Source organism: Nicotiana sylvestris, chromosome 9, assembly GCF_000393655.2.
Source record: "Nicotiana sylvestris chromosome 9, ASM39365v2, whole genome shotgun sequence".
Taxonomy (NCBI): Eukaryota; Viridiplantae; Streptophyta; class Magnoliopsida; order Solanales; family Solanaceae; genus Nicotiana; species Nicotiana sylvestris.
The window spans coordinates 136,592,416-136,649,607 of NC_091065.1; the positions used below are offsets into that span (position 1 = coordinate 136,592,416).

General features: G+C 40.7%; 2 protein-coding genes across 3 annotated transcripts; one reads left to right on the plus strand and one right to left on the minus strand.

Moving 5' to 3' along the window:
* The first annotated feature begins 22,330 nt into the window (after window positions 1-22,330).
* Window positions 22,331-30,906, plus strand: LOC104217693 (DEAD-box ATP-dependent RNA helicase 40). 2 transcript variants are annotated; one of them, XM_070156745.1, is made up of 8 exons: window positions 22,331-22,462; window positions 23,335-24,548; window positions 24,894-25,124; window positions 26,909-26,977; window positions 27,527-27,796; window positions 27,876-28,226; window positions 28,892-29,169; window positions 29,343-30,906. In XM_070156745.1, exons 2-8 carry the CDS (start codon window positions 23,346-23,348, stop codon window positions 30,379-30,381), a joined length of 3,441 nt encoding a protein of 1,146 aa, XP_070012846.1. In that variant the 5' UTR covers window positions 22,331-22,462; window positions 23,335-23,345; the 3' UTR covers window positions 30,382-30,906. The 2 variants fall into 2 exon arrangements, with proteins under 2 accessions (XP_070012846.1, XP_070012847.1); XM_070156746.1 differs by having other exon boundaries at window positions 22,333-22,462; window positions 23,339-24,548.
* Window positions 30,907-36,735: 5,829 nt separating this feature from the next.
* Window positions 36,736-37,122, minus strand: LOC138878285 (uncharacterized). The gene has a single exon (XM_070157952.1). The coding sequence runs from the start codon at window positions 37,120-37,122 to the stop codon at window positions 36,736-36,738; it is 387 nt and encodes a 128-aa protein (XP_070014053.1).
* Window positions 37,123-57,192: the final 20,070 nt, after the last annotated feature.

The window sequence follows — 57,192 nt, forward strand, 5'->3', positions numbered from 1 at the left end:
AACAGCGTCATCACCAGTCCCGAGGTGGTACCTCACCTCGAGGGCCTCCATCAAAAAAAAGTTAAGCTCCAAGTAAATAACCACCTAGGCCCCACCCGTATGGGCTTGGCCCTGGGGAACCGTTTGAGATCGAGCAAACCCTCTTTCAGGATCTATCTACAGTGCCTTAAGGCTATCTGCACTAAGTTCAAAGCAAGTTTCTAGGTGGTCCGGATTTGAATGAACCTCTACTCGGGGACTGCCCTCAAAAGTTCAAAGGTAGTCCCTGTCCACGGGCCTCCGAGCAAATTTCTCCTCAAAAGTTACCGCGGAGCCTAAGTGATAAACCACGGTTTCAAGGCTCAAGGCATTACTTTCATTCTAGTCGAAGTGAAGGTCCCGACGACCCGAGTTTATCGGCCCGATCCAGGCTAGATCCAAGGAACGTCGAAGGACTCCATGGGAAGCCACACTAATCAATCAAAAATCAGGAAAAAACACTCACATATGGGCTCGATATTGGCACCGATCAGTAGAGTCATACATTCAGAATCTTCGTAAACGTAAATAAAGGGTATACAGTAAGCGTCAAAGACAAAATTGATGAAACATTTTCATATTCATAAAAGTTCGATTACAGAAGCCCACAAGGGGTCCTTACATATGATTACAAAAGCCCATAAGGGGTCCTTACACGAAAACAGAGAAGCAAGAAGGTGTACATATAGTAAAATCCTAAGAGCTTAGCCTACTCTCAAAAGTACATCCTCGGCAACAACATCTTCGAATATCATCTCCTCAGGCGTACGTCCTCAAAGACAATATCTTCCAAGCACAATCCCCTCGGGAGTCTTATCTCGATCTTCCAGAATGGCATCTTCAAAAGGGGGGACGACGAAGAGGAAAGTGATGGAGAAGAGCAAAGTGACACGGAAGAGGTAGGAAGGAACGAAGAAGTGGCAGGGTGAAAAACTGGCTAGTATGGATTTTGCTAGGCTACTATTGTAAAGCCACTTCTTGGGACATTGCCCCGGTGCGGGATGTAACAGTTAGTAGATAGTACCACCTCACTACATGGAAAGCAAAGGGAGTGAGGCGCCGCACCGGGTAATCGGGGGAGGTGAGCAGCGGTGTATAGTCTGAGCTCCCTTTTGAGCAACGGTGCATAGTCTAAATATTTCCCTAGGTCAGAATAAGTCGGCCCTCTGCTTTGTAATCCCGAGCCAATGACGACAACAACATCAACAACAACAACAACAAAACAACGTAATCTCACTCGACCAGAGAAGGTCCAGGAGATAGGTCGTGGCACAACTGATAGAAGTTCCGTATAACCTTAGGGCCTTGGGCCTCAAACATGATGAACAACAATGAATAAGGATGGTAAGAAGAGAAGAATGGATAGATGCGGGAAGATACTTAGATGAAAAGTTGGTCCCAGGAAGCTCCCATTTATAGAAAGAGAGGCAGCGTAACCGATGACGCTATTATCGCCTTCAAATGACATAACGAAAGGCGCATTTAGCACGTCCTTGGGAGCTGAATCAGCGGCAACATTATGTCTATGAAGAATGAGAAACCGAAATGCTTTGAATGATCCTGGAGAAGCAAAACGACGGGATGTTTCGGTAATCACGGAGGCTTGCATCATCAGTATGATGTCATCACAAGAAGTTCGAAGAGTCGGATGTCAAGATCGTTTCTTATCAATCCTCTCTAAGAAACGCGAGGACTATCTGTGTACGGTGAAATCGGGGGGGTCCAATTTCTCATCATCGAGGCACCTCAATAGACCATCTCGAAGTATCGAGGCTACAAGGTCATGGTCGAGTTTTCCTCTCTCGAGGTTCGTCGACGTCCGACCCTGGGATAGTGTTGATCACGGCTATGGTATGAATAGGGAGTTCTTAAGGCACGTAGCTAGGACTGACAGAGCCTAGCGAGCTACTCTAAACCCGCATCAGGGTGTCATCTAGCTGTCTCATCTCCACTTCTTTGTCATTAATGTATGTTGTACTATGTTGGGATTCCCCTCCTATATAAAGGGGATCCTTGTCATTTTGTAAGCCCCTGTTGCTTTAGTTGCTCCACACGAAATATAAAAAAATATTCTACTTGCTCTCTAACATACTCTCTTGATATTATTGCTTTTATTTATTATTTTCGTAGTTGTTCTTCATTTATTGCTTATTATTGGCCATAAAGAGCCTCCGTTAATTTTATCCCAACTGTTAGTCATATTTTGACCCCCGTCGATAGCTCCCTGCCGAGCTCCGGAGTCGACCTTGAGGCCCCGAATTGACAAGCTCGAGGCTCCGATAATTGACCTATCGGTTTGGTTATCACTTCGCTCCTTGCTCTTATCCCATTTCTAAATTTCACACATAGCATCAACTGCTTAACAAACTAACATAAAAATAGATCACGTATTTTTAGAATCTCATAATCAAATTTAATTGTCATTACCATTTTCACAATAAACAAGTTGATACCGGCTACAAGCATGAGACCGGTGTTGGGTGATTTCCGAAGACAGGGTAACCGATAATAAAGATTGGAAGAGTTGATATTGGATAGTATTCAATGAACAACCGTTATAGAGAATATCTGCATTTTATAGCCAACCGTTATGCAGCCATCAATGGCGGTTTTATTCTCATTCAAGAGGACCTTCATTTGGGGATGTTGTCTCCCAAAATATAGCTATAAATAAGAAAATTAGTATCTATTGTAGGGGACAAAACATTCAGTACACAAAAGCTAAAATCAACTCTCATTCTATAACGCTATTTTTTGACATTATTCCTAGTATTGTTCTTGCTTCTTTTACCAGAGAGGCTAAGTTCATAGTCAGACTTGCATTTTCTTTAAGTTTATTTTGTAATCTTATTTCTGTTTTTATTTATTTCATATTTCTGGATCAAATTAATTCACGTATCTATAAACTACGTTATAAAATTTAACTGTACCGTTTTATAGGTAAACCATAATGATTAAATGGTTCACAGTAATTATGTTTATGGAATCGATGGTGCTTTTAATGAAAAGATGCGACTAGCTTTTTTCAGTGGAAGAAGATGATGATGGCGGAGATCTATGATATTTATGGTGGAGATAGAAAAAATGGAAAATGTTGGTGACTATTGACGAAGGTGAGGTATGACATACTATGGTGCTACCGCAGCTCACATGGTGATTTGTTGTATCATATATTTATATTTTCTTGTGAAGAAGAAGATGTTGTACGTGTGAAGAAGATCGATTTGCTTTTGTATGCTCCGTGTATGTATTGTGTGTGTTTATAGATGTTGGATTGAAAAGAGGTGGAAGAAAACGGTTTCAGTTGGTGGAGTAATAGTGAAGGAAGATGATTTCATAGTGGTGCTATGGTGGAAATAGGTGGTTATGGTCGGTGACTTTACATAGTAGAAAGAGGTAGTGGTGACACACTGGTTTTTCATGAGATCAATACTCGTACTAAGGTCCTTGTGTATCTGTTATGACATCTTCGTGAAAGAGTATTTTGTGTTCTAGGTGAATGAGTGAAAGTTTAAATTAGAATTATCATAAAAAATTAAAAATGGCTAAAATTTCCCCTAACTATATGAAATAGAATACTTTTGCCCTTTCTCATAAGGATTTTTGGATTTTATTTTTATTTTTTTTATAAGATTCTAGTTGTTGAAGTTGAAAGTAAGGCAAATGCGTGCCACTCTTACAATGGAAAGGACACAAATGACCTCAACTATTAATGGAGGATAAAAGTATCCCATAGCGTATAGTACATGACAAATTGTAATCTTTTTCCATAGACTTTATAATGCTTTTTAGGGAAAAGGTCAAAATTTACTTTTGAACTTTGTAAAATTATTTATTGTATACGGCGAAATTGGAGAGGCCAATTTCTCGTTGTTAAGGCATCTCGGAAGATCACCTCGAAGGCTCGAGACCACGGACCGAGTATCCTTCCTCGAGAGTCGTCGACACCCCAACTCAGGATAACGACGACCTCGGCGATGGTAGGAATGGGAAGCTCCCTAGGCGTACGGCTAGGACTGACAAAGCCTAGTGGACTAGTCTAAGACCCGAATCAGGGCGTCATCTAATTGTCACATCTCCATATCTTTATAATTAATGCTTGTTATACTATGATGGGATTCCCTTCCTATATAAAGGGGATCCTTGTCACCTTGTAAGCGGTTGTTGCTTTAGTTGCTCCACACGAAATATACAAGAACATTCTTCTACTTGCTCTCTAACATACTCTCTTGATATTATTGCTTTCATTTATTATCGTCGTAGTTGTTCTTCATTTATTGCTTATCATTGGCCATAAAGAGCCTCCATTAATTTTATCCCAACTGTTAGTCATATTTCGACCCCCCTCGATAGCTCCCTACCGAGCTCCCAAGTCGACCTCAAGGCCTCGAATCGACAAGCTCGAGGCTCCGATAATTGGCCTATCGGTTTGATTATCACTTCGCTCCTTGCTCTTATCCCGTTTCTAAACTTCACACATAGCATCAATTGCTTAACAAACTAGCGTAAAAATAGATCACGTATTTTTAGAATCTCATAAACAAATTTAATTGTTATTATCATTTATACGATAAATAGTTTGGCGCCCACCATGGGGCTAAAAATAATAGTGATTATTTTCTTGTTGGTTTCGTCACACAATGTAAGTTATCTTTCACATTTTTTCTTGTCCAAGATCTTCGATTTCAGGTCAAAATGTCTAACTCAGTGAATGGAGGCGAAAACAACAATCTCGAAGACCACGGAGAGAATGGCGTGGTTGTTCCAGGTGTTGGTGTGCCACCACAAAAACCTGGAATGCGCCAGAACCAATCCCCGTGGATGCGGTCTCACGCGACGCCTAACGCATCGATATAAGCTCGCATACTGGCAGGAGTGTGCGTCAGGGAGATCCACAAGAAGCTCAGAAAACCCCGACTAGGGAAGAGCATGAGATTAATCTTCATGTTATTTTTGAAATGTTTTAGGAGTCACTAGAAAACTCCCACCATGGTCGCACCGGGGATAACTCCCCCAGCCGAACAGGTACCGGAGAGATCGAGCAATAACGGGTCGATGACTGATCCCGCCATCGTAAAAATGCTCGAGGACCTCACCGGAAGGATCGAATCGGGCGAGAAAATGATAGAAGCCAACGACAAGAAGGTCGAGACCTACAACTCTAGGGTCAACCAAATTCTGGGCGCACCCCCGGTCCTGAAAGGTGTGGATTCGAAAAAGTTCATACAAAGGCCGTTCCCAGAGGAAGCGGCCCCGAAACCCATTCCAAAGAAGTTCAGAATGCCAGAACTCCCAAAATACAACGGTACCTTAGACCCCAATGAGCACGTTACTGCTTACAGTTGCGCAGTAAAGGGCAACAACATAAGGGACGACAAGATCGAGTCTGTCCTATTGAAGAAGTTCGGGGAAACACTCTCGAAGGGGGTCATAATGTGGTATCACAACCTAGCTCCTAACTCCATAGAATTATTTGCCATGCTAGCCGACTCCTTCATAAAAGCACATGCCGATGCCATCAAAGTAGCAACGAGGAAATCCAACGTCTTCAAAATCAAGCAAAGGGAGAACGAGATGCTGCGAGAATTCGTATCTCGCTTTCAAACGGAATGAATGGAACTACCATCGGTCTCTAACGACTGGGCGGTGCAGGACTTCACTCAAGATCTGAACGAGTCAAGCTCGGTGGCTTCGAGCCAGCTGAAAGAGAATTTGGTTGAATATCCTGCCATAACCTGGTCGGACGTCCACAACCGATACCAGTCAAAAATCAGGGTCGAAGATAACCAGCTGGGAGCCCCCTTGTGCTCAGTATACCCAAGCAGGCTCTTGGAGAAGGAGCCAAAACCAAACAAAGAAAGATATCAACCATACATAGAAGATAGGGGCAGCGCAACCCACCACACAACGATCAAAGGATAGACCGAGGACAGAATCCTTGGGGACTCATCAATAGAGCCAGATTCGATAGGAACGCAGGGCCAACGGAGGCGCCTCGCTTATCAGAATACAACTTCAATGTTGATGTATCGGACATCGTGTTTGCCATCAGCAAAATCAGAGACGCCAGATGGCCCAGACCTGTACAATCGGATCCTTCACAGAGGAACTATAATTTAGTATGTGAATTTCATAACACGCACGGACAAAGGACCAAAGATTGCTGGCAACTCCGGGAGAAAGTGGCCCGGTTACTCGATAATGGCCATCTTCGGGAATTCCTCAGCGACCGAGCTAATAATCGGTCTCGAGAAAGGGAAACAACCAAAAGGAACAAGGCATACGAGCTGCAACACGTTATCCACACGATCTTTTAAGACAGCAACCAAGAGATGCGCCCTCGACCGTATCCGAATAAAGAACCATACCGCATCCTCCAAACGAATACCAAGGATCAAAAATACCATCGCCACTGAGGTATAATCATCTCCCTTTTTATTTTATATTTAATAATTAACCTTTATGCATGCGCCCCACCAAGGCAGTCAAAGCGCTAACCCAACCCGAAGACCTTAAGGTTTCAAAGCATCCGTTGCACTCTTTTCCTTCGATCGAGTTTTTATCCCGAAAAGGGTTTTGCCGGTAAAGTTTTTAATGAGGCAACCTCCACTTGCTATCTAAGGAAGACTCAACAAGTATTTGAGGCTTATTTTGCAATCAACTTCGAACACTGGGGGCATCACCCCGGAAGGCCATCCGCTTGGAAATGCCAAGAAATGCCAAATGGGGTCCCAATAGGAAAATGATGTGTCGGGCCAAATGGTCGAACGAACCGTGTCCGTATAGCCGGGCCCCCGACGGCGAAAAAATGTACACTTGTACCAAATAATTGAAGAATATCTTTTATCAAAGCATCTCACACTCCAAAAGAAGCTCGGTACCTCCGCAAAAGCGACTTCTCCGCCGAAAACATCCCGAACACTCGGGGACTAGCGTCGACAACTCAACACCTGAACGACCACCGGGTTGGGACTCCAAGCTCATAAGCCCTCAACGAGGCAACATGAAAATCACGAAATGTTTCCAAGGCCGAAAGTGACCCGAATACTCGGGGACTGGCGTCAAAATCTCAAAAAACACATGACCTCAGGGTCGGGATCTCCAAAATTATAAGCCCTCAATGAGGCAAAACAAAGTTTACAAGTAACGGCTTTCGAGCCAAGGTACCCTCAATGACTCGGGGACTGTGGTCGCCATTCATTAAAAACCCGAGGCCATAAGACCCCGAACGGGCAGACTCGGTCTCGTAAGACCTACATAAGAGCAACTATATTTGTAAGACCTCAAGCAAGGCATGAACCACAGTTGTACCAAGCGACAATATTTGTAAGACCTCAAGCAAGGCATGAACAATACTTATACCAAGTATCCAAAACTGTAAGACCTCAAAGGCATGTAACATTTGTAAGACCTTACTAAAGGTGTAAACCCCATCTCAAAGTTTCGGCTATATATCGAACTTGTAAGACCCCTAAAAAGGCATACCCTTGATATAGATGCCGAAACTATCTCACTCGGGACTCAAAGGCTCCGGCCGAACACAAATGACTCCGGTCATAAGGCTGTACCAGCCAAACTAATGCGACTCGGGGATGCCCGACCGTCGCTACAAAATCATAGGCCTTAAATTACTTTGAATTTACTTCGAAAAGAACCGGTTAAATAGGCTACCCTCGATATAGGAAAAAGAGCTTCGACCATGTCAGCTCCTAAACATCGGCTTCGAGATACTCAGCCTCCGAGCCAAAACCTCCCGAGGTGCTCGATCATCGCCAAATAACGACTCACAATTGAGGTTTTTATTAAGCCGTCGAAGAGTCAGGCAAACACTATTCATCCTTGTCGAGGAAAAAATAAAGCCCACATAAAAGGTCGCATCGACCAAACACGTAAGAGCCATTGTTGCCAGCCTAATGAGCCTCAGGGCCACACACATAAAAGGTCAGTTCGACTCAAGGCATAAGATCATCTGTCGTCATCCCACACAAATACAAAACTTGAGGGTCGAATGAGCTCGAGTCGTAACCCAGTTCAGAGTCTAAACCCAAAATAGTTAACTAAATATGCTTAAGAGCAATGAGTAAGAGCCATTGCCGCCAGCCCATATAAAAAGTCGCATTGACCAAGCGCGTAAGAGCCTACGGGCTAGCTTAATAAGCCCCAGGGCCATACCACAACTCTAGAGGATTCCTTCCAACTCAAAGACCAGTTCACCTGGCCAAATTCAAGACAGGAAGGGATACAAAAGAAATTAAGCCGCAAAGTTTCCTTTTATACATATATGCGAAAAAAGATTCTCCATATACAAACATGCTATGAAAATGCTACATACAGATGGCAGAATCTATGCCCCCCCAGGGGGAGCTACGTCTTGTCGGTCTCATCTTTGCTTTCTTCAGCATCGGGCAAAAGTAACCGAGCGTCACGCTCGTCCGCCCTCACTCGCTCCAACTCTTTCGAGAGGGCGAAACCTCTAGCACGGATCTCCTCGAGGGTTTTTCTTCAACATTTGCAGCGAGCGTATTCTTCAACCCTCTCTTCGCGGTCGAGGATCCTTCTCAGCTCAACTTGAGCATCGGCAACATCCTTTGAATAGATCGTCATCTCCTGGTCGGCCTTAGTTCGGCTCATTGTAGCTTCTGCCTGGGCATCAACGATCTCAGCCCTGACCGTCGAAAGCTTGGACTCGAGCTTCGCAACCATTTCTGTCTGAACCTAAGAGTTATCATGAACTAAGCGAAGTTGAACTTTAAAAGCAGGAACTTTGGCCAGAGCATCCTTCCCCTCTAAAGCCTGAGCCTCCGCCCGAGCTTTTAGCTCATCACGCTCACGCCTGGCCCGACCAACTTCATCCCGGAGGCACTCGAGGGCCTCCGTCTTTTTTTGCAACTAAAATAAATGAAGTGTTAGCCTCAGAAACTAGAAGGCGGAATGCACGCTCACCCAGAACAGAAAATTACCTGCTCCTTCAAGTAGCTCTCATAATTCAAGCTCCGACCTACTTCATACCGCAAGTATACCAACTCGACCTCCTTTTTATCACAAAGGAGCCTAAGGGATCTCTCCTCATCCAGAGCTTTCTGCAGCCTGGCTTCATGACGAAGCAGCCCGGACTTAAGCTTGTCGAAGGCGTGCAAAAGAAAATCCAGTAAGGAAGGGAAGGCACGAAGCCCGAAAGGCCTATGAAAAAACTCACCACAAAGTGAAGCTGCCGGGCTTTCTCGAAGGCCGAGCTCACACCTACCAATCCAGTTCCTTCAGCCCTGAAAGGGTCACCTGGTCGAAGTACGGTCGCTCGGTGTATGCGACCCCAGGTTTCTAGTATCTCCCAAAGTACTATCAACGAAAAAAGAAGGCGACAACGACGAAGAAACCCTCTCTCCAGAACCAGGAACCGCGAACGCTGCAAGCTCGGACGATGCTTCCGCTCCGAAGCCCTGGTCCTGTTTTTCCTTGCTTTGAACGCCATCGCCCTGTAAAAGCATCTCTCGCTTATTGTTGTCGTTCTTTAGCTCGGAAGCTGGCAACCCTTTCCCCTCTCCAGAGGAGTGCGGTCTCACCTCGAACAGCTCTTCGATGCCTATGATGGCAAGATTAGTACGCATAAAGGGAAAATGCCTCTCCAAATGAAGGAAGAGAAAGGAAAGAATAGTACACCACTCACCATGATGTTTTGCTTCCCATCTGCCCCGGGACAAAGCTTGCCACTTGCGCTCATCACAGGTCGAGTGGGTTACCAATTTTGAGACCCAATCCGACAAATCAGGAACGTCGCCCTGCGCCCATGAAACCGCTGCAGAAAAAGAAAAGAGGGCACGATTACGAAATAGTTTTCACCATAGGTGAAACTGAGAAGGCAGAACATGCTCCACTTACATGTATAGTTCCACTCCTCAGGGAATGGCATAATCTCCATGGGGATAATGTCAGTAGTCTGCACTCGGACGAAATGACTCATCCACTCTCGGTCTCCATCTTTCTCATCATCGACAACAAAGGGCGTGGTCGATCGACATCGCAAGGTTAGCAGACCTCGATGGTGAAAAGGTCGGTACAGCCTAACCAGATGACTGACCGTAAGTTCAAGCCCTGCTTTCTCCGCGAAAAAATCTCATCATCAACACTGTTCGCCAAAACGATGGGTGGATCAATGCCAAGATAACCCGATACTTTAAACAAAAATCGAGCACAATCCTATTAAGGGGGCCTAATGTGAAAGGATACGTGTACACATTCGAAAATCTATCGGCACGATCCGTGATGCCTTCATCCGAGGAAAATGTCTGTAACACTACTTTCTCCCCCTATCCGCAGTCTTTTCTCACTAACTCAAGGTGCTCCTCTCCTATCGAAGAAGTAATCTTCAAGGTAAACTCTCGTTGATGCTGAGTGTCGGGGGCGGAACTCTCCCCTATTTTTCGGACAGACCCCGATGTAGCAGTCATGGCTATGGTGAGATTAGACAACTAAAGTAGGAATCTGTGTAAGTACGTTAGTACTGAAGTAATGGAAGACTTGACACAGAAAAAGAAGGGTAACTACAAAAATGATGGGATCTTCAAAAGAGAAGAAACAACCCTATTTATACATGGAAGAAACGGCGACGAGCCACCTGTCTCAAAGCCGATTGAAAACACTAACCGATGTCATCATCGCCAGTCCCGAGGTGGTACCCAACCTCGAGGACCTCCATTAGAACAAGGTTAGGCTCCAGTAAGACAATAACGCCTTCGCCAATCTTGAGGTGGTACCAGACCTCGAGGACCTCCATAAAAAAGAAGCTAGGGTCTGAAAGGCCAACAACATCATTGCCAGTCCCAAGGCAGTACTCGACCTCGAAGACCTCCATTAAAGGGAAGGTTAGGCTCCAGGAAGCCAATGACATTATTACAAGACCCGAGGTGGTACCCGACCTTGGGGGCTTTTGTCAAAAAGGAATCAGGCTCCAAGGAAATAAGCATTTAGACTCCACCCGTATGGGCTTGGCCCCGAGGCACTGTCTGAGCCCAGATAAACACTCTTCCCGGATCTATCTACAACGCCCTAAGATTGTCTGCACTAAGTTCAAAGCAGTTTTCGGTGGTCCGAATTTGAACAAACCTCCACTCGGGGACTGCCCTCGAAAGTTCAAAGGTAGTCCCTGTCCACGGGCCTCCGAGCAAATTTCTCCTCAAAAGTTACCGTGGAGCCTAAGTAATAAATCATGGTTTCAAGGCTCGAGGCGTTACTTTCATTCTATTTGAAGTAAAGGTCCCGACGACCCGAGTTCATCGACCCAATCCAGGTTCGATCCAAGGAACGATGGAGGACTCAATGAGAAGCCATACTAATCAATCAAAGATCAGGAATAAACACTCACATCTGGGCTCGATATTGGCACCGACCGGTAGAGTCATGCATTCAGAGTCTCCACAAATGTAAAAGAATATAGCAAGCATCAAAGACAAAAGTTGAGGAAACATTTTTATATTCATAAATATTTGATTACAAAAGCCCTTGAAGGGTCATAACGTTTGATTACAAAAGCCTATGAGGAATCCTTACACAGAAGCAAAAAACTCAAAGAAGGTACATATGCAAGAGAAGCCTAGAGTCTAATCAATTCTCGAGCGTCATCCTCTCGGGTATGCGCCCTAAGCGGCAGTATCTTCTACCACCACCGCCTCGGGGGGCTCATCTCGGTCATCCAAAGCAGTGTCTTCAATGGAGAAGATCAAGAGGAGGAAAGTGGAGAAGCAGGGGGATGAAAAAATGCCATAGCCCGTCAAAAGAAGAGGACCCTCATCGGCCAAGAGAACCTCGGACCGGTAAGAGACTTGGCAAGCGTCGGCCTTACTTGCACGACTACTTTGAGTCCACTTCTTGGGATATTGAGTCGTGCAAGCTACCGGTCGGGGGCGAAGCGCCACACCGAACTGGGGTATGAAGGTGAGCAACGGTGTATAATCCGAGCACCCTCGTGAGCAGCGGTGTATAGTCCAAATACCTTCCCAAGACAGAAGAGATCAGCCTCCTTATCTCATCATCTCGAGCCAACGACGACAGCAGTGACAACCATAACAATAACAACAACAGCAATGAGACAGTATAATCTCGCTTAACGAAGGAAAGCCCAGGCAAAAGGCCATGGACCCAAACATGGTAGGTAGCAATGGAGGAGGATAATGAGAAGAGAGAGATGATAAGATGTTGAAAAGCACTTGGATAAAAAGATAATACCAGAAGGCCCCATTTATAGGGGGTGATAGCATGGCCAACAATGCCATCAATGCCCTTGGCAGATGGATCGACAGGTGTAATCAATGTATTATTAGAAATCGGATCAACGGCGGTACTATCGCTTTGAAAAATGAGAATTGGCAGCGCATTGAATAACGCTGAAAAGACAAGTCCATGGGACATTTCGGTAGTCACGAAGGCTTGTGTCATCAGTATGACATCATCGCGAGAAGTCCGAAGAGTCGGATGTCAAAATCATTTCTTGTCGCTCCTCTCTAATAAACGCGGGGGCTATTTGTATACGGAGAAATCGGAGAGGCCAATTTCTCGTTGTTAAGGCATCTAGGAAGATCACCTCGAAGGCTCGAGACCACGGACTGATTACCCTCCCTCGAGGGTCGTCGACACTCGAACTCAGGATAACGATGACCTCGTCGATGGTAGGAATGGGAAGCTCCCTAGGCGTACGGCAAGGACTGACAAAGCCTAGTGGACTAGTCTAAGACCCGAATCAGGGCGTCATCGAGTTGTCGCATCTCCGTATCTTTGTAATTAATGCTTGTTGTACTATGATGAGATTCCCTTCCTATATAAAGGAGATCCTTGTCACCTTGTAAGTGGTTGTTGCTTCAGTTGCTCTACACAAAATATACAAGAACATTCTACTTGCTCTCTAACATACTCTCTTGATATTATTGCTTTCATTTATTATCTTCGTAGTTGTTCTTCATTTATTGCTTATCATTGGCCATAAAGAGCCTTCGTTAATTTTATCCCAACTGTTAGTTATATTTCGACCCCTCTCGATAGCTTCCTGCCAAGCTCCGGAGTCGACCTCGAGGCCCAGAATCGACAAGCTCGAGGCTCCGATAATTGGCCTATCGGTTTGGTTATCACTTCGCTCCTTGCTCTTATCCCGTTTCTAAACTTTACACATAGCATCAACTGCTTAACAAACTAGCACAAAAATAGATCACGTATTTTTAGAATCCCATAATCAAATTTAATTGTTATTACCATTTTCACGGTAAACATTTATATTTTTTCTTTGTTATTAGTTAAGGTTAATCTTACCACAGTCGTTACAAAAGTGACTCAAAATTTGCCCTTATTTTCAAACAACTCTTCATTAAAGACTAATTAGACTCAAATAAACTATTATGTATCTTAATTTTAACCTAATTCATTTACCTTCTCTTGCAACACCTACCTCAATAATCTAATCTCCTTTTCCCATGTTCAGAATCACCTTCATTCATCAAAAGAGAACCATTACTTACACGATAGAAATACTACCAATTAAGATAGCAAACAAAAATTTAGAAGACAAACTAGCAGAGGTGAAATTTATGGCCACATAGCGCTTACCCCAAGAACTATTCCCAACACCAATAACAGCTTCATGAAAATTTGAACATGAAATGACCGACAAACCTATACATTTACCCACCTCCATTGAGACTCCAAAGAAGTTGTACATCTTTTCTTTCTTTTTCACCATGTTCCCATCTCCATTCTTGATTTTCTTATACTAATTTACAAATCATATTAATAACATCTAGGAAAAAAATATAAAATAAGAAGAAAACAAACTAATTAAGAAATTTTTTTCACTTCTTGTCCCACCGAGCAAAGAAAGGCCAAGAAAGTAGAAGTGACGTAGGCTTAACTATTTTTTTAAAAATTTTATTGATTTGAGAACCAAATACCTCCATATTTGCTATAAATTAAAAAGAAATGCTTCAACCTTTTAGCAAAAACTACGGGTGAGAGATGAATTTTCATTCAATGTTGAAGGTTTAGAGGTCCAATTGATGGTTTTATGAATACTCATTTGTTTATAAAGAAAAATATGATTTTCATTATGGTGAGTGTATATGATGTATTAATAATCTTTTTTGCTTGATGAAGGTGATATTTGGCCATAGAAGGAAGGAGTTGTTAGCAGTGTCGGCTTCATTAGTGGTGGTCCATGAGGTGTAGGTGGAGGTGGAATGGAGAAGAAATATTAAGAATAAGGCAAAAAATGAGAAAGGTGTTATGAAATAAAAGTAATTTAGTAAAATATGAACAAGAAATAGAGATAGAGAGAAATGAAGAGATTTTCTTCTTAAATTGTGTGTATTTTCCTATATATTACAAGACCTTTATATAGGCATGAAAAGTGAAGAAAATATGTCATGGAATATGTCATTGAACATAGAAAATATGTCATTGACCATTTGAGAGAAAGATCAGGGAGGAAGAGTAGACATCCACCATATTTTGATTTTTATCATAACACTCCCCCTTGGATGTCCATAAATAATGTGCCTCGTTAAAACCTTATTAGAAAAAAAACCTATGGGAAAAAAAATCCTAATGAAGGAAAAAGAGTACACATATTTAGAAATACGCCTTTTGGTTGCCTCGTTAAAAACCTTGCAAGGAAAACCCAATGGGACAAAATCTTGTAAGGGAAAAAGAGTACAACGCGTATTAACTCCCCCTGATGAGATCATCAGTTCACATCGTTGAGCCTTCGTATCCCAATCTTATACACTAGTTTCTTGAAGATTGACGGCGGTAGATATTTGGTGAACAAATCAGTCATATTATCACTTGAACGGATCCATTGCACATTAATATCACCACTCTTTTGAAGATCATGATTGAACAATAATTTAGGTGAAATGTGCTTTGTCCTAACTCCTTTATGAATCCTCCCTTTAATTGGGCTATGCATGTTGTATTTTCTTCATACAAAACTTTGGGTAGTTTATCACACTTCAAACCACATTTGTCTCGAATAAGATGTATAGTAGACCTCAACCATATACATTCTCGACTTGCTTCATGAATAGCAATTATCTCAGCATGATTAAAAGAAGTAGCCACGATTGATTACTTAGTCGATCGCCAAGATATGACAGTGCCACACATGTAAACACATAACATATTTGAGATCAAGCCTTGTGTATGTCAGATAAATACCCCACATCGACATAACCAATAAGATCGGTATTGCAATCATTGCCATAAAATAAGCCCACACCGGTAATTCTCCTTAGATAATGCAATATGTGCTTGATTTCATTCCAATTTCTCCTTGAGCGGAGTTATATCTTGCTAAGACATTAACTGAAAAAGTTATGTCATGCCTTGTAGTGTTAGTAAGATATATTAGCGCACCAATTGCATTAAGATATGGTACTTTAGGACCAAGAAACTCTTCATTGTTTTCATGAGGTCAGAGTGGATCTTTATTTATATCGAGTAATCTCACAACCATCGGGGTACTTAATGAATGTGTTTTATCCACATAAAAGCTCTTTAAAATCTTTTTAGTGTATGCTGATTGAAGGACTACAATTCCATCTTTCATATATTCAATTTGTAGACCAAGACAAAATTTTGTCTTTCCAAGATCTTTCATTTCAAATTCTTTAAATAGTCTACTGCTTTAGGAAGCTCTCCGAAAGTTCTAATGATATTTGAATCATCAACATACATGGCGATTATAACAAATTCAAATCCATATCCTTTTATACGGACACAAGGACAAATTGAATTATTCTTATACCCTTCTTTCAACAAGTATTCTCTCGGCGATTATACCACATGTGCCCTGATTGTTTCAATCCGTATAAGGATTTTTGAAGCTTTATTTAATAAATTTCTTGGAAACCTTAATATGCTCCAAGACAATTTAAATCTTTCAATGATATCCACTATACGCATATCAAGTTTTTCATATATTGCCAGATTAAAACCTGAAGTGACTATATCCACTATAAGAGAACATGTCTCCATATAATCAATGTGAGGATATTTACTAATTTTCTTGTGCCACAAGTCGTCTTTATGTCTATCGACTTGAACCTTTCGCACAAGAACACATTTATACCTCAATTGACTTTATACTTTCAGGTGTTGGACTATCCGTCCAACTTCACATTTTTCAAGTGAAGTCAATTTCATTGCGTATTTTTTATTTGGCCAATCTTTTATCCGTCCAAATTTCATGACAGATTTGATCTCAAGATCCTCGTCAATATTAATCATATTGAGCGCTACATTATATTAACAATATCGTCGACAATCATTTTATGTCGGTTCCATTATTACCCAATAAAGACATAACTTATTGAGATCTCTTTATTTCATTATTTTCAGGTACCTGAGCCTCTCCCATGAGGTCTTATGAAGTGTTATGTCGTGGTGCTCTTCTAGGGCACTTGCCTCCTTATTATGACCATTTTGAATATTTGCCCCTCTCCTTCTTCAAGGAGTTTTATCTTTGGAACCGATTGGTCTGTTACACTTCATGCGTGCCATAGACTCTGTCCCTCATGGACTTTATTCTATTTGGAGCATTAGCAGCTGAAATATGACATTTAGCTTTGGGTCAGCAAATGCGTCTGGCAATAATTTGTAAATGAATTATCACTTGAACTTCAAGTTTATATTTTCTTGTACGAGGATCTATATGTATTCATAATAATTCATTTCACGTATCACTTTCTCAGCTGCCCATTTTCTCCCCCTAATGTTGGGATCACCAACACATTTCCCAACCATCTTTGGGAACTCATCTTTGTGCATTTTGGTGGCATAATTAAATCATATAGCACATCCATATTTCTATATAGAAATTATTTGGTTCCTGACCCTGAAGCGATTGTGATAGGGAGAAATTTTTATAACTTGGCTAGATGCGTACAAGTGCTGCTGTATATTTAATAATAAATCTCATACCAAATTTCGTTTTTGAGAGTTTTGTTCTCATAACCAATGATTTAGCTATAATTGGAGGCATACAATTTCTGCTAAACCAACTTGGATTTAAACCAGTATTATTAAGATAAATCATCATAATTTATATTCTGGAATTGTGCTCTAATAATTTGAGCAAGCAATCTTGCAAAAACCAAACTGCAAGTTGATAACAAATGCACATGTGACCATAAAATAGACGCATCTATTAAAATCATATAATAGTAAACAGTCCACATGGCAGGTGACTGGGCCCATATATATATATCACATTTTATTCCTTCCAGAAAACAAAGGATTCAATCCCAACCTTTAACTAGTATATCATGAGAATAAGCAGCACAAGAGAATTCTTGAAGAATCTTCTATTCTTCAATATATGTTCAATGTAATTCTTAATTAATTTTTCGCATCATAATTGAACCGATATGGTCAACCGGTCATGCCAATTAATATTTATTTTAGTAAATCTCTAGTTTACTTGTGGCATATGATTCCAGCATCATGCTTATATTTGTGTAGTACAAATAGAAAGAAGATCGGGTAACCTTTCATATTTACCCGGTATGATTATAGAAATATGAAGATATTCAATCTTCCTTTCATTTATAGTCTCAATATGCCAATCACTTTGACTTATATATTTGAAACTCAAAAAGTTTCTTTTGAGACTTTACAATATCAATGTCATGAATAAGTTTATTCATCCGGGTAGTAACAAATTAGTTTTTCCGGAGTTCTTAACAACTTTTGTACTACAAGATCTTTAATCATACCATTCATATGGTAAATGTCTCCTTCACGGAGAAAATTATATCATAATAAATTGTCATGGTCAAAATCATCATAAGCAAAATCATTTCTGGCTTTAATTTTGCCTTTAATAACTTTTATAAGGCATGACAAAATAATATTTGGCATATCACATGTACGCGACCAATGACATATTCATGTAACCACACAATGATATTTATTCTCTTTATTTTACTCAAACCCCCCTTAGAGGTGAGTTGTGTGGTATTCATACAATCATGAATTGCCTGTCTTTATTCATTGCTTTTATCACATATTGCCACATTCAACTTTAGGAATGAGTTTGCATTCTCAATGCTTATCACAAGTCACATTCTCTTCAAGGAATGGATCATAATCAGCGACGTGCTTTATTATTTTCATACCTATTTGATGGTAAGCATTGCCTTCACATTTTGAAGGACTATTTTGAGAACCCTTATTGTTCTCCTTTTATAATCATAGTGATGATTATTATTATTTTGATATTTGGAACGCCCACGTTCATTGTTCAACCACTTGTCTTCATTGAAACTTATTATGCACTATTATCACATTCATTTCAAGAATGGAGCAAATCAAGTGGGACAATTTTTATGCCTTTTCATGAAAAATATATTATTTTTCTTTAGTCATCATTATATCATCAATATGGTACATTGGGACTCAAACCCAATGTCTTACCAATATAAAGGCATGTTAGGCCATAATAAATTGGGACTCAAACCCAACTCTTATCATTATGGAGCATCATGACTTGATCCCGATGTCTTATCCTCAATTAATGGCATAATAGGCTAAACAATATTGAGATTCATTCTCAAACCTTAATTTCAATCACATGCCAAGAAAGTTATACATAACTAATTTGCAACTTAGCAAATCAAATTTGCTTTCTTAAATAAGTGTACAAATCTCAAATCAGCGTAAAACTTTATTAATTATTTGTAGCATCTATATGAAATACAATTGTTTGTAGTCAGAATATTTCTTCTAAATTCTATTAGAGTTTAAAAGGATCATAAAATCATTGTCTTAATATTTATTGAGTCTCTCTCAAAAATATTGTTGTTTTCGGGGTATACCCTACCTATTGGATTTAATTTAACACCATGACTTTCATTCACTCAATTCAACCAAGCAATTAGTGAATAAATTTATCAAAAGTACACCATATAAGTAACAAAACATATATAGTACTAATACATAAATTCAACATTTATATTACCTGAAAAGTGACATTATATGTAACAACTTACCAGTTGTAGCTTGTGCATCATTCATATAAAATACTTAAAAATGGTAAGTCAGTAACAAACATCAAGTAGGTCATGGATACTCAAAAATACCTCTTCTAGTAGTCATACTAATCATTGTTTGCTTTCAAATGATACGACCATAAATTATGAAGTATACTTTCTCAATAACTGGTTTGTTTTCCAAACTTCAAAGAAGTAATTAATCAACCAAGATAAAGATGTGAAGTATTTCTTGTTTTCTTCAAGATGATTTATGCTTTTAATCAGTATGATCAATTTTATTTTATTTTTTTATTCCTTTTTTTTGGTACTATATGCAAGTGTAAAAATTCAAAAGGAAAAAAAATATTCATCCAAGTAAAAGAAAATGTTAAAAGCGGCAGGACAGATTGAAGATAGTTAACACATAAATATGCATAAGACAATTTATATAAAATATCCTTGGTTACCATGACATGCATCATATCAACAATTAACTGCTACTATGATTTTAACATATAGAACTTCGAAAATTTTATTTCATTCATGTGATATAAAGGATGTAATATTAATATGTGCTTATGCAATACAGGTGTAGTATGAAGTTGTGTGCATATGAGATTTTAAAGGAATGACAAGTATAAGATAATCATACCTTCTTACATTTCATTACTTACCATATGTAGTTTCTCTTTACATTTAACCATGTGATGATATGTATGGCTTCTAATTGTAATCTTTCTGGATGTAGGAAATTTTTTGTAAATATATATATACAATTGGTTAGAGACTCGTGCTGATAACGTGTTATGAAATAAAAGTAATTTAGTAAAACATGAACAAGAAATAGAGATAGAGAGAAAGGAAGAGATTTTCTTTTTAAATTGTGTGTATTTTCCGATCTATTACAAGACCTTTATATATGCATGAAAAGTGAAGAAAATATGTCATGGAATATGTCATTGAACATAGAAAATATGTCATTGACCATTTGAGAGAAAGATCAGAGAGGAAGAGTAGACATCCACCATATTTTGATTTTTATCGTAACAAAAGGAATGTACGTTTGGATATGTGGGTCTTTCTGATACTAAGCATATTAGTTAGAGACTAATTAATCTATAAATAACGGCTATGTGAATTTATGGGCAAAATTGAGCCCCTTTTATGACGACACGAGCATGGTTGACTCTAACTATTCGTAGGAGATAAATATAGATCATTTTGCAAAGTTCAAGAGCAAATTTGGACCGTTTTCCCTTTTCTATTTTCATATTCTTTCTAACTTCACAAACTAGGCAACCAATTAGAATTATGTTAGTTAACATACTAGTATTTTGTGAAAATGGGTCAATTGGGCCATTTACTTTGAATTAGAAAAAAATGATATTGCAAAGAGCTTTTGTGTGTTCTTTTCATGTCTGTTATGTGTAAAAATAAAATTTATTACAGAAAATATGAAATTAAAATAAATTTGTAAAGTACATATCTTATTTGTTTTATTATATATATATATAAAAAGCAAATATAGTAATTTTGGTACGTAAATGAGAGAACTCCACTCATTTTCTTCGACTTCCTTTTCAATGGCTTGGATATGACGAATCATTTGACCCTGTGAGCATTATCATTATCATAGGCGTTCAAGCTAAAATACTATTTATGAGCAAAGAAAACTCTTAGATTATGACGTATGATAGACCATAAATTCTTTTTTAAAATAACAATTTTAAAGTTTTAAAAAAATAATAAACATCAATAAATTTTATATCTTGTCAGATAACACATATATGATACTACCGAAATTTATTACTCTACTACAAATTAAACATGAACAAGTACGTCATATTTACAAGGAGATCATGAGAAATATCATACGAGTAATATGCATGTCATTATGTCCCGAATAAAGCAAGTTATATTCCAATTTATGAGTGCATCTTTTATTAGAAAAACTTAGCATAAAGATAAAACAACAATTTTAGACAAATAAAAATCAAGATGCCAAAATCAATCGATGAAAATCTACTTTTTTTTCCCCTCAATTTCTCTTTATGGATTGAGTAAATAATAATTAATTTCAGTTTTTATATTATTATTGTAAGTGTATACGTAAATTTTAGCAAAAAATTTGCTCATGAGTGAATGGAATTCCTAAACCTACCATCTAGCCGACCATATAAGTTTTTAGAGGGAATACAACATCTAACCTTTAAAATCACGTAGTTAGTAATAAATTTGATTATTATGTTAGAATATATGAGACAATTGTGCATAGAATAGAATCAACATTTATTACTCGAACAAAAATTAGCACTATCCAATTCTTTGCTTTTATAAGAGAATGAAAATAAAATCACATGAGTAATGAGTAATATACATGTCATAATATTTATTACAGAGCAAATTATATTCTATGGCCATGCATGCATTCTCTTTTTCTCGTTAATTTCTTCTTTCATCACACAAAGAATTGAAAAACCAACTTCTAAACTAACTCGTTGGACACTCTTTTTCTTTTCATAAAACCACATTTTTAGGTTTCCAAACCACTTTTTACCTTTTTTTCTCCATTAGCAAGGAGGAAAAATGATGAAAAAGGATATTTCATTTTTACCTAGGATATTTTTATTATTCTATAGCATATAAGCTTCAGAGCAGCTGGTGAAGCCCACCCAAAAGGGTAAAAATAGCACGATATAACAAGTTTTTGGAATGATCATTAAAAAATAGCCAGCGTACGAAGTCAATGAAAAATAGCCACTATTTTGCTGCAATAGAGACCGATCCAGCATAATATACTGGAGTTCGGTGCACCTGTGTATGAACTCCAGCATATTATGCTGGACCGGTATACTTTGCTGACTCCAGTATAATATACTTGAGACTGGAGCACCGGTGCTCCAAACTCCAGTATATTATACTGGACAATTATACTTGCTGGAACTCCAGTATATTATGCTGGAGTTCTAGTGTACTTATGCTGGAACTCCATCATATTATGCTGGAGTTCCAGCATACTTATCCTGGAAACTCCAGTATAATATGCTGGAGTTCAAGCATACTTATGCTGGAACTCCAGTATAATATACTGGCATATTTTTTGGGTTTTGAATAGTGTTTTCGCTCAGATTTATTTTTACATAAAAAATAGCTAAATTTCGATTACTTTTGAAACTGAGTTATTTTTAAACGACTAGTCATAAATCTGACTATTTTTTAATTTCTCCCCCAAAAGGTGGTCCTACTCCTAGCCAAGCCAACATAGAGGAAGGTCCATATTTAAACAATGGTCCAGCAAGCAGGCAATTCTTATTCTCTCCTTGAAAGACCTGAACCCTAAAACTTCAAATTCAGCGTCCATCCTCTCCTGTCCGCTCCATTTCACAGAAACCGGAGCTCGGCGCTGAACAAGTTTCGGTCAAGGTTTCTGATTTAAGGTTTGATTTCGGCAGATCAGTTTTATTGTCTTCTTCAACTAATGGCGTCTGTGTTTGCGTGTTTCTTTTTATTCTGTTGCTTCGATGAAGTGAGAGTCCTATTACATGCATGAATTAGTTGGAATTTTCTAGTTTTGGTGGTTTACTAAGGAAAAGTTATCGTTTTTTTTTTGTTTTGTATTGCTTGAAGTTCTTTGTTTGGGATATGCTTTTAGGTTTTGAGTATCTGAATACAGCTAATTTAGTTTCTTTCATGTTGACCTTCCAATCAAGTTTACATGGTCTGTTTAGCTCCAACAGTTTATCATATCAGGAATTCATACAAAAATTTTCTTTTTATATATTTATTTATCTACTTATTTATTTATTTTGGTGTCTGTCTGGTGATGAGTTTGCATCGTTTGCTATTGTTGTATTTGTTTTTGTTTCTGAGTTGCTGGAATATAAGGAGGGGGGGGGATGGCGCATAAAAGTTGATTAATGACCAATCATTCCGTTTATTTACTCGTGGATGTTGAAGCTAAAGAAATAGATTCATGGTTTAATATCTTGGTAGTCAAGGTGTTAATATTACAAGTTCACCATTCACAGCAGATATGGGGTTGAGAATGCTAGAAATATTGTACCACTGCTAAGTTTGTACTGTCAACTCGACAGACATAAAGCTACCGTTTGGGCTTTTTATGCTTTGTGAAATACTAATCTGGTGTTTGGATTGTTTTCATTGGGAATATCTGTTTAATATTATCTGATTTACTTGATAGTAGTATTCTTGTTAGCGCATATTCACGTTTAGTCTGTACTACAGTACCTTTTGCTTGTTATTGTATCTGGTGAAGTCATATATGACGTTTTATCATGGATTGCGTTAGGTAGCTTAAGTATGGCAACTGCTGAGGCAGCTGCGGCTTCCTTAGGACCTCGTTATGCACCCGATGATCCAACTTTACCGCAACCTTGGAAGGGCTTAATTGATGGCAGTACTGGGTTATTGTACTACTGGAATCCAGAAACTAATGTTACTCAATATGAGAAGCCATCTGCTTTACCCCCTCCACTGCCGCCTGGTCAACCGCCGGAAGCTGCTACACCTAAGTTGGCTCCTATACCAGGAGCTAGTACAGTGCAACAAAATGATGCTCATGGCCAACAAAGCCAGCAGGCGTGTACTCAACAAGGCCAACAAATGACACAGATGTCCCAACATTCACAAGTAACACAACAGGTACCACATGGATCACAAGGTGTTTCAATAGGGCAGCAACAAGGATCAGCAGCGGGTCCTGCTATGCAACAGGTACCCTTTACGCTGCAGTTTCGACCCCAAATGATCCAGCAGCCTGGTCATCAGATGCCATCTCAAATGGGACAAACTCCTAACCAGCCAGGCCCACATGTTTCTCAACCAATGATGCAACAAATAATGCCACAACAACTTGGCTCCCAAACACAAGCATTCCCAGGTGTACAGATGGGACAACCACATGGTTATCAATTTTCTCATCACCAGACACCACAGCATATTACGTATCCACAGAACTTGCCTCCACAAGGACAGCAAATTCCACAGCAGAATCAGCATGTTCCCCAGAATCAACAGCTCTCCCATCAACAAGAGCATAAAATGGGATTTCAGCAAAGAGAAGATGTTGATTTCCCCCATGGGAGACAAGTTGGGTTTTCGCCACAACAAGTTCAGCAAACTGGTGCATCCTCTGCTCAGAATCTGCCTGTGGGGATTGGTTCTGTTATCAGACCTCAGATGTCTGCTCAGCCTGCTCAAGCTTTGCCGTTTGGTGGGACTTCTGTAAATATTCAACAACCATCATCTTTGGGGCAGTGGCAGCAAAATGCCAATGATTCAGGTCACAAGCCACCTGGTCCACTATTTCCCGGTGAAATGGGCTCAGGTATGGTACACGGCCAGGAGCTGGATACGCCTCCAGTTGGATCAAAGGGTTATGAGGAAAACTCATTTGGAAGAGGAGGAAATGAGTATTATTACACCAGTAACATGGATGGTCGAATTAGGCCTCCGCTTCAGCAACCCAAGCTTGCAGCTATACCTATAGCAAGAAATCAGCATGTATGTTATTTCCGTATCATCCGTTACTTTTTTTTATTTAGATGTGATTTTCCATGTCCATGCATATTGCGACTTTCTTTGCCCGAATAATTTTGTCTTTTGTTAGTAACTTCATATGACCTGTTGCTAGAATCGCAGTTTTCATGATATAGTTATTGTATTTCATGCTTATTTTAAAAAGGAAAGTTTTGTGCTTCATATGTTATATTGCTTGGCAGTTTAATATATTGTACTGATAATAGTTCCCCTTGTGCATGTTTTTGTATGACATTTGCATCGCTTGTAAAATTTCTCTAACCAATGAGACAATGAATGTAAACATTTGTTGCTGCAATTGTTCATTAGGAAACGAGAATGGGTGATCCTCTGCTTCAAAATCCAGCACCGGTTCTTCCTAGTGGGTTCAATAGTACAGGTGGCCCTCCAATGCAAAATATCTATGGTCAAGCAGCTGGTGGCCCCCCATTTCCAAATCCTAACCTCATGAGGCCACCTGCAGCACTCACTGGACCTCCTGGAGCTATTCATCCATCGCCCGTTGAGGTTTACCTTCAGAAGCATGAAGTGACTGCGACAGTATGTATCCCATCATCTGTTGCTCTGATACAATTTTTCCTTCAAGTAAAGGGATGGAATCCTGTTCATGTTTATCAGTCAGTCTGGCTTCTTTTGGGCTCTTGAGAGTTGAGAGATTTTGTGTTCTTTCTGCATTATTCTAAATTATCACCTTTGCACAATGTTATCATTTAAAATCCAAGTACTTGTCATATATTTGTGGAGAAAAACTAGCATTATATCGGGTAAGATAGTCAATAGAGGAATAAGTGAACACTGCTGTTTCTTACATATGGATTGAAATTTTAAAGTAAACAAATCAAAGAAGCATTATGTGTATAATCCCCAAATTGACAACCTCCCCAAAATAGGTCGGCCATGGGGTTGAACTCAACTATCTGAGAGAAAAGTGTGTGTGGGGGGGGAGGTGGGGTTCCATTATGCTTTATTTTTTGAGTACATGCTTTAATAGATAGCTCTGGAAAATTTCAAACAATTCATGTGCTGGTTGTGTTTTGGCGAAGCACAACCAAAATGAGTATATGCTTTAATAGATATCCCTGGGAAAATTTCTATCATGTGCTGGTTGTGTTTTGTCGAAGCACAACCAAAATTTATGCTGAGGGCCATCTGACTGGTAGGGAAATTGTTTGCTGTGATGACATTTTTCCTGCCTTAGCTCATCTAATCTCCTACTTTCATGTTTTAAAAAAGCAGTTAAAGATGCTGTTAAGTTAACTGTTTCCTTCTTTTTGGCCTTGAGTGAGTGGATTTGTTTCACTAAAATCTTTTCCGTGGTCTTTCTAATTCTTCTGTTTATTGTTTGGTTATGACTTATGATCAATACTCTTTAAAGAAAATAAATAGATACTAGTGTAACATTTTATATTGTTCTCGCGTGGTATCTTCATAATCCATAATATGTAGAAGTATGTTAATTGATGAGCATGACTTACTGAATCTTTCTTGAACTTCTCAGTAGCAAGTTTGCAGTTAAGTACGCAAATACTAATAAATAATATACAGGGTCTCATCCAAGTCCGATACTTATTTTTAGTTTACAACAGAAATGCAGAAGCAAGTGTAAAGAGGCTTGACTTTGTCAAGAGTCGAGACCTTTGTTTTGATAGGGTAAATTTTATACTTAAATTTTCAGTTCCGGAGCAACTTAAAACATCATAACGAAAAATGTGGTTGCCTCCCTGGCACAAGAAAAGCAAGAAGAGGGAGCAGCCTTGACAAACCATTCTGAGACTTTCTTAAAGTAACTGGAGAAGGAGATATATACCTGTTCTATTTTTACCCATTGCTTGGCTCCTTTAAATCATTGAATATGAGAAGTTATTTTGAATCTAGTCATGTCTTTTTCTCTTCCTGTCTTCTGCTGAAGCTCTTCCACCATCTTTTAACGAGTTGTTCTGCGAACAACTAGGCTATTGGTCTTTAGGGGTTCGAATTCCTCTCCATATTTGTGGATGTGTAAATTTTTTCATCTTTCTTTTTTTGGGGTTGTATGTTAGCGGATGCCAGTGGTATATCTACAATTAAAGTTCTAAAATGTCGTATTACAAGTTGTAATTTTTGGGGGCCTTATGTTGACTACCTTGCTTCTGGTATTCTGAGTTCTAGTTGAAGTTAATCATAGAATTGTTTGCATTTGGTGTTATTTTCTTGCTGTCGATCATTGGTATAAGCTTTGTGGTTTAGATAATCTTGAGTACACTTGTCTGTGTTTCATTTGCTATCCAGGGGTATCATTGGTTATTCTGAAAAAAGTTGGTCCTGATGTTAACTTAATTGCCTAGGGTGGTGATGTCCCCGCTCCATTCATGACATTTGAAGATACTGGCTTCCCTCCAGAAATACTCAGAGAGGTAAGTGTTCTTCTCAATCTTGATCAGTTGTTGGTTATTCGAAGGATTGTAGGATCTGCTTTGTCCCATTTTGATTTTTATTTTAAGAACATGCCACAAGCTTATCAATTGTTGCTTGTCGCAGGTGCGATATCTGCTCCACAGGAGGAGCACATGTCGTACGCTGTAATGTTATCCTCATAATTTGGCAACAACTGTTCTGAGTTTTTGAGGCTGCAAAATGGAAATTGGAGCCTCTCTTGCGTAGCTCTTGAAGGGTAGTTGGCCCTTCAGACAAATTCCAATAGATGACTGGGTTTCTAGCTTATTGCTCCGGGTCTTCTGTTTTAGTTGCTCCCTTTTGTTGCCTGGAGTTGCTTCAGTAAGCAACTGCATCCCATGTGTTTCTTTAGGATTTTCCTTCATTTTTCTATCTTTGCCCTTTTCTTTTTTAAAGATTAAATTAGTTTTCATGCTACTTGCTTCAGTATTCTGCTTGAAGTTATTAACTGTGTGTTGATGTTTTTACCATTTGTTCTCTAGATATTCATTATGTGTCATCTTTTCCAGATTCATGTTGCGGGATTCACTTCGCCCACTCCCATTCAGGCACAAACATGGCCCATTGCATTGCAAAATAGGGATATAGTAGCCATTGCCAAGACAGGTTCTGGCAAAACATTGGGCTATCTGATTCCTGCATTTGTCCACCTTAAGCGACGCCGCAACAATCCTCAAAATGGCCCAACGGTACTGGTTTTAGCTCCAACACGAGAGCTTGCAACACAAATACAAGATGAAGCGCTTAAATTTGGCCGAGCTTCAAGGGTTTCTTGCACAGTGAGTTGATATATGATAAGTTTGTCATTTTTGCTCTGTTACTTTCTTGAGAAGATATCGATCAACTCTTTTATTTCAGTGCTTGTATGGAGGTGCACCGAAGGTTCACCAGTTAAAAGAACTAGAGCGCGGAGCAGACATTGTTGTTGCAACTCCTGGTCGGCTTAATGACATCCTTGAAATGAAAAGAATTGACTTTAGGCAGGTTTCTCTTCTCGTGCTAGATGAGGCTGATCGAATGCTTGACATGGGTTTTGAACCTCAGATCCGCAAGATTGTAAATGAGATACCCCCACAAAGACAAACACTTATGTACACAGCAACCTGGCCCAAAGAAGTGCGAAAAATAGCTGGCGATCTTCTTCGAAATCCTGTTCAGGTTAATATCGGGAATGTTGATCAGCTTGCAGCAAACAAGTCTATCACACAGGTAATTTGGAGCAGTTATTTTCACACTCATGTACGCTGCCTGGAATATCCATGTGAAGCAACCAGCTTCTGTAGCATCAACACTTAATTGCCCTTTATTTGTTTCCAGCAAACTTCTCCAACACTTCGTAACTGGCTTTAGGTTGCCATGGTCTACTGAAAAATGATCTTTTCTGGTTATAAATGTTGCTCCCTTGATCTTTGATCTTTCGATTTATAAATTGCAGATATGATAAACAGGTGGTGACACTGTATTTTCATTATTACCTAATATATTGTTCTCTTTCTTATGCTGTTTTGGTGTCTGTTTCTTGGTTTCTGACAACATAATAACATGATTCCCTTCCAGATGGTTATCAATTTTGAAACATTGATAGAAGGACTCTAGATGCAAACACCAATTTATCCATCTAATTGTTGCTTGCTTTATAGGGAGAAGTGAGAATGCTGACATGAGTAACGAAAAATTCTGTGAAAAGCACGATTGCCTGCCAGTGGAAGGTTATGACATCTACTGTAGTGGGTGCTGTTATGTGTTGTCAAACAAGTGTTCCCCTTGTGTTAAATGCTGCAGTTTCATTCTTTTTCCTTCTTTGTCTGGGGTATTTCATCAGCTACTTCTCTTTTTATCTTTCCCCCTTTTTACAATGTGAAATACTTGTGCAGTACGTTGAAGTAGTCCCGCAAATGGAGAAGCAGAGACGGTTGGAGCAGATTCTTAGATCCCAAGAAAGGGGTTCTAAAGCTATTATATTCTGTTCCACAAAAAAGTTGTGCGACCAACTTGCACGCAGCATTGGCCGAAGCTTTGGAGCCGCAGCTATTCATGGAGACAAGTCCCAGGGTGAGAGGGACTGGGTTCTCAATCAATTTCGCTCTGGTAAGACCCCAATTTTAGTAGCAACTGATGTTGCTGCTAGAGGACTGGACATACCCGATATAAGGTGAGAACCCCCTTTTTCATTTGATGTTCTTAGAGTTTGGACATGTTATCGGGATGTGGAAACCATTTTCTGTTAATGAGTGCTGCTAAATATTATGCTCTGTGTCTGCCTTTTATTTGAAATTGTAGTATCGTAAACCATTTATATCATTTTAAGTTCTCACTATGGTGCAGAGTGGTGATCAACTATGATTTTCCAACTGGGATTGAGGATTATGTTCATCGAATTGGAAGAACTGGTAGGGCTGGTGCAACTGGTATTTCATACACCTTTTTATCTGATCAGGACTGGAAATATGCTCCAGATCTGGTTAAAGTTCTGGAAGGCGCAAACCAGCACGTGCCTCCGAATGTAAGAGAGATGGCTTTACGTGCTGGTGGCAGGGATAGAGGTGGAATGAACCGATTTGATCTTGTTGAGGGTGATGGTAGCCGCACACGCTGGGATTCTGGTGGCCGTGGTGGGATGAGGGATGGTGCGTTTGGTGGCCGTGGTGGGATGAGGGATGGTGGGTTTGGTGGCCGTGGTGGGATGAGGGATGGTGGGTTTGGTAGTCCTGGTGGGATGAGTGATGGTGGGTTTGGTGGCCGTGGTGGAAGGGAGAGCAACTTTGGTGGCCGTGGTGGAAGGGAGAGCAACTTTGGTGGCCGTGGTGGGAGAGATGGTCACTTTGGTGGCCGTGGTGGGATGAGGGACAGCTATTTTGGTGGCCGTGGTGGCAGGGGTGGTTGGGACAGGAATTCTCGGTATGATAGCTCGGATATGCGAGGACGTGACAGAGGCCGAGGGCGTGGGCATTTTGACAATAGAAGAGACATGCCGAGTCGGAGTCGAGCAAGAAGTTACAGCCCTAGTCCGGAGAGGGTGCGAACATGGGGTAGCCGAAGTAGGAGTCGCAGCAGAAGCAGGAGTCGCAGCAGAAGCAGGAGCTATAGCAGGAGTTACAGCCGGAGCCGCAGTTATAGCCCTAGGCATAGTCGCAGCCGCAGCCGTAGTCACGATAGATATCAAAGGAGACCACGCCAATCTAAATTCGATCAGATGGAACCAGATCCAGGGATGTCAAATGTTCAGGCTGCTCCATCTGGGATGCCTCCATTGCCTGTAGGTGCACCAATTGATGGATTTTCTGGAGCTGCACCAGTGGAATTTAAACCGAATACAGAGGTAGCTCCAGAATCTGGTATGTCGCCCATGTCTCCAGGAGCATGAGGAAATGGCTTTACAGGAGTTGAGCCCATAGAGCAGAACCCTTGAATTGGTAGCTCCAGTTGGTTGCTATCAGTGCATTTCTACAACCTTTGGAGGTGCTGCGGAGTAATCTGAATGATGGTTCTATGTATTTATTCTTGAAAGATGACAGTAGATACTATGTCGAGTTTGAGTGAAATGGATATTGCTGCTGCAGCCATTTGCAAGTGCGATGGACTTAACTGCGCCTTGTATGTCCAGTAATTTTCAGGCGGTTTCCCTGGAGGAACGTTCATCATGGACGGAGACATCCATGCTTCTCTTTGGTCTGGTTTTGATATATTGCCCTCTTTCAAACTGTTACCTACTCTCTTCTCCAATCTTTTCGTTGAGGACCTTATCCCATCGTTAATTTTTTCTTTTGGAGGGGATGGGGGTGGAATTCGCGTATGGTTTTGTTGATCATCTTTATTGTCATCACAATTGCTTATACCTGATATCAACTCAATTGAGTTATCATTTTGAAATCGGAAACTATTTGGAACTTGTAGCTGTGTAATGATGTTTTGCATTTTTTATTACCTCTTCTGCTTGATGATGGTCCATCGAATAGGTTTAAGGTTGTATTTAAAATTTGTTATTCCCTAATACAAGTGCAATCTAAGAACAAGTGCAATTTGTTCGATAAATTTTAATTTTCTTTGGTAATCAAGTTGGGTTACTGATTGGGCCTATGGATATTATCTCCTAGGCCACATCTTCCCGAGAAAGGTCCCAAAATCAAACATTTTGAGGAGCTATCTACAATTCTAAGTTGGAGCATCAGTCCAATTAAAGACTTCCAGTTTTTGGTATATTAGTTCGGCAAGGCGCTGATAATTGATTTATTAAATAAACGTCATCCAAAATGGAGTTCGTTTTCTGTATTTTGGGAGCTTTGATGGCTGGCTTTACTTAAGCTAGTCTTTTCTTTTGCTTCATTATTATACACCATTGCTATACTACCCCTTTAGGGGTTGTTTGGTAGCTGGTTATGGTAAGTTACTCATGTATTAGGAGTAACATAACTAATACCATATTTGGTATTTTTTTTTTTTTTTTTTTTTTTTTTGACAGCATATTTGGTAGCTTCTAGTTACTTTGTACTTAAGCAAGCATAACTAATATTCTGTTTGGTTGCTTTTTCTATTGGGGGTATAAGTAATATATGGATGAGTTATACTACAAATCTATGCATTATTTATGCAAGGTAAAATATATTAGTAATAAATGGATTAGACAATCAAATGATACAATACATAAGTTACAAAACCTTATATAACTAGTCCCTTCATAATTAAACCATGCATAACAAAATCTCGTGTAACTAAACCCTGCATCACTAATCCCTATATAACTAATCCCTACAGAACTAATTCATATATTACTAATACCTGCATAACTCCAACCAGCAACCAAATGACCCCTAGGCATTAAACATGTTTTTGGAATATCGTGTCATGCAAGTGTCATTTCCGTGCACTTTAAAAGATTTAGAGCATGCTGGCCAAACTCTAAGAAGACAAAAATGCTTTTGTCCAAAAAAGTATTTTTTTTTTTTTTGCAAATTTGAGGTGTTTAGCCAAGATATAAAAGTATTTTTGAACAGTAGCGAAAGCAGTTTTTTTGCTTTTGGGTAAAAGCTACAAATTCTAGCTTCTTCCAAGAAGCAGAAGCAGAAGCAGAAGCAAAAAAATAATTTTTTCAAGATAAAAATATCTTTACCATAAAATTATTGTAACACCATGCAAAATTTTCAAGTGTTTAAAAGCCATTAAGAAGATCAATGTGTGTTATATTCATTCGCATATGAACGAGATTTGATGATATGAAAGATATTACTTGAACATGATAATATGTGTACGAGGTGTATCAGAAACGGTTTATAGTCTAATAAGAGTCCTAAGAATAAATCAAGTTGGAAAACTATATGATGGACTAAAGTTTCAAATGAGTTTGCACAAGATCTGACTTTAAATGAGCACAACTCTCATGATATAAAGAATTATGTGGTGGAAGACCTATCAAATGAAAGCTCTATAAGTCTACTTTCCTACGCGTTTACTTACGAGGTTGATTGATTTTATTCCAGAAATATTTTAGGTTGATTTAGTCCCTTTGGTTCTTGGCTTAGAAGCCTAAGTTGAAAATATTAACTAAACTTTGACGGTTGTGAAAACGACTCCGAAGTGGTATTTTGATGGCTCCAATAGTTTCGTATTGTAATTTTGGACTTGGGCGTTTATCCGGAATCAAATTCGGAAGTTCGTAGGTTGATTTGTGTTGTTTTGCCAAAAATTGACAATTTGAGGTTTAGAAGTTTGACCGTAGGTTGACTTTTAACTATCGAGTTCAGAATTTGATTTTGGGACTTAGAATACGTCCGATATTTAGATTTTTTTGGAAAAATTTGGTACCAATTGGAGTTGATTTGATAGGATTCGAACGCTTAGTTGCAATTCTAGAAGTTCTTGAACTTTACTTTAAAATTCATGCGTTTTGGCATTCGACTCGTAGTTCTAGATGTTATTTTTGCGTTTTGATCACGCTAGCGAGTTCGTATGATATTTTTAAACTCGTATGGATGTTTGGATTTGGAGCCCCGAGGGCTCGGATGAGTTGGGCGTGATTCAAAATATTTTGGACTGGAACTGTAATTGCTAGTGTACTGGTGCTATGATGTTCCAATTGCGAGCACCAACCTTGAAATTGCGAAGTGTATAGAGGGTGGTCTGATGTCACAATTGCGACCTTCCCCTTTGCATTTGCAAAGTCAACAATTCTGAGTTGGGGTTGCATTTGCGACCACTTGGTCGCTTTTGCGATGATAGCCAGCTTCGCAATTGCGAAGCCTTTGTCGCAATTACGACTTCTGTTGAGGCTAACAGGGTTTGCAAATGCGATCCCTGATTCGCAGTTGTGAGAGATTGGAAATGTGAACCCTATGTCACAAATGCAATATCTGCAGCTGGACATAAGGGCTGGAAAGTCGGGATTTAGTCTCATTTATCATATTTTAGAACCCTAGACTCGGTAGGAGGCCATTTGGAGAGAGAATTTTCATCTACAAATATTGAGTAAACAATTTTAATCAAATTCCATCTATATTCCATGATTATACCTTAGATTTAACATCAAAATTATGAGAATCAAAGAGGAAAATTAGAAAAAATTTGTCAAGTTTTTGAATAGTGAAGAATTAAGTTTTGAGAGTCGATTTGTACTCGGATTTGAAAACAAAGTACATATATGGACTTGTCGGGTTATGAGTAGTCAAAATCTACCCTTCGACCCGGGTTTTGACCGGGCGAGCCCGGTGTTGACCTTTTGAGAAATATATAAAGATCATAACTTTATCCATTGTAATTATATTCTCTTGAATTGTTTGATGTTATTAAGTTAAATTTTGTTAGATTTGAGCCGTGTGGAGGCAAATTTTAGGGAAAAGCTATTTTCAAGGGCTGAGTTGGCCTAGTTGAAGTAAGTATCTTGCCTAACTTTGTGTGAGGGAATTACCCCTTAGGATTTAGATTGATTGTGCTATTTGTATTATGTGAATATCATGTACACAAGGTGACGAGTGGGTATACCGACTATATTTGGTAATTGATCGGTTTAGGTTATTTAGACTATTTCCATGCCTTTAATTGAATTGTCATAACATGCTATATCCCTCATTGTTAATCTACCCTTACATGCTTTATTTGACATTGTTAACACTTGTTTTACCTCTTACTCGTTATTTTGCTCTTATATGCTTTACTTGAAGTCATGACCTTCCTTATTGTCTTGTCACTTCTTATATTGTTGAATTACTTTTATTTGAAGTTATTATTTCGTGGAATATCTTCTTGTTGAGTTATTGGTGTTGAAGTGTAAAAGTCGTTATCAAATTGAGGTGAAGTTGTTAATTGTTGTGATATCTTTCTTGTTGAGCAATTCGTAATTCATTTTGTTATCATTGAGATTCTTGTACATATTCTAGTTAAGCCATGGGCTATTTGTTGTGGAAACATTGTTATTGTTGATTCTTTTTGCAAGTTGTGGCATATGGGCACTTGTGGTGCGGGTTGTGATTGTGTTGTGATATTGATACACATGTGGTGGTATAAGGCTAAGGGTTGATACGGGTGAGATAAGGTGGATTGATACACGTGTTTGCTAGTGGGGGGGAACTACTTGAAGCCACACAATGAGATAAGGTGGGCTAAAATATGGGCATGCATTTCTGGAAAATGATTTTTAAAAACTAAATATAAGGCTCCCACGGTGATATAAGGAAAGATTGTGATTGAAATTGTGAAATGTGAATATGACAATCACATAGATGGTGAGGAGACACACTGCTAGATACCTCGATCAGACATCGCACCCCCTGCTAGAGCTGCAAGAGATCGGGTTCGGGTCCGGGGCTGAGGCTGAGGAGGGGCGCATGGTGCAGCTAGAGCACCTGCCTGAGCGGCGACTGAGGAGCCACTAGTATCTCCGGTTGGGGGATAGGTACCCGAGGTGCCTGCTCTCACCCCTACACTTTGGGAGACCTTATCACAGTTTATGAGCATGTTCAGCGCTCTAGGGGGATTGATTCCCCTCACACCATCTACATCTCAGGATGGGGGATGAGCCAGACTTCCGCAGCCCGTACCCTAGAGCAACAGGTCCATGTTGATCAGGTCCCGAAGGTTATGCCAACACAACTTGTTGTTCCGGTTTAGCCCAAGGTTAGGGCAGTGACATCTGAGGAGGAGCAGCTTAGACTTGAGAGATTCAAGAAGTATCAATAGAGGATGCACAGGGTTTTCTAGAGAAATGCCACCGTACTTTTTGCACCATGGGTATTATGCAGATGAGCGAAGTTGCTTTTACTACATTCCATCTGTTAGGAGCAGCATATCAGTGGTGGCAGGATTACGAGGAGGGTAGACCAGCCGATGCAACTACGAGGAGGGTATACTTTGCTTACGAGGCTACTAGGAGGGTATACTTTGCTTCGCACATTATCTTGTAATGTGGCCCATGGCCAGAGTATGGCATTACATGTTCAGAGCCTCTCAATCGTAAGTGGTACGCAAGGATATGTAAGGCACCGGGTGCCGGTCTCGCCCCCAGGATTGGGGCTTGACACGTTCGTCCTCGAATGGGTATAGAATCATAATTGGAGCCTCAAATAGGTGTGGATAGCTGCTCCGCATCTCCCGCTCGGTCTCCCAAGTAGCTGCCTTGACTGACTGACCTCTCCACTATACTTTCACTAAAGCTAAATTCTTTGATGTAAACTTTTGAAACTCCTGATCCAAAATATCCCCCAGCTCCACATCATTAGTCAAATCCCTATCTAAATGAACCATGTTGAAGTTCAAAACATGAGACGGACCACCGAAATATTCCAAAGCATGGAAACATGAAAACACTGGGTGAACACTCGATAGACTAGGAGGTAGTGCAAGCTTGTAGCCACCTCTCCAATCCTCTCAACCACCTCAAAAGGGCCATTATACCGAGGGCTCAACTTGCCCTTCTTTCTGAACCTCATAACACCCTTCATGGGGAAACTCTGGGCAACACCTAACTCTCCCACCATATAGGCAACATCACGAACCTTCCGATTGACATAACTCTTCTGTCTAGACTGTGCCGTGCGAAACCGATCCTGAATCAACTTAACCTTTTCAATAGTATTTATCCTAAACCAAGTCAGCACCCAATAGCCTAACCTCACCTGGCTCAAACCAACCAACCTGAGACCGACAACGCCTCCCATACAAGGCCTCAAACGGAGCTATCTGAATTCTCATTTGGTAGCTGTTGTTGTAGGCAAACTCTGCAAGCGGTATAAACGGATCCCAAGAACCCCAGGAATCCATGACGTAAGCACATAGCATATCCTCCAATATTTGAATGATGCGCTCGAACTGTCCGCCAGTCTGAGAATAGAATGATGTACTCAACTCAACCCGTGTGTCTAACTCTCGCATCACTGCTCTCCAATACTGAAATGTGAACTGTGTGACCCAATATGAAATAATGGACATTGGCACACTGTGAAGGCAACCAATCTCACGAATATAGATCTTGGCCAACCACTCCGAAGAATAGATAGTCCCAACTGGAATGAAATGCGCTGACTTAGTCAACCGGTCCACAATCACCCAAATAGCATCAAATTTTTTCAAAGTCCGTTGAAGCCAAACTATGAAGTCCATGGTGATACGCTCCCATTTCAACTCAAGACTCAAGCCTCTGAAGAAAACTGCCCAGCCTCTGATGCTCGTACTTTACATGCTGATAATTCAAGCACCGAGCTACAAACTCCACTATACCTTTCTTCATTCTCCTCTACCAATAGTGCTGCCTAAAGTCCTGATACATATTTGCGGCAACCGGATGAATGGAATACCGCAAACTATGGGCTTCCTCAAGAATTAACTCACGTAACCCATCCACATTGAGGATACAAATCCGACCTTGCATCCGCAACACCCTAGCATCCCCAATAAAAACCTCCTTAGCATCACCATGCTGAACTGTTTCCTTAAGGACAAGCAAATAAGGGTTGTCATATTGACGCTCTCTGATGTGATCATATAGAGAAGATCGAGAAACTACGCAAGCTAGAGCCCGACTAGGCTCCGAAACATCTAACCTCACAAACGAATTGGCTAAGGCCTGAACATCTGATGCAAGCAGTCTCTCACCAACATGAATATATGCAAGGCTATCCATACTCACCACTTTTCTACTCAAGGCATCGACTACCACATTGACCTTCCCGGGATGGTACAAAATGGTAATATCATAGTCTTTTAACAGCTCCAACAATCTCTATGCCTCAAATTTAGATCCTTTTGCTTGAACAAGTGTTGTAGACTTCGATGATCCATAAATACCTCACAAGACACATCATAGAGATAATTCCTCCAAATCTTTAATGCATGGACGATGTAATGCAACACAGTAATGAACTCATGTACTTATACTCTCAGAGTACACAATATCACTCAGCACGCTCAATTGCTCAACACTCTCGATCCCTCATCACTCTCAATCACTCAATACTCGCACTCGACATTCACACTCAACACTCAATGATACTTGCACTAACTACTGGTATGTCAGACTCTGGAGGGGAAGATCCTGCCCAAGCGCTAATATAAGCCAACATAACATGCTGTGACATGCATCTTGATCCCTGTATACGGTAAAATCGAAGGGTCCAATTTTCCATCATTATGACACCTTGAAGGCTCGAAATCATGGTTGAGTTTCATCCCTCGAGGTCCATCGACGCTCGACCTCGGGACAGTATGAGACCGACGGTAACAGGAAGAAAATGGGGAGTTCCCAAGGCGTGAAGCTAGAGCCAACAAAATCTGTCAGGCTAGTTTGAGCCTATATCATGGAATTAACTAGGTGTCATATCTCCATATCTTTGTAATAAATGCACTTATACTATGTTGGGATTCCCCCTCATATATAAAGGGGATCCTTATCATTTTGTAAACGTCTGTTGCTCAATACTAAATACACTAGAACATTTTTTTTTGCTCTCTAACACATTCTCTTGGTCTCATTATCTCATTTATTGCTTGTTACTGGCCATAAAGAGCCGTCTTTAATTTATTTATAACTGTTAATCTCCATCGACCACCTTCGATAGCTCCCAGCCGAGCTTCAGACTCGACCCCGAGACCCTCGAATAGGAAAGCTCGAGGCCCCAATTGTCAGCGATTCGGTTTGGTTAACATCTCATTTTAAGCTCTTATCTCGTTTCTAAGTCTTTCACGTAGCATCAACTGCCTAACAACTAGCATAAAAATAGATCACGTATTTTTAGAACCACTTAATCAAATTTAATTGTTATTACCATTTTCACGGTAAACAGTTTGGCACCCACCGTGGGGCTAAAAATAATAGTGATTATTTTCTTGCTGGTTTAACTACATAACGCAAGTTATCTTTCACACTTTTTCTTGCCCAAGATTTTTGATTTCAGGTCAAAATGTTCGATTCAGTGAATAACAATCTTGAGAACCATGGAGAAAATGGTGTAGACATTCCAGGTGCTGGTGTACCACCACGAAACCCTGAGAACGCACCAGAACCGATTTTTGTGGACACGATCCCACACGATGCTCAACACATAGACGTATGCTCCCACACTAACAAGAGCGTGCACCAAGGAGACCAACAAGAAGCCCAGGAAACCCCGGCTAGGGAAGAACGGGAGGTTAGCCTTCACATTATTTTTGAAATGTTGTAAGCACAACAACTAGCGATTGCTCAGTTGCAAAGTCACCAGAAAACTCCCAGCACGGTAGCGCTGGGGACGGCTCCCCCGACCGAGCAGGTACCGGAGAGGTCAAGCAACAAAGGGTCGGTAGCGAACCCCGCCATCGTAAAGATGCTCGAGGACTTCACAAAGAGGATCAAATCGAGCGAGAAGAAGATAGAAGCCAACGAGAAAAAGGTCGAGACCTACAACTCCAGGGTCGACAAAATTCCGGGTGCACCGCCGATCCAGAAAAGTGTGGATTCGAAGAAGTTCATACAAAGGCCGTTACCAGAGGAAGCGGATCCAAAACCCATTCCAAATAAGTTCAGAATGCCGGACCTTTCAAAATACAACGGGACCTCAGACCCCAATGAGCACGTTAGTTCTTACACTTGCGCAGTGAAGGGCAACGTCATAAATGACGACGAGATCGAGTCTGTCTTACTAAAGAAGTTCGGGGAAACACTCTCTAAGGAGGCCATGATGTGGTATCACAACCTAGCTCCTAACACCATAGACTCATTTGCCATGCTGGCAGATTCCTTCATAAAGGCACATGCTGGTGCCATCAAAGTAGCAATAGGGAAGTCTGACGTCTTCAAAATCAAGAAGAGGGAGAACGAGATGCTGCGAGAGTTCGTATCTCGCTTTCAAATGGAGCGAATAGAATTACCACCAGTCTCCGACGATTGGGCAGTACAGGCCTTCACTCAAGGTTTGAATGAGCGAAGCTCGGTGGCTTCAAAGCAACTAAAATAGAACCTGGTCGAATATCCTGCCGTGACCTGGTCAGACGTTCACAACCGATATCAATCAAAAATCAAGGCCGAGGACGACCAACTAGGATCCCCCTCGGGCTCGGTATACCTAAGCAAGCTTCTGGCGAAGGAGCTAAAGCCAAAGAAGGAAAGGTACCAGCCATACACCGATGACAGGAGAAACGACCCGAGGCGTAACTTACCCTGCAATAAACGAATGATGGACCGAGGCAAAAACCCTCGAGGATTCGTCAACAAAGCCGAATTCGACAGGAATACGGGGCTAATGGAGGTACCTCACTTGTCGGAGTATAACTTCAACTTAGATGTATCAGACATCGTGTTCGCCATCAGTAAAATCAGAGACGCTAGGTGGCCCAAGCCTATGCAATCAGATCCTTCGCAAAGAAATCATAACTTAGTTTGTGAGTTTCATAACACGCACGACCACAAGACTGAGGATTTCCACCAGCTCCGAGAGGAAGTAGCCAGACTACTCAGTAAAGGTCATCTCCGAGAATTCCTCAGCGATCGGGCCAAAAACCAATTTCGGGAAAGAGAGGCGGCCAAGAAGAACGAAATGAATAAGCCACAACATGTCATCCACATGATCTTGGGAGGCATCGATGCCCTACAAGAGCCCGTGATGAGAAGAACAAAAATATCCATCACCAGAGAAAAACTAACTCGGGATTACATACCCGAGGATTCCCTCACATTCAGTGATGAGGACATCGAGACCTTGTCTCAGCCCCACAACGACGCACTGGTAATCTCTTTTCTTGTAAATACATTTTAGATTAAAAGTGTACTTGTGGATCCAGTCAGCTCGGCCAATATTATCAGGTCGAGGGTGGTAGAGCAGCTCGACCTGCTTGACCAAATCATACCCGCTTCTCGAGTCCTCAACGGATTCAACATGGGGAACGAAACAACAAAAGGGGAAATCACCCTTCCAGTCAACGTGGCCAGCACAACCCAAAATGCCAAATTCCATGTCATCGAGGGAGATATGAGGTACAACGCCTTACTCGGAAGGCCGTGGATACACTGCATGAGAGCAGTACCATCCACCCTCTATCAAATGATGAAATTCCCCACAAAGGATGGGATTAAGACCGTCTACGGGGAAAACGTGCGGCGAACGATATGTTCATAGTACACAATGTGGCCTCGGCACCGGTACCTCCACCTTCGAAGGAGCCAAAGGATAAGCAAACAGTAAAATAGCAATAACAAACTGCACTCCTGGCTATCCCCGACTAAGCAAAGCAGGGGACTGTACCGCATCCTCATCACAGGCGACTGAAACATATCAGGGCCCGAAACATCGCCGATATATTCTACACTAAGGTATGACTGTATCCTCTCTCTTTCAATTATATTCAACGCTGATCTGAGTGCAGGTATCCGATTGAAACGGCCAAAGCACTCTCCAACTCTTAGGCCTTAGGTTTCAAAAAGCATGCGTTGCACTCTTTTCCTTCGACCGAGTTTTTATTCCAAAAAGGATTTTATCGGCAAGGGTTTTAACGAGGCAACATCTATGTGCTACCTAAGGAAGATCCAACAAGTATTCAAGGCTTCGTTTGCAACCAGCCTCAAATACTAGGGGCCATCTCCTAGGAAGGTCACCTACTCGGAGAAGCCAAGATACGCCAAATAGGGGCTCAATAGGAAAGTAATGTACCGGGCCAAACAGTCAAACGAACTGTGTCCGCATAGAACAACTTAGCCCGCAACAACAAAACGTATATATTTGTACCAAATAATCAAATAATACTTCCCAAATGCATTTTGCATTTCAAGGAAGCTCGATATTTTTGCAAAAAAATGGCCCCAAAGCCGAAAGGCGCCCTGAACACTCGGGGACTGGCATCAACAACTTAAAACAATGCGACCTCCGGGTCGGAGCTCCTAACTCATAAGCCCTCAATGAGGCAACATCAAGATCACAAAGAGGCTCCAGAGCCAAAAACATCACGAACACTCGGGGACTGGAGTCAAAAACTCAAGACGACATGACCTCCGGATCGGGAACTCCAAAATTGTAAGCCCTCAATGAGGCAATACTGAGTCTGCAAGTAATGGCTCTCGAGACAAGAAACCCTCGATGACTCGGGGACTGTCATCAATCGCCATCTCCATCGACTTATTAAAATGCGTGGCCGTAAGGCCACATGCGGGCAGCCTCGATCTCGTAAGACCTACTTAAGGCAACAATATCTGTAAGACCTCAATCAAGGTATGAACAATACTTGTACCAAGTATCCAAAACTATAAGACCTCAAAGGCATGTAAAACTTGTAAGGCCTTACTAAAGGCATAAACCCGATCTTAAAGTTTCTGCTATATATCGAACTTGTAAGACCCCTAAAAAGGCATACCCTCGATATAGATGCTGAAACTAGTTCACTCGGGACTTAAAGGCTCCAGCCAAACAAAATGTCTCTGGTCACAAGGCTGTACCAGCCAAACTAACATGACTCGGGGACGCTCGACCGTCGCTACAAAATTACAGGCCTTCAATTACTTCGAATATACTTCGGAAAGAACCGGTTAAACAAGCTACCTTCGACATAGGCAAAAGAGCTTTGACAACGTAAGCTCCTAAACACTGGCTTCGAGATACTCAGCCTCCGAGCCAAACCTCCCGAGGTGCTAGATCATCGCCATATAACGACTCACAATCAAGGTTTTTATTAAACCGTTGAAGAGTCGGGCAAACATTATTTCAAAAAGTCCTTAACGAGGGAAAATTAAAGCCTATATTAGAGGTCGCATCGACCCAAGACGTAAGAGCCACTGTCGCCAGCCCACATATATAAAAGGTCGTACCGACCCAAAGCGTAAGAGCATAAGGGCCAGCTTGCAATTCAAAAACTTGAGGGTCGAATGAGCTTGAGTCAAAACCCGATTCGGATACTAAACCCAAAACAGTTAACTGAATATGCCTAAGAATAAAAGCGTAAGAGCTCAAACGCCGGCTTACTCTAAAAGGTCGCATCGACCAAAAACGTAAGAGACACTGTCGTCAGCCTAAAATTCAACAACTTGACGGTCAAATGAGCTCGAGTCAATGCCCGACTCAAGGATTGAGCCCAAAACAGTTGACCTAAATATGCCTAAGAGTAAAAACGTAAGAGCCATTGTCGCCAGCTTATACGTAAAGGTCGTATCGACCGAGCGCGTAAGGGCCTACAGCCAGCCCAACGAGCCTCAAGGCCATACCGTGAATCTAAGGATTCCCCTCAACTCAAAGACCAGTTCATCTGGATAGAATCAAGGCAAAAAGAAATGCAAGAGAAACAAAACCGTGAGGTTTCCTCTTTACACATACATGCAGAAATATACAAGCTCCATTTACAAATGTGCTTTGAAAATGCCATATACAGAATCGGAAAGCAAAATCTACATCCCCCTTGGGGGCTATGTCCCGTCGGTCTCATCTTCGCTATCCTCGACGTCGGATAAAAGTAACCGAGCACCACACTTGTCCGCCCTCGCCCGCGTCAACTCTTCCTAGATGTCAAATCCCCTAACACAGATCTCCTCGAGGGTTTTCCTCCGAGACTTACACCAATCATATTCTTTGCTCCTATCTTCGTAGTCAAGGATCTTTCTCAGCTTAGCTTGAGCATCGGCAGCATCCTTCAAATAGACCGCCACTTTCTGGTCAGCCTTAGTTTGGCTCATTACAGCTTCAGCTCGGGCATCCACAACCTCGACCTTTACCTTCAAGAGCTCAGTATCGAGCTTCGTAATCATATCTATTCGAACCAAGCTATTATCATGAGCTAAGCAAAGTTGAGCCTCAAGAGAGGAAGCTTTAGCCAGAGCACCTTTCTCTGTCGAAGCCTGAGCATTCACCTAAGCCTTTAACTCATCATACTTGCGATTGGCTCGGTCAATCTCGTCCTGAAGGTGCTCCAAGCCCTTCGCCTTCTTCTGCAACTAAAATAAACAAAACATTAGCCTCAGGAGCTAGAAGGAGGAATGCACACTCGCTCGGAACAAAAACTGCCAGCTCTTTTAAGTAGCTCTCGTAATTCGAGCTCCGACTCGCCTCATACTGTAAGCATGCCAACTTGAATTCCCTTTCATCGCAAAGGAGCCTAAGGGATTTCTCCTAATCCATAGCTTTCCGCAGCCTGGCCTCATGGCGAAGCAGCTCGGACTTAAGCTTGTCGAGGTCCTGCAAAAGAAAACTCAGTAAGGAAGGGAAGGCATGAAACTCGAAAGACCTGTGCCAAAACACACCACAGAGTGAAGATGCTGTGCTTCCTTGAAGGTCGAGTGCATATCTGCTAACCAAGTTCCCTCAGCTCCGAAAGAGTCGACCCCCACCGAGGCACGGTTGTTTGGTGCATATGATCCCGGGTTTCAAGTATCCCTCGAAGTACCTCCAACGAAAAAAGAAGACGATAGCAGAGGATAAACCACCTATCCAAAACCAGAAATCACAGGCACGACAGGCTCAATCAATACTTCCACTCCGGACCCTCAGCCTAGGTTCGCCTTACTTCGAGCACCATCGCCCTGCAAAGGTATCTCTTGCTTAATGTTATCATTCTTTAGCCCAGAAACTAGTGATCCTTTTTCCCCCTAAGGGGGGCATAGCCTCGCCTCGGAAGGCTCTCTGATGCCTACAATAACAGGGTTAGTACGCAGAAAGAGAAAGTGCTTTTCCAACTAAAAGATGGGAAGGGAACAGATCGCACAACATATACCGTGGTATTTTGCCTCCCACCTATCCTCAGATAAAGCTCGCCACTTATGCTCGTTGCAAGTCGAGTGGGTCGCCAACTTCCGAACCCAATCTAGCAGATCGGGAACCTCGCCCAGCATCCACAAAATCGCTGCAGAAAAAGAAAAGAAGGCATATTTACGGAACACCCCTTCGCCATAATTGAAAAACTACGAAGGCACGAGTGTGCCACTTACGTGTATAATTCCATTCCTCAGGGAATGGAATAAACTCCACGGGGATAATATTGACAGTTCGTGCTCGGATGAATCGACTCATCCACTCCCGACCACCATCTTCTTCATCATCAAAAACAAAAGGCATGGTCGACCGACATCGTAAGGTTAGAAGACCTCGATAATGAAAGGGCCGGTATAGCCTAATAAGATGGCTAAGCGTAAATTCAAGCCCTGCCTTCTCCGCAAAGAACCTCACCATTAACACTATCCGCCAAAATGACGGGTGAATTTGGGCCAAGGTAACCTGATACTTTCGACAGAAGTCAAGCACAACCCTATCAAGGGGGCCCAGTGTGAAAGGATACGTAAACACATTCAGAAACCCCTCAACACGGTCTGTAATACTCTCATCCGGGGAAGGTACCTGCAGTACTACCTTTTCCCCTCCATCCACAGTCTTTCCTTACCAACTCAAGGTGCCCCTCTCCTATCGAAGAAGTAAACTTCAAGGTATGCTCCCGTTGGTCCTGAGCATCGGGGCACTTTTCTGACGAAAAGTCCCCTCTAAAAGTAAAACGCCCCGAGACAGCAAGGCGAGAAACGAAGGCGGAACTCTCTCCTCCTTGCTGAACGGATCCCGGTGTAGCAGTCATGATTACATCAAAATTAGGGAGCTGGAGCAAGAATTTAGGCCTGAGCGTCAATATTGAAATAATGAAAGGCCTAACGCAGGAAAAAAGGGTAACTTCTTAGAATGGTGGAATCTCCAAAAGGGAGGAAGTAGCCCTATATATGGAAAAGGCGACGACAATCCGCCTACCTTAGAGGCCAATTAAAATGCTGATCTAAATCACTTTGGAAAGATGTGTTGGCAGGGATTGCCTCGGTCACTTTGCAGCTATGTCGTCCATATGACGAACGCCGTATGACGTTTTGGGGTCGGAGACCCCCGCACCAAACAAGTCCTAAGATGGTACCCGATCTCGAAGACCTCCACCAAAAAGAAGAAAGGCTCCAAGAAGCCATTAATATCACTATAAGTCCTGAGATGGTACCCGATCTCGAGGACCTCCACCAAAAAGAAGAAAGGCTCCAAGAAGCCATTCGAGATGGTACCCGATCTCGAGGATGTTACACCCCATGTTTTCATACTTAAGAGTACGTCGTAAGTCAATTGATGTAAGCTCAGTAATGAAATCATCTTTGAAAAATTTATAAAGTAAGTTATTCATGTTAATGTGGAAGTTAATAATATTTAAGATCATGAATAATAAGTACCAAGATGGTTGGAAGGCTTAAAAACTAAACGAATTGAAAGAGAAAAGTTTTGTTGAAAATCGACAAGTTTGGTGTTACACCCTATGCGTCCTAAAGTGACGTATAATGAATATGAGACTTTTTAATCATGATTTAATGACTGCAAAGTCATAATATGACTATATATGATGTTTGGACATAAAATATGAAGTTTGGGAAAAATTGGATTTAAGTTACGGAAAAATCGAGTTAAGATTTGCCTTGTAACGAGCCGTTTTGAGAAATTAAATTTGAATGCTTTGTGGTGTCATTTTGGGACATATATCATACCAAAATGAAGGTCTTGTAAGCTAGTTTCCAATGGTCCAAACCATTTATTCATACGATATCGGAGTAGAGAAATATGAATTTTTAAACTAGGGTCACCAAGTCACGTTGCCGTACTCCGGAGAAACTGACAGGTTTATAGGCCAAGTTGCGACACAGTTTTCTTCTACTATATTGAGAGTTAAATGGAGATATTTATATGGAATTAAAACCCTATGTGTCTAGTTTCCAACTCTGCAAACAGTTTGTCAATACGATATCGGAGTAGAGAGATACAACTGCCCGAAGTGGCACTGCTCAAGTTGCCAAGCAGGCAGCTTACCCACCTGCTTGGAGAATTGAGGTGGTGGGCTTATAAGTTGTCTTTATCCATTATATTTCGTCAATATCTAGAGATCAATTATTTCAAAACACCCTCAAACTCTCCAAGAACTTGTCCAAGGTTCCAAGAACTAAACTCAAGAGAAATCAACACAAATCCTCATCAAAGGTGTTAAAGACTACAAGAGAATACTTCTATGATATTGTGATGTGATTGAGGGCTGTTGTGAGCTAAGTTGAGATGGGGTTTTGAGTTGTAGCTTCTGTCCAAGGTATGTATAACATCTTCTTGATTGTGCCTAAGGTTAATATTGTGTTGTTTGTGTTGTTTGAGTGAAAAATCATAAGATGCACTTGAAGGAACCTGGGATACGATTGTCTTTTTGGTTGGACAGTTTTGCGGTTAAAAATATGGTTTGTGGTGGCTGACAATTATGAGAAATAATTTAATAATGTTGTGGCTTCTGTTGTTAAGCTTTCCTAGGTGTTAATTAAGTTTATTGAAGAAGAAAATATGAAAAACAAGTGATTGACGATAAAAATTAAGGTGCTAGACGTATGGGGCTGTTTTGGAAGGCATTTTGTGGAGGTTTTAAACTAGAAATAATATGGTACATATAAGTATGATTCTCTGAAGGTTGTAAACCAATTTATGGAATAAGAGTTGGATTCAATTTATATCTTGTTATGAGTAAAAGAAACGAGCTTGCCGCTCAATATGATTGTTAAGATAATCGGAAAAACTCATATAGGATTACATTGTTGTTGTTGCTAGTGTTGGTTATAGTTGTTGTTGTTGGGTTGTTGATGACCATTAGTGGTCTTTGGAATGTATTAAAAATAGGGGAGCTGCTGCCCGATTTTCCTTAAGTCATGCGACTAACCAAATCTGATGGTATGACATTATATGCTAACGATAATATCATTTCACTTGTTGTAGATGCAAGAAGTTGTGTTGAGCTTGGTTGAGTAATAAGGAAGAGATCATACAAGTATGTTAAGGCTATCCCTCCTTTCCTTTTGACATGATCCATACGATACAAACGAAACGAATAAATGCACAACTTCAATAAATGACTCTATTCATAGAAGTATTAGAGGTGCCTATGTTCTTGAATTTCCATATGTCGTATTATTCTATCGCATGTTCATGGGTCTCAGAAAATATGTATGTTGATAAAGTTGTTTCATGATATTAATCAGAGGTATAATGGTCTTATGACGTTCCGAGAGATTTTATTGACATACTTCTCATGCATCACATTCATTTATACATGATTGACCCATGATCAGATGATGTTGTATACGCGTATATATGTATATATATGTACATGGGATATGTGAAAAGGTTACGATATTATATACGCACCACCACCTGATCAACTGGTATACGTTGATGATTTGCCCACAGTGGCTGAGATGATATGATGGGATACCCTTAGAGTCTTGATGATGCTATGAACACATGTACCTATGCACGACATGACATTCATACGCATATGAATGAAACTATAAGTATTTCATGATTTACAGAGTTATCCAAACTTACAAGTTGAGTCATTTAGACTTTATTTCTTCCATGTCTGTTATGTACTTATTTATGTGCCTTACATACTCGGTACATTATTCATACTGACATCCCTTTTGCCTGGGGATGCTGCGTTTCATGCCCGCAGGTCTCGATAGACAGTACGAGAGCCCTCCAAGTAGGCTATCAGCTCAGCGGAAGATGTTGGTGCACTCCATTTGCTTTGGAGTTGCTTGTTTGGTTAGTATGATTTAGACGTGTATTGTTTGGTGTGGCGGGACTCTATCCCGACCTTTATGAAAATTATGTATTCTTAGAGGCTTGTAGACAGATGTCATGTACGTAAAAGATTGTATGACATTGTCGACCTATGTTCAGTACACGAGTGATTATTTTGGTCTTATAAGCCCGTACTTCATATGTATAAGTTTGTATTCCCTCATGCTTTACTCCAGTTCATTTACCTATGATAGAATGATATGAAAGATACGCTACATTGATACTCGGTTGAGTAAGGTACCGGGTGCCCGTCCCGGCCCATCGGTTTGGGTTGTGACAAAGGACCTCTATCAAAAAGAAGTTAGGCTCCAGGAAGCCTTTGGCATCATCGCCAGTACCGAGATGGGACCCGATGTCAAGGATCTCTCCAAGGAGCCATCGATGTCATTACAAGACTCGAGATGGTACCCGGTTTCGAAGGCTCCTCTCAAAGAGAAAATAAGCACTTAAAACTCCACTCGTATGGGCTTGGCCTCAGGGTACCATCTAAACCCTGGCAGTCCCTCAGCCAGGATCTATCTACAACGCCTTAAGGCTATCTACACTAAGTTCAAGACAAGTCTCTAGACGGCCCGAGCAAACCCCCACTTGGGGATTTTTCTCGAAAGCCTAAAGGAAGTCTCCATTCTTGAGTTTCTGAGCATATCCCCCTCGAAGATTATTAAAGGGTCTAGAGGCTAAGTCTCGATTTGGGGGTTCGAAGCCCTACTCTCATTCAACTCAGAGTCAGGGTCCCGACGACCCGAGTTTATCAGTCCAACCTGAGCTCGATACTTGCACCAACTGATGAGGTCATGCACTCAGATTCTACACAAGCATAGATAAAGGGAAAATAGTACGCACCAGAGACAAATTAAAGAAACATTTTTCATTCATAAACATTCGATTACAAAAGCCCACGAGGGGTCCTTACATATGATTACAAAAGCCCACGAGGGGTCCTTACACAGAAACAAAGAAGCAAAAAAGGTACATATGCAAGAAAAGCCTAGAGTCTAATCTATTCTTGAGGGTTCATCCTCGGCGGCAGTATCTTGGAGCGCCATCCCCTCGGGTATGCATCCTCGCGGTAGTGTATTCGACCGCCACCTCCTCGGGGATCTCATCTCGGCCCCCCAAGATGGTATCTCCAAGGGAGAAGATGAAGAAAAGGAAAGTGGAAATATGAAGAAGAGGAAAGTGAAGAGGCAAAAAAGGATGACAAAACGCCATAGCCCGTCAAAGAGCAAAGGCTTTTACCAGGCCAGGAAGATCACGGCCCGGTAGAAGACTTGGCAGGCACCAACCTCACTTGCACGTCTACTTTGAGTCCACTTCTTGGGACATTGTGCCGTGCAAGCTACCGGCCAGAGGTACCACTTCACCCCACGGAAAGCAAAAGGGGTGAAGTGCCACACCAGGCCGGGGTAGGAAAGTGAGCAGCCCTTTATAGTCCCAACACCCTCGTGAGCAGCGGTGTATAATCCAAATACCTCCCCAAGATGGAAGATATCGGCTTCCCTATCTCCTCATCTCGAGCCAACGACGACAGTAATAAAAACAACAACAACAACTTCGTTTAATCTCCCTCGATAAGGAGGGGCCCCGGGAAAAGGCCATGGTATAACTGATAAGAACGCCACCAGGCAACTTTGAGGCCATGGGGTAGGAAGATGAGCAACCCTTTATAGTCCCAACACCCTCGTGAACAGCGGTGTATATTCCAAATACCTCCCCAAGATGGAAGATATCGGCCGCCCTATCTCCTCATCTCGAGCCAACGACGACAGTAATAAAAACAACAACAACAACTTCGTTTAATCTCCCTCGATAAGGAGGGGCCCCGGGAAAAGGCCATGGTATAACTGATGAGAACACCACCAGGCAACTTTGAGGCCACGGGCCTCAGACATGGGAAACGACAATGGATGAGGATGGAGAGAAGAAATGGGAGGAAGGCTGATTGAAGAACACTTGAATAAGGAATTGATTCCAGAAAGCCCCCATTTATAGAGAAAGGGCAGAGTAACCGGTGGGCACAATCAACACTCTTTTGAAAAATGCAACCGACGATGCCATCATTGTCCTTGAAAGACGTATCGACAGGCGCAATTAATGCATTTTGGGAACTGAATTGGCAGCGATATTATCGCTTAGAAGGACGATGATCGACTGTGCATTGAAAGACGCTAAAAAGACAAGTCAAAGGGATGCCTCGGTTGCCACAAAAGCCTATGTCATGAGTATGACATCATCAGCATAACATTATCGCAGAAATTCAGAAAGATGGTTATCAAGGTTGTTTCTTGTCATTCTACTCTAAGAAACGCGGGGACTATCTATATACGGTAAAATCGGAGGGTCCAATTTTTCATCGTTATGATGCCTCGAAGGCTCGAAATCACGGTCGAGTTTTATCCCTCGAGGGCCATCGACGCTCGACCTTGGGATAGTATGAGACTGACGGTTACAGGAAGAAAATGGGGAGTTCCCAAGGCGTGAAGCTAGAGCCGACAAAATCTGTCAGGCTAGTTTGAGCCCGTATCGTGACATTAACTAGGTGTCCCATCTCCATATCTTTGTAATAAATGCACGTGTACTATGTTGGGATTCCCCCCTCTTATATAAAGGGGATCCTTGTCATTTTGTAAACGTCTGTTGCTCCATACTAAATACACTAGAACATTCTCTCTGCTCTTTAACACATTATCTTGGTCTCGTTATCTCATTTATTGCTCATATTTATTATGTTCTATTTATTATTCATCATTTATTGCTTGTTATTGGCCATAAAGAGTCGTCTTTAATTTATTTATAAATGTTAGTCTCGATCGACCACCTTCGATAGCTCCCAACCGAGCTTCAGACTTGACCTCGAGACCCTCGAATAGGCAAGCTCGAGGCCCCGATTGTCTGCGATTCAATTTGGTTAACATCTCGTTTTTAAGCTCTTATCTCGTTTCTAAGTCTTTCACGTAGCATCAACTGCCTAACAACTAGCATAAAAATAGATCATGTATTTTTAGAATCACTAAATCAAATTTAATTGTTATTACCATTTTCACGGTAAACAATCCCATAAATGTGTCAATTAAGCCTACTGCAGCGTGCAACTCGATCCCATAAATATCACTCACAAGCCGGCCCTCAGGCCCTAACACAGTTATCAATCTCTCAAGTCTCGGGCTCACAAATCTCATGACAATCAACCCAAATAATTATAACATTTTGTAACAATAAATGATAACAAAGACCGAGATATGATATGCATGAATGTGACTAATTACATGATTGCAATTTAAGCAAATAAATCAACATAAGAAATGACCTCAGTGAGTCCCAATAGAATAAGCATATAGCCTAAGCATGATTTATAACATGGATAGCAACTCAATTACTCTAACACATAGGGATTACATGAATAGCAACAAGATTTGATAACTACGCCGTACCACAGAATCAACTAATTCACAATCATTATGGTGCACGCTCACATATCCATCACCTAACATGTGCATCACCTTAACATCAACCATATAACATGAAATCTAGGGATTCATACCTTCAGTACCAAGTTTAGAAGTGTTACCTCAAACCGGGCAAATCACAACTCCAACAAGCCCTTGCCTCGCGAATCGGCCTCTGAGCGACTCGAATCTAGCAACAAACAACGTAATATAATCAATACAAGCTATAGGAATCAATTCCATACAATAAAGCTAAGTTCTTTAACCAAAGTAAAAAAGTCAACCAAAAAAGTTAACCACAGACCCACATCTCGGAACGCGACAAAATTTACAAAATTTGAACACCCATTCAATAACGAGTCCGACCATATCAAAATCGTCCAATTCTGACCTTAAATCGCCTTTCAAATCCTCAAAATATAGCTTATGTTTCCATAAATTATCCCATTTTTTTTAACCCAAAACACTAATTAAATGGTAAAAACAATCATAGATTCATGTATACTAATCAAATCCGAGTTAGAGTCACTTACCCCAATAAAATCCTTGAAACCACCCTTCAAGAATTGCCCAAAACCGAGGCCTCTAGCTCAAAAGATGAAAAATCGGGCAAATACTGCATGCCCAAAATTAGGCCTCTAGAATTGAACTAATATACTGCTGCCCAGATGCCCTTCTTCGCGAACACGAAAAGTGCCTCGTGTTCGCGAATTACAAAATCTTCAGCTGCCAAAACTCCTCTTACGCAAAAGCGAGACCTCCTTCCCTAGTGAATGCGATGACCACAGAACCAATCCCTACGGGAACGCGACCCATCTCCCGCGAACGTGAAGGCTTAATGCCTAGTGCTCAACTGGACTCAACTTTCTACGTGCATGCGAGTCTCTTCTTGCGATCGCGATGCACCAACTCCGTAGACCTTCATGAACGCTTGACCTTCTTCGCGAACGCGAAGAACAAACTTCACCAGTCACCCAAATACACATTGTGAATACGAGACCTCTCTCACGAACGCATATAAGGAAACCAGACACCAGAAATTATGCAACTCTACAAGGCCAAACTCAATCTCGCCCGAGGCCCCAGGACCCCATCCAAACATACCAACACATCCTAAACCATCAAACGAACTTAGTCGAACCCTCAAATCATATCTAGCGACATCCAAAACCTAAATCGCACCCCAATTCAAGCCTAATGAACTATTGAACTTCCAACTTCTACAACCAATGCCGAAATACATCAAATCAACTCCGATTGACCTCAAATTTTGTACACAAGTCATAAATGATACAACAGACCTATTCCAACTTTTGGAACTAAAATCCGAGCCCGATAACAACAAAGTCAACTCTCGGTAAAACTTCTCAACTCTCCAAACTTCAACATTTCCAACTTTCGCCAATTCAAGCCAAAGTCACCTACGGACCTCCAAATCGATATCCGGACACACTCCTAAGTGCAAATTCACTATACAGAGCTATTGGAACCATCAAAACGTTATTTCGAAGTCATTTACATATAAGTCAACATCTGATCAATACTTTTAACTTAGGCTTTCAACCTAAGGACCAAGTGTCCCAATTCATTCCGAAACATCCCCAGAACCAAACCAACTACCCCAGCAAGTCACATAACGACAAATGATCATATAACACGCAATAAATGGGAAAATGGGGCTACCATACTTAAAACAACCGGCCGAATCGTTACAGTAACCTCATAATCAATACCACTCAGCCCAATGTGGGGCCTGGTGTATGCATCACCTCATTATCATTATCAAATCAGCTCTATGGCCCATGATCAGTCATCAACCGCTCAAGTCTCAATGTTCAAATCTCACAGTACTCAACTCAAACCGTGTCATACATATAAGGACATAAACAAGATGTGAGATAACATATAAAGAATGCACATATGTAACATTCTGACAGTGAATATGACTATAATTAAGGCAAAAAGCTCAATATAACAAGAATCGCCCTATTACGTCATAGATAAGCACAAAACCTAGTCATGATTTGTAGCATGAATAATAGCTCAAGTAGTCATACAAGTAGTGAAAACACAGAAATAACAGAACACAATAGCAAAACAAGGCATATAATAGCTTAAGGTCTACTCAAATAATGAATAACCCCAGTGTACGCATACACACCGGTGACCTAGCACGTGCATCACCCCCAACATATATTTAATACCATAACCAATGGAAAATTACCCCAAACCAAGTTAGACAAGTTATTTATCTCAAAGGGCGTGACTCAATATCCAAAAAGACCTTCCAACATGAATATACCTCCAAACGATTTGAATCTAGTAAAAAGTAACTTAATAACATCAAACAAGACTATATAAATTGATTTCAAACAATGAAGCTCCAATCTTTATCAAATTGCACAAAGTCAACCCATAAATCAATCGGGACAAACTTCTCAGAACCCAACCAAAGTCATAAATCCCGACTAGTCATTCCAACACGAGTCCAAATGTACAAGTTTCATCCAAATTTGACTTTGAATTGGGGTTCAAATCTCAATTATTCATTCTCTAAAATTTCTCACAAAACCCCCAATTTTCTCTCTTAGATTCATCAACCAAAAGCCAAAATCAGGGGTAGAATCACGAATAATAATCAAATTTGAGTTAAGAGTACTTACTCAATCAAAGTGGGTGAAAATCACCTCAAACATCACCACAATCCGAGCTCCTAAACTCAAAATACGATAAATGAAGCCAAATCCTCGAATAAGAGTGTTCTGCCTAGCGTTTCTCGCTTATGTGGCCTGGCTGTTGCTTCCACGACAGCGCATCTGCGAAAAAATCATCGTAGATGCGCACCTAACTAGAGTACCCGACTAGTGCACCTACATCTAAGAGTTCGCTTTTGCAGAACCGCATATGCAGCCTTGCACCTACGCCAAAGATCCACATCAGTGGACACTGCTGCCCTCCGATATTCTTCGCATCTGCAATCCTAGTCCACTTCTGTGGACTCGCACATGTGGACCAAACCTTGCAGGTGCAAAAACACCAGACCAGAACTGTCATCCAACTACAAAATGTTCCTAAACACACCTGAGGCCCTCAGGACCCCGTCCAACGACACCAAAAGTCCTAATACTTCCCCAAAACCTATCCAAAGGATCAAAATACCGAAATTAACATCAAAATCATGAATCATCGATCAAGATCAATCTCTTAAGTTCATGAAAATCCAACTTCAAACGAAGCATCCGATTTAAGACTAAATAATCCGGAATAAACCCAAACTTTGCACACAAGTTCCAAATGACATAACGAAACTACTCCAATTCCTGAAACAAAATGTTCAAAACCCTATAGCCTCAAAGTCAACTCCTAGTCAAACTTATGAACTTTCCAAACCTTCAAATTTTAATTTTCGCCAAATAGAGCTAAATTAACCTAAGAACCTCCAAATCTAAATTCAGACATATGCCTAAGTCCAAAATTACCACACAAACATGTTGGAACAATTGTAACACGAATCCAAGGTCGTTTATACAAAAGTCAAATCTTGGTAAACTCTTACAACTTTATCGTCTAACCATGAAGTGTTCCAACTCACTCCAAAACCTTTCAGAGACCAAACCAATCATCCCCGAAAGTTACAAAATAACAATCAAGCATACGGGAAGCATCAAGTAGGGGAACGAGGCTCAAACACATAAAACGACCGGCCGGATCATTACAAGTAAAGTGATGTGGAATCTCCTAAACCAAGATTAATATTTATCTGATCTCTCAGCTTTTTGCCATTTTTTGCTCTATTACCCTCTCTTCTCTACCCCGAAGTAACTTTTTTCTATTTCAGTTATATTCCTCACGTTCAATTCCCCTTTCCTAAACTGTCACTTTAACAATTTTTTGTTACGCCATGTTTTCTAGATTCCGTTAAATATGGCTTTTTGCTCTCCTCTTTTTCATTCCCAGGTAAAACTCCTCTTTATGTAGTTTATAATGCCTTTATCTCCTCTTCTCTTCCCACTCGCCACCTAAAATTCGTCTTCCTCTTCGGTGCCTTTTTCTCAATTCTAGGTTATCACATAAAGAAATCAAACAATTCATGCCATATAAAGAAATCAAATAATTTAGTTTTTCTTTCTGTGGGTCTTAGTATGGTAAGCTGAATCATCTACAGGATAATGGAAGAATTAGTTATCTAAGGCTTATTGGAGCATATTCATATTGTGTACGTTTCTAAATCTCCAAATCTAGCAGATTATTTTTTCCAGAGGACAAGGTAAATATTTTTCATCAGTTAATGATAGAATTTAATGTCGTTATGTTGAGAAATGTTATCGTTTCTCTATGACAACTGTGGGAGATTATGTGGATACCAATTTACAGTTTTTTGATCAGTTTAGATTTCTATTCGAAGACTATTCTTTCGAATTCTATTTTCCTAACTTGCTACTTGTTTCCACCTATTTACTTCATCTGTTTAAATTCATTCCTACGTTGTTCTCAGGTATCAAGTTTTATTCTTTTTGCAATATTTATAAATCATCTTCAATTTTGTCTATTCTTCAATTTCATTTTATTTTAAATTACATATCAAGATGAAAGCTGAAGAGCGTCAACATGAGTTTGTTCTTTACAAATTTTTTAGTATGTAATTATATATCACTTGACTCAATTGTGTAAAAATATCTTGTCAAAGGATTGTATGGTGGTTTAGACACCATATGTTTATTTGGACCTCATTATTGTTAATTCAAATTTCTACTTGTGTCAATATGGTTTAAATTAGGTTTTATTAAAATTTACGGTTTCTTTTGCTTAAAAAAAATGGTGCTAAAGCCGTTTATATACTAGTGTATCTTCACCAAAACAGAAAAACATCTCTCACTATAATTTAGAGAAAATCTCACTTTATACCCATTAAGCCTAAACTATTTACCCTTTAATGCCAAGACCCAAACTATTGTAACGACCCGGTCGTTCGGTCTGAGAGTTATAGCCCTGTTTCCCCTATTTATGTTCTTTGTGTGTTGTTCAGCTGTGTTGTGTTGTATCAAGTTGGTAGGTTTGGGTTCGGAATAGTTTTGGAGTAAAATGAACATTTAGTCTCTTAGTTAGAAAGCTGAGTTAAAAAGTCAACCGGAAGTTGACTTATGAGTAAAAGAATTCGGATTTGGATTTTTATGATTCGATTAGCTTCATTGGGTGATTTTAGACTTAGGAATGTGGCCAGAATATAATTTGGAGGTCCGTGGTAGAATTAGGCTTGAATTGGCGAAAGTTGGAAGTTTAGAAGTTCTTAGGCTTGAATCTGAGGTTGATTTGGTGTTTTGGTGTTGGTTTGGGTGTTCTGGAGGTTCGACTAAGTTCGGGTAGTGATATATGACTTGTTGGAATTATTGGTTTAGGTTCCGAGGGCCTCGGGTGAGTTTCAGATAGGTTTGGGTTGTGTTGCACTCGTTTTTCTTATGTTTCGACGTCGTTTCTTCAAGCATAAATGATATCATATTAAATAAATGAGCTCTGATTTCTTTTTTGATTGAAGCATTAGATCTGTATTGTAATTACGGACCCGTAGCAAAAAAAATCATCAAATTTGGACATCGCATGAGGAGTTTATGGTCATTTTACTACGAAATAGGTTGGCAGATTTTTCAGAGTAATTACGAAATTGCCACTAACGGCGTATTT

Excerpts from the sequence above, each read along its gene's own strand:
- LOC138878285 (XM_070157952.1), bottom strand. The coding sequence starts at position 37,122 with ATGGATAGCCTTGCATATATTCATGTTGGTGAGAGACTGCTTGCATCA.
- LOC104217693 (XM_070156745.1), top strand. The coding sequence starts at position 23,346 with ATGGCAACTGCTGAGGCAGCTGCGGCTTCCTTAGGACCTCGTTATGCA. Across the intron at positions 26,978-27,526 it reads CTCCAGAAATACTCAGAGAG|ATTCATGTTGCGGGATTCAC; the intron begins GTAAGTGTTCTT and ends CATCTTTTCCAG. Across the intron at positions 28,227-28,891 it reads CAAACAAGTCTATCACACAG|TACGTTGAAGTAGTCCCGCA; the intron begins GTAATTTGGAGC and ends ATACTTGTGCAG.